Source organism: Euprymna scolopes, chromosome 16, assembly GCF_053919585.1.
Source record: "Euprymna scolopes isolate OS-2025 chromosome 16, ASM5391958v1, whole genome shotgun sequence".
NCBI classification, from domain to species: Eukaryota; Metazoa; Mollusca; class Cephalopoda; order Sepiida; family Sepiolidae; genus Euprymna; species Euprymna scolopes.
Genome location: NC_136497.1, coordinates 100,916,182 through 100,988,270, shown reverse-complemented (window position 1 = coordinate 100,988,270; position 72,089 = coordinate 100,916,182). Strand labels below are relative to the sequence as shown.

Here is a 72,089-nt window from a genome sequence, read left to right as displayed (position 1 = left end):
TGATCATGCTGTTATTGATGTTAAGATTGATTTCCCTGTGAAATATTAATATTCTATTGATTGTTTCTTCCATAAGAAGACGTTTGCATACAAGAAAGCAAATTGGGATGGGCTTCACAGCTTCCTGTGTGATGTGCCATAGGTTCCTATCATTAGTGTGTCTCCTAGTAGTATTGCTAAGGAAGTTACTGATTGGCTAATTGCAAGACACCTTCATTCCTCATCACATGTTTAAACCAAACTTTATTCTCTTCTCTGGTTTTCATCTGTTTGTATTTAAATAAAACATTTTTCGAATAAAAGCAACATTGGATTTTTTAAACATTTTTTGAATTAAAGTAAAATTGTAATTGTAACAAAATATAGTTTTTAAAAAAAGTTTTTGTGGCACCTGTTGAGGGTCAGCAATATATTAGTTTTAATGTAATAATAAACAATTAATGTAATTAATAAACAATTTGAATGGAGAAAAGCATCACCTGGCGACAAAAAATGGCACCGTCCATGTAATGCAGAAGTGCTGGTATTAGTAGTAACGTTCTCTTAGTCTTTCTTTCTGATTGAAGTTTGCAAGTAATTCTGGACAATATCTCATCATCCGCTTTTACTGGTGTTCCTTATTCATTTATTCTTGTTGCAACACTTTTTTTATATCACTGATCTTCCAAAGAATATTATTCAGAGGATCAACATCTCTATTGATGACACCACTTTTTATTCTGGTATAGTTTCTCATTTCCATTGGATAAGTTTGATCATTCAGCTGATCTTGAAGTTGACTTGGGTTTGTCTGTGGATTGAGCTAAGAAATGGTTTGTTTCATTTAATATTGTTAAGACTCAGCTTATGTCTTGCAGTTGTAGGTGTATCCTGAGATTTTTATGAATGGCTTTGTTCTTAAGCAGAAATCGACTTTGAAGTTATCTCTCTCCTAAGGAAGGGTGATGTGGCACAAGGGTCAGAAAATGAGATTTGAAAAGCCAATATCTTAGAGGAAGAGCACTCGAGACTGCAAAAACTGGTTTAGCCCTGCTGACATTTCCCAGTTGAGGCGCTTCAGGCGATTATAAATAAACTAACACCTTCTCAAAGAGAAAGGGCAAAGCCTGAGAGCATGAACCTTCTAGAACTTCACAGGACGAGCAGCATACCTCAGTTCAATTTGCTTACCTTGATGTTGGGTTGGGCACATTGGAGTTCTGGTGGGAGTTTCTTGAGAAGAAACAGAAATCTGATGCATTATATGTAGGTGATTAGGAAGATAAACAGTGTATAATTGGTGAAGGAGAGTTTTTTCTGGCTTGATTTCACTGTTGTTCAATCATCTAGCAGGTAGTACTTTAGAAAATGAGGTGAAGAAATGAACAAGAAAGGAAAGTAGACACGGATGTAATAAACAGGATGTCTCAAAAATTGTACTCATACTTCGAATTATGATAAAACATTTATTTACAAAGAGAGTGAAAAGAATATCTTTGAATATAGAAGACAAATGTAATCCAAGAACCGTGTTTACAAATGTTCAAATTGTTGTGCAAACAACAATGATAATATACATCAAGGGATTCACAAATGTCACCAAACATGTCATTAGGAAAGTACATTTTTGGAGACATCTTGTACTTTTCTTGCATTGTCATCCTGCCATGGTCCTTTTTAATCATTGTTATATTACTGATGGTTTGTCTCTGTTTTTTTAATCAATTGGTATGCAACATCAATTCATTAAAAAAAAAATGTCACCCAATGTTTCCTTTTATATGCTGCTTAACATGTTATGCACACACAAGGGTCACCCCTCATATCCATACTTATCTTCTGCATGTCCACAGGTTTTGCTTTATGGTCGCAATGGTTCAAGTTTAAATTTGCACAGAAATACTTATTCAATTACACATTAATATCATTCAGAAAAATATGAACAAATTTGATAATGATTTCCCTTGAGATAAAATAACTTTTGTTCAACTAATCATGTGTACCATGTATAGTCCACTTCTTTGTTGGAAGCATGTTATACGAGATGGAATAAGAAAAGAAATTTTTTTTTTAAGCATCTTTCCCTCGCAGAAAGCCTTGAATTAAACCTGTTAACTGTATGATATAGGTACGGGCAAAATGAATGCCGATGCTCAAAATGTATAAACATTTTGACCCTTCCCTTTATTTAAAAAATTCACCAAAAATCAGGAAATGAACCAATTTTAATGAAATTGTCAGTATTTATCAAATAATGATCGCGGAATATAATGAACTAATTATTTTTATTTAAATCTGAGTGAAAATGTATTATTTTGTTTAAACAAAAAATACCTTTAGTAAAGTTATGGTTTTCAGTAGTAAATAAAAAACCGCAAGTATTTATTTTTGCTTTTTTTATATGAATAAAGCATCATAATTTGTAACAATAAAAAAAAAATAATTTTTACAGGGACATTACGAAAAAGCCCCTAAAGTCTGTATTAATGAATTCGATATAACTCGAAGAAAAATGAATTTCTCGAACTACCGATATTATCATTGAATTAAGCATTGCTTTATTTAATATTTTCACCCACAAAAAAATTATAATAGCAAAAATATTTCTACTTTTTTTTTTTAATTACAGATTTCGCATACTTTTTATATGCAAGATTTCAATAATTTCCTTGCTCGCAAGAATGCGAAACTTTCGGCATAACATAATTTTTATATAATCTCGAACAATAATTTAAAAAAAAATAATTTAAAAACAGGAACATAAAAAATAATTAAATTAAAAAATGATAAAAATTGATACAAACGTTCAGAATAGAATGTATGGATGCGCGTCTGGAAAAAAAAAAGAAAAAAGAAAGAATCTGACACCCCTACCTCCTTTTACTATCATGACTTCATTTTGAAACAGCGTTTCGATTGGTTGAAATTTTGGGCCTCCTTATAATGGTGTTTACAAAATTTTAGTTTGTCGCGTTTTTAGCGAACGGTAAATTGCTTGCTTTTTGAGGGCTAATTAAGTTATTTTTGCACAAACAAGGTGTTTTTTTTTAATATTTAATTCAATATCTTAGGACTTTACTTTACTAATTATCTTTGAAATAGACCCAGAAAACTAATATTTATATTTTAAAGGATTTTTATAGGCACCGCCAAAAATGGCCGAAAAATCAAGTTGTTGGTGTTTTTTAAAACGAAATTACATTTATTAAAATCCATTATTTCTGAGTAACTTTTTTTTTTCCAGAAAGATAAAACCCTGAATTTTATCATATAGAAAGCAGAATAATGTAAAACTTTTTCTACTATTTTTAATTAAATTTGAAATGTTAAATTTTCCCCAAAAGTTAACAATTGGCGTTTTTTGTTTTGCACAAAAACGTATATAAATAGTTTTAAAAATAAAAAGTTTTTGAAAGAATTAATTTGTTTATTTCTTGTCTAATTTAGGGTGATTTTCTATGAGAATATACAAAAATATTATAATATAAGTACCTGGATTTCAAATAATTCCACTTATTCATATAGGCACCAGTTACTTCGACTTGATTACTCTGTTTACAAACTTTACATTTGTTCTTGATAAAAAGCAAACTACGGAAGACCAAAAAGCCAAAATAAAAACTTATTTTTCAGTGACGAAAATTTCAATGTATTATTAACGCTGAGGCTGGCCAGTACCAGATGGGTGACCATTTGTATGAATTTGGTTTTTAATGTGTATGTGTGTGGGGTCAGGCTCTCCAAAATGGGGAGGGGGGCAATTTAAAGCAGAATAAAAAAAAATTATTTCAGCGCGTTTGGTCCACCGTAGTCGAAAGACGGCAAACGTTTCCAAACTGGATCGAAAAAATGATGATATTTTTAACACAAAGGGCACAATATTTACCGAATTTTTTTTTTTTTTTTTGTATCGATTCTTCAAAGCATGCCCTGTTTAATAATGGTCATGCATTATTCGGCTCGCTAAAAAGAAATTGTTAATTTATTTATCAAAGATTTTAAAATGGCTTTTTTCGTATAAAAATTTTAAAAAAATTTTTTTTGTTTTGCTTAACTTAAATTAATTATTTTACTTAACATATTCACCGAATTTCACCTTTCAAAACTCAAAAGCGGGATAATTAAATACAATCAAAGTTCTGATATTCAGACATCAAAATAAGGTATGCAAACAAGTTTTTTTTTTTTTTTTTAATCTATAATCCCATCCCTTACAACAACACAATATGTTTTGTTCAGTTTCAGATGATTATTTTAAGCATATCTGGAACCCCCTCAAAACAAGGGGGGGTTGTAAGCAAAAAATATATATATATATATATGTAAATATTGTTTATGAAAAATAAGTACACTGTTATAAAGTTCATTCTTCTCTTAATAATCGCTGAAAATTTCGTATTGATTGGATAATTATCTGATTTTTAGTAGATTTTTAAAAAGACGGTCCGTCAAAAAGTACTTGCCTGCTACCCCCCCCCCCAAGTTTTGGCGGTGCCTAGATTTTTACAATGAATTTATTTAATTTCAAAATTTAACTGAATTGGTTAGCTCGCCGTGAAAACATTTTTCACAACTTTTTCTCACGTATACAAATATTTTTTTCCTTTCAAATACAATCAAAAAGTAGTCGGAAACCTAAAAACAAAATTATGATAAATCGGCTTTCAAAACTAGGTCCCCCTATTTTTGTCCGCTCGTTGTTGCCCGTACCTAGTATGATGCAAATATCTCTAAGAGAGGGGAGACAACTAAACTTGTCTGATCGATTCTCGTTGCAGCAAGAATTGCTTCCCTTGATATAAAATGAGCAAGGCAGTTTTCTTTTTTTGTTCATTTCTTCGTTAAATTCATTTACAAATCAACAAAATGGGCCTTGGATCTGTGTGGTTGTGTTACACCGATTCTTTCTTCAGTGTAGAGAATACAGGATTGTTGCTATAAAAGCTTTATTCAGCCATTTTGGAAGTAGAGTATGAATATAGCACTAAGTAGACACACACACACACACACGCATATATATATATATATATATATATATATATATATATATATATATATATATATAGAGAGAGAGAGAGAGAGAGAGAGAGAGAGAGAGAGAGAGAGAGAGAGAGAGAGAGATCTATTAAAGAAGTAACAATGTAGCATAATTAGCTCCATTTCTTACCTGGATGGAGGAATCATGTTATACGAGATGAAATAGGGGAGCAGTGAGCACTTCTATTGGAGAATTCTTCATGCATTTCTTGAAGAATCTTTCCCTCGCAGACTAGTTTACAATTGAATATTTGAAAAATTCAAAAGGAATTTTTACTGTTCACTTTATTTGATGTTACAATGTTTTCTTAGACTCTTCTGTGTACTGGGGAGGAGGGTCCTTTTTTTTTTTTTTACATGGGGGTCACCACTTATCAAGGCCCGAAGCCCACTCAGGGATAAGGGTTATTGCGTATACAGTAATCAATGAGATAGTATTGTAGTAATCATTAGTATTGGGGGTTTTGATAGAGTGTTTTACTTAAGGGGGCGGTTTGTCAGGAGTTTTTTATGTTGGACTTGAAGACGTCCTAGTTGTAGTCAGGTGGGAAACAGGCAAGCAGCAGAGAGTTCCACTGGCGTGCAGTTCTAAGAAAGAAGCTTTGCTCATGGAATCTACGTTTGGATTTCGGCACAGATAAAGAGTGAGGAAAATTATTGACACTAGTTTTAGCCAGACGGGTGTTTCTCGTGAAAGATTGGCGAGGGGGGACGAGGGATTGGAGCTCAGACGAGCACTTGCCTCTTTAACGAGGGCCAGATACTAAAGATATGTTTTAGCTGTTTAGCCATAAAATTCGTTTAGACGTTTTTTTCTTGCTATTCAATTGCTTTATGCTTGTGTCCATTTAATTGTTTATTTCTCCACTAAACTAACCTTGCAATCACACTTGTTTATTTTTCAAATCTCAGAATGTTGTATTCATCAATGAATTCTTCCCCAAATTCAAAAATTTGAACTAACACACTTTTTGTCACAATTTGTGTCAGTTCTACCTACACCACAATTTCTACCTACACCACACCCTGGGAGAAATCTCGTTACTGATGTAGTAATATTTAGCAAAAAAGAGTGTGTTAAAATAATGTTAAAAATGGAAGTTCAACACGAAGTTAGACTAAGGAGAAAGAGGAAAATTCCATTATAAGTTAAGAGATTAGAATTAGGGCTAAACTGAAGTCTTTCTTATGACGGACCAGCTGATTGAACTCGGACATTGTTCTTTAAAGCTCTGCTTTTGTTCATCCACCTCTCTAGAAAGCAAGTAAAAAGTTTACTTGATGTGTAACGTTGCAGTACTGTTAAAAAATACAACATAATAAGAGAACAAGAGATCGTCCAGATCATCTTCACATCTAGACATTTCTATCCGTTTAGCTTACTGTAATGTTTGTATTCATGAGTAATAAACCAAATAAGTCTTTACACATATGTGGGTTTTATACGGATCTCTTTTTTATTCTCTTCATTGTTGCTTCTCTTCAATGAAGAAAGATTAACCGAGACATTTGCTGAGTTTTCTTCAAGTTTTATTTGGAAAAAATTTACTCCAGAGATTAATGTTATCTTAGCTAGTTATTCGCTTCTTACACTTAATTTACTAACATAACGAAATAAGTGACACACACAAATAGACATCAAAGTAACATTCGGCAAGATTACAAGTTTTTACATTAGTGGCTGTGGCTCATCCACATGGCTTCCACCGAGAGACTGATCTGAAAACTTTAGTTTTTTTCTTGCTCGAAAAACATCACATCATTTGTCATCGTTCGACTCCACACTCTGTCTCGAATTTATGTCACCTGGGAACGATTTTGTTTGTGTGGATAAAGGTTATCCTGACATGCACTAAATACGAGCCTTGTCAAAAATTACACTAGCTAACTTAATGACATGGGGTGTGATGCTATCAATGTGACCCTCCCTCACTATTCCCCAAGTGTTGGGATATGGGGGATGAAGAGTAAAAGAAGGATGACAAAAGACAAGAGGAAATAAGTTCATAGGAAAAACAAAGGTATAGGAAATAGGGTTTATCGGCAAAACAATGGAGAGGAAGTTGTTCACCAGGATAGACAAAAGAAAGCTGAAGTGGGGTTGTGATCAAAGTGTAACAATAACGGTAACAAAAAAACTGAATAATGAATATAGATATATATATAAAGTTATTTATGGTTTACTTTAGAGAGTTTATGACAGTAGGAACGATTTACAGATGGTTGTAAGTTGGGGAAAGTCAGAGTTGAGGAATTGCAAGATGGATACAGTGGAAGGTGGAAGCCAGATCATGGTTTGGACTAGGTCGGAGGAGCTTTGAAAGATCGAGATGAGTTAACATCAACATCAGTCCCAGCAAAACGTAGATATGGACCTTATCATGGAGAGGGACAATGCGGTCACACACATTCAGAATGCAGTTAATATTTACAGAAAATTTCAGTCTGTGTTTTCCTTTTGAGTTATTTTATTTTTCAGTGCACTCTCCTTCGGCAGTTGCCAATGTGTGAGAGACAACAACACAGCCAGGAGGCAGATAAAAGAGAGGAATCCACTGCACATGACGTTGGGGTTGGCAATGATTGTCGAGCGGGAGATCACATCGTATCACAAGAGACCATAATATGTAACATTACAACTTACGAGAAAAAATGATGTTTTCTATCAATGAGAATATGCACCATCTGGTGAGGATTGAAAAATTCCCCGCACAGTGCTCGATTTATTTTTTTCTTTGTTTTTTGGGGGATTTTTAGTGTTATTTTTATAGCGTTTCGGTTGAATAAGTGTATCTTGTCAAACTATTCTGTCAAACTCTGAAATCTGCAAGGATGTGTGGTAATTTGGTAAAACTCAGTTGTAAGTTACACTCTTCTGGAGGTTGAAGGTTCAATTCTCAATGTAGGCAACACTCAAAATACAATTGCAAATTACTTAGAGCTTCTATTCAGTTATGACTGACATGATCTGTCAGTCATAACTGAATATAAGCTCTAAGTAATGGATTAAATAAACAATTCCATTTGGAATTCCGTGTAGATTCCAAGTTCAACAAACAGATTCCCAAGTTCAACAAACAGATTCCTAAGTTCGACAAAATACACTTGAAGAAGGTCAGAGGTTACATCGACCGAACCATTATGAAAATAACATTCAAGATGAAAACAGTAATGTGAATAATACGAATTAGCAATCCTCATCTCAAAAAACGAAAAATCAGTTTCAACTGAAACAAATCAAAATTATGAGAAAGATATTGGGGGGAGGAAACAAGAATTCATCTAACTTCCCTACCCACTTCGTGAATCATTTGAAGTCTTAGTTTTCGCAGTAAAATTAACATTTTCGATTTTTAGAGGGAACATTAATAAGAGGGAAAAGGAAAGCAAGGCAAGATAGAGGGAAAAGAATAGAGAAAAACCAGGAAAAGAGAAATAAGAAAAAGAAATAAAATCTAGCCAAATAGCAGCAAAAAATATAAAGGTGTGCGCATCTGCAATAATTAAAAAATTCAGATTAATGCATGCACAATATTTCAAAATAAATAACTACTCAGAATAATTAATGCATGCACAATATTTCAAAATAAATAACTACTCAGAATAATTAATGCATGCACAATATTTCAAAATAAATAACTACTCAGAATAATTAATGCATGCACAATATTTCAAAATAAATTACTCAGAATAATTCGCGCATGCATCTTTTGCAGAAATTATTGAAAAAAAACAGCAGATTTTGACCAAGAGTCGGCAATTCACATATGAGACCTTAAGGGTAAATATGATTTTTTTGGTTTAAAAAGAAATCTGAATTCAGTTAAAAAATGGAGAATTTATATCCCTGAAACTGAAGGAGTTGATGTGCTGTAAAAGAGGCAGTCGTTGTATATGGTGTGATGATGATGATGATGATGATGATGATGATGATGATGATGATGATGATGGCTGACACTTGTGACGCAATTATATCCAATTGCACACTAGGTTGGTCTACAGTTTCTTTGATGGGTGATTAAACCTATCTTTGAGTGGAATAGGTTACGCATCTGTCACGGTTGAAGGTAGGCTCATTTGGTGGTATTTCCTGCCTCCTTTGTTGCATTTGAGCTCTTGGTTATTTCTAAACTCTCTCTCTCTCTCTCTCTCTCTCTCTCTCTCTCTCTCTCTCTCTCCATGCTCCAGTTTGGACATAGGTCACGATCTTGGGCAAGTTCTTCCCAGTTTTGCATGTTAATCCCCAGCATTTTGAGATCACGCTTACAGATGTCCTTGTAGCGCAACTGGAGGTCTGCCTATTTTTCTGTTGCCTGAAGTTAGTTCACCAAAGAGTATGTCTTTTGGCAATCTGCCATTTTTCATTATAGTGACGTGCCCCAGCCAGCGGAGCTAGCACCGTTTCAGGAGTGTGTACATCATTGGCAGATTGAAGTGAGAGAGGATAATGTTGTTGGTGATCCTGTCCTTCCAGCTAATCCCAAGGTTCTGTTGTAAGCACTGCAGGTGGAAGGCATTCAGTTTTCATACTTTGCACAGGTAGGCCAAGATTCACTGCCATAAAGAAGAGTGCTAATAATGCAGGCCTTGTATACAGCAGTCGTGGTCTTAATGCCAAGCTTAGAGTTGTCCCAAACATGTGTTGTGAGTTGGGAAAGGGTAGAGGCAGCTTTCCCAATACGTCTTTCTAGTTCCAGGTCCAGTGAGGTGTTGGCTGTAATAGTCAAACCAAGGTACTGGAAGCTCCAGACTACTTCTAAAGGGTTGTCATTGGTGGTGATAATTAGGGATGCATATCCCTGGCCCTGCACAAGGATATTACTTTTCTTGATGCTGATGGTGAGTCCAAAATTTGTGCAGGCTTGTCAAACCTATTGAGAAGAGCTTGCAGTTCTTCCTCTGGTGAGCAGTGATTGCGGCATCATCTGCAAACAGCATGTCATGGACAGTGTGGTTTGAGGTCTTTGTTTTCGCCTTAAGGCAACTGAAGTTAAAGATCCCGCCATCTGCATGAGTGTTCATGTGGACACCTTCTGTTGATGAGCTGAAAGCTTTCTCCAAGAGGAGGGAGAACAATATCCCGATTAGTGTGGGAGTAACCCTGCTTAACATCACTTTTAATGTAAAAAGATGAAGATAGATTTCCGTTGTACTGGATTGTAGCTTGTGTGTTTGTATGGAAGGATTTTAGCAGTCCCTCGACACTAGCGCACAAATACATGTATTTGGTGACTTTAATGTCCACCACAAAAACTGGCTTGTATTCTCTACTTACACAGATGCAGCAGGCAGCACAACTCATAGCTTCACTATATCTCACTCCCTATCACAAATTGTTACGTTTCCAACCCGTTTCCCTGACCAGGAAGAACAACACGCATCACTTCTAGATCTGTTTTTGACCACAGTTCCCGATGACTGCATAACGAAAGCCCACAGCCCACTCGGGAATGCTGACCATGCAGTAATAATGGTTGAAATCGCCCTAAACTCTAGAGCCAAGACTGAAGAGCCAGTGCTCAAAACAACGAGATATTATAAAAAGGCTGACTGGGAAGCCATCAGGGAACTAATCAGAGATGCCCCATGGAGAAATATTTTTTCTCTCCCTGCTGAACAGTGTGCAAATGAGACCACTGACTGGTTCAAAACTGCAATCGAAGCGCATGTTCCCATGCGGAAATTTTATAGTAAGCCCCACTCTCCCCAATGGTTTACGTCGACTTGCGCAACTGCCATTGCTCAAAAGCAGCATGCATACCGTAGGTTTAACCAACATAAATCCAGTTCAAACAGACTGAAGTATATAGGAGCTAGAAATAACGTTAAGAAAGAAATAGCGACAGCTAAGAGAGAATTTACGGAAACCACTAAAAAGTGCATCGAAGCACAAAAACTAGGAACTCGAGACTTCTGGAAAATCTATAACAGTGTAGTAAATAATGGGCAATCAACAATTCCCCCACTAACCAACAATCACGAGGTTGTCTCCTCAGCAATCGACAAGGCTAACATGTTTGCCAGTCGGTTTGCCTCAAACTCCACACTGGACCCTTCCAACCACCCCCTACCTGACTTTCCTATGCGGACAGACGCCACACTAGACGATCTGAAAACCACCCCTGCTCAGGTGCATGCTATCATAAAAAACCTTGACACTTCAAAAGCATGTGGACCCGATCTTATCCCAGCTGTGCTATTAAAAAAGTGCTCAGCCGAAGTAGCTCCAGTTCTCTCCAAACTCTACAACAAATGCCTTAATGAAGCTTGCTTTCCGGGCTGTTGGAAAACTGCTTCTGTTGTACCAGTATTCAAGAATTATGGCGAAAGGACTGACCCATCAAATTATCGCCCCATTAGCCTCCTCACACTTTTTGCCAAAATATTTGAGACCTTAATTAACCATGCTCTAGTCCATCACCTTACAGATGCTAAACTTCTGACTGACAAACAATATGGATTTAGACAAGTCCGTTCCACAGCAGACATCCTAACTGTGATCTCTGAACGTATATACCATTCACTGGACAAAGTGGGGAAGGGCAGAGCGGTAGCTCTAGCTCTAGATATATCTAAGGCTTTTGACAGGGTATGGTATGAGGGTCTCCTCAGGAAAATTAGATCATATGGTATCACTGGTAGAATACTTAACATAATTAAATCCTTCTTAGATAAGAGAAAAATCCAGGTTGTCCTCGACGGTCGTACATCTAAACAATATGATATAAATGCGGGGATGCCCCAGGGTTCTATCCTTGGACCTCTATTGTTCCTGATATTCATAAATGACCTCCCCGACAAAATTGCCTCTGAGATGGGTATATATGCTGATGACACTACACTCTATGGCAGGCACGACAGGAAGACAGAATGAACACATTTCTAAAGAAATGGCAGAAACACTAGAGGAAGACCTCCAATCTGTGGTGGAATGGGGACAAAAGTGGTTGGTTGCGTTCAATGCTGCCAAGACTAAACTAGTTTCATTCAATAATTACAAGAAACCCTCTCTACCACCTATAGCAATGGCCAACGACTCTTTATCTGAGAGTACATCTTTCAAACTCCTTGGCCTAACGTTCGCAGGAAACATGAGTTGAAACAATTACATTGAAGGCATTGCCAAGGCCGCTGCAAGAAAGGTGGGCTCTGTGCTAGAAAACTACTAACACCCGAAAGTATACTGTACCTCTATAAGGCCACCATTCGCCCATGTATGGAGTATTGCTGTCACATCTGGGCTGGTGCATCTGCTACTAGTCTCTCGCTCCTTGACAAGGTTCAAAAGAGAGTCGCAAACCTGATAGGCCCTGAACTGGCATCTAAGCTTCAGCCTCTGTCCCATCGACGAAATGTTGCATCCCTCTGCCTTTTCTACAAGTATTTTAATGGTGAGTGCTCTGACAAACTGCAATCACTTGTGCCTCCACAACGTGAGCACCTTTGACAAACCCGTAGGCTGCTAAATCCCACCCCCACACTGTAGAGATCCCTAGATGTAAAAGATCTTTTTACTCCAATAGTTTCTTCCCCAAAACCGCTAGACTCTAGAATTCCATTCCAGGTCCCTGCTTCCCCAACAGTACTGACGTGCAGAAGTTCAAGTGTAACGTGAACCGACATCTTGCTGCCCAAATCCCTACATAGTACCCCAGTAGTTGTTGCCCCTGATAGTAGCCCCCTACACCAAAGTGGCAATTTGTCTTGTTTGGGGTGAAAATGTAATAAAAAAAATTTTTTTTTTTTAAAGTTTAGGTGGACATCCTATCTTAGAGAGGAGTTGAAACAGTCCCCCTCGATTCACTAGATCGAACACTTTTGTAAGGTCGATAAAGGCGATGTATAGTGGCTTCTGCTGCTCTCCACATTTTTTTTTGCAGTTGAATGGATTGAGAAGATCATGTTCACTGTTGATCTCTCGAGCCTGAAGCCACACTGGGATTCTGGGTATACCCTTTCTGCCAGGCGGCCAATTAGCACACATGCAAAGACTTTACTCACCACACTTAGGAGTGAGATGCCCCTATAATTATTGTAATCACATCGATAACCCTTATTTTTGTATATCTTGGAGTCCCCCATGTCTTGGGAGATTGATCCCTATCTCCAACACTCAATGAGAAGTTGGTGTAGCGGGTGTATCAGGGATGTTTTGTACAGCTTCAGCAAGTCTGGGGTTATACCATCACTGCCTACAGCCTTGCCTGGCTTCAGTGTGTTGATTGCTTTGTTGAGCTTCATACAGTTGGATGGAGTTTGGTCTCCTGGATGATATGTTTATTACTTAAGTTGTTAGATATATCTCATTTATAAAACCCACTTTGTCTGTGTGACTGTCTGTATCATTTTTTTTATCAAATTTCATCTTTCCCAAAACGAAAAGTCGCAAAGTGGTGCTAAGCAACTCGAATGATTGCAATTTTCATGGACCATCTTTTGGCCAGACAAAATAGTCGTTAAAAGGTCGAATAACTGGTCAAAATTGAAAGCAGACAGAATTTGTTAATTGTAAGTTGACTTAAATTAGTCTTCTACTCATGCACAAACAGTTATATATATATTGATATTTGTACGTTAAATTAAATTTATTTTCAGCTTTTTATTACACAACTGACGGAGGCTCACCTGGTAACATCTCAGACGGAGACGCTTTAATTTTTCTCTTTTAGTTTTGGTTTCAATTCTAGCTGATTGCACTCAAGTCATATTTTTACTTTTTTATCTTTTCACTTTTGAAATAAAACTTGTTTATTCTGTGTTTCGCATTTGGTAGAATAAATGTTTGTTTATTAATTTATTTTAATTTCAGACTATTATTCTCATCTTTATTAGTTGTTTTCATCTTTATTGGTTTTTGTTTTTCACGACGTTTCAGCCGACTATTCCTCTGGCCTTCGTCAGGTGGTAACTGCAACGGATAGGAAAACAACAACTAATAAAGATGAGAATAATAGTCCGAAATTAAAATAAATTAATATATATAGTGCTCATCTCAAAAATGAATTCCAATTAAGGAATAATATATATACCATTCGGTACGGACCCGACTATGGAAGATCAGATAATAAATAAACGTGGATTTATAAGATAAAAAAATCCAACCTTAATCGTCCTTCGGGGCCCGTGGCGCAGTTGATAGAGACATTGAATCTCTATGGTTCCAGATGGACATTGTCTGAAGATAGCGGTTTCAATCCTACCCAAAGCATGCCAGAGGTTTACTTGGCCAAAACATGATGAGACGACAACAATTACGGATGGCAGTGATGGCTGAGAATGCAGTTAGGAGATTCGAAGTTCCTATCTGTTGTAGTTACCACCTGATGAAGGCCAGAGGTGAACATTGTGAAAAACAACAACCAATAAGGATGAAAACAACAACTAATAAAGATGAGAATAATAGTCCGAAATTAAAATAAATTAATATATATATATACAGTGCTCATCTCAAAAATGAATTCCAATTAAAGAATAATATATATACCAATCGGTACGAACCCGACTATGGAAGATCAGATAATAAATGTTTGTTTGTTTAGATAAAGAGTAGTGTAACAATTAGTTTTTAAAGACTCATGTCACTCAAAATAATTTACGTAATTAAAATAAGAATAAAGCCGATAGTTTGCAATTATTGATTTTTTGTCATTTCTTAAAAAATAGAATATGACACGATTTATAAAATTTATTTCAATTTAAGAGATCTTAACAAAAATCATTTTTTATTTTAATGTAATATTAGTTTGAACACTAATCACAAAAATTATTGGCAAGGAGCAAATAAGAAAATAATGAGTTTGAGGATTTAAATAGGTTCTTCACAAATTCTATAAAAATTGCCTGGTCGAGATAATATATGCATATATATATATATATATATATATATATATATATATATATATATATATAGTAAGTTATGAAAATATGTATGGCAATCAAGCTAACTTACTCCCTAGCTCTACCTATGTATTGCACACTTGAAGTAAATACTGAAAATTAGCGCATAAAATTATACCTTCATATATTAATTTACTTTATTTTTAATTTATTAATTAATGAAGTAGTAATGTGTGTGTGTGTGTGTGTGTGCGTATGAGCATTTCTTAAACTTTCAGGTTTTTGGTGGAATATAGATAATATATTCGGGTACATTTGATGAAAAAGCGACTGCACTTGTTATATAGTATGGTCCCTATGTCAGTAGCAATTAAATTAGCTAGTATGAATTTTGACAAGGGTCACATCAGTACATGTCAATGTAACCTTAATCTGAAAACAGAATTGTACACAGAGAGGGGTGACATGAAGTCAAAGCATTGGCAGAGATCAAACGCATTAAACAAAACAGTCGAGCGATATGAGTATATGACGTGCATCACGTTTTCAAGAAAAACAAAGCTTGTCAAATGAGTCTCTCTTTAGAAGCTGTATGGACGGGACATGCCATCAATAATGTAAAATAATCTAACCTGAATTTTGCCTTGTGTCTCTGTCCAACAGAGTTGCCTGTTTCTTAAGTTAACAAACAATCTTAGTTCCTTACCTTAATTGTATGCTAACTTAATATGTAACACAGCTGCTATAGCTATAAGAAAGAAATGACATGACTTTTTTAGAAAAGGGAATTGACACTTACAAATTATTTTTTTAAAAGCATTTTTAATAATAAAAACGTATTTGTGTTTAACATCATGATGGAAACCTCATTATATGAACAACAACAACAAAAATATACAAAAAAAAAAAACAATATCGAAGAATCCACTGATATTCAATTTCACTCATTTTTAACATAAATACAGTTTGTTGTGAACCATTTCAGTGTTTATAATTAGTGCCCACTTTTCGATACTGTGAATTTGCAAAGGACATTGAAAACAAAAATGTACTTATGTATATTTACGTATTATAGATGCCATATGTATGCTGTATGGGATATTAAAATCAGAGGGAGACAACTTAATGCGAACTAAAAACAAACATTAAGGTCTTGGACTTTTGCTACACAAAAAGAAGAAATAATGTAAATAAGAAATTGAATTCGGGGCACATATACGACGCTGCCTCCCTAAAAATAGTGCTAATTGATTTTTTTTTTTTTTCTGTTGAATACTAATGATTAAGCACAACATCTTCGGGGGTGATGGAGAGGAGGGATGTACTGTTTTCTATATTGAAAAAAATCCTTTTTTACAAAAGTTTTTTTTCTGAATTTCAAGCATGGAGCAGAAGAAATTTTAGTATTTATTTGGCAATAAGGAAGTTTTTCTTCAATGATGGAGCTATGCAGTATAAAATCTTTTTACTAAATTGAATTTTAATAATAATTTAAAACTTTAACATCAAATTTGTAAATGTTTTTAATAATCTAAGCATTTGGTGTTTAATTCATGAGGTAATCCGAAAAAATAAACTTTCCAAACATCAAGTAACAAAAATTAGAGAATGTAATGAACAAGAAACTATCAACAACAGGTGATCGTTTTACTTAAAACTTCACAAACTAAATACCTGCCTTAAAAGTGAACAGGTCAATATAAAAAATATATTTTGGATTATTCAAACTACTATTCTCACCTAGGATGTTATTTTCATAACATTTTTGCCAATGTGACCTCTGACCTTCTTAAAGTACATCTGGTTCAACTCTGGAATATTTAGAGAATTCTGAATGGACCCATTATTTAATCTATGAGGGTAGATTGTTTTCAATTCATCAGTTATTATCATGTAGAAGTTTTAAGTAATTCTTCGTTATATCTTTGGTATCACCTGCACTGAAGATTGAACCTTCAACCTCTGGAAAAGTGTCACTTAGAACTGATTATTTCTTAGCATTTTTATTCGTTGTGCCACGGGTTCACGTGGACAATTCTATATAACTCTGTAGATTACAAACAAAGGATTCTGTTTAAAATTCTTTAGAGATTCACGGAGTCCAACATAAAGATTCCTGATTTCAATAAGACCCACAGGGTCAGCAGTTACATCAGCAGAACTATTATGAGAATATCAACTAAAAAGAATATCATAGTCGGAATAATACAAATTATGATTCCTTGTCTCAAAAACTTCAAAACATAAAAAATATATATACATATATTATGAAAATCTGATGCTTAATACATTTCCGGAAATGTTTTTTGTAAAAAATTAAAAAAACAAATATTTTATTAGATTAAAGGAGGCAGGTTGGGCTTCATATATGACCGCGAAATTTTCAAAATTGGCCAAGATACAATTCACCTTTATACATTTACTGAACAAACTTATACAATGTTTATATTCATTTTATACAAAATCCAATGTCATTGTGATATTAAATGTACAAAGTGTGTGTGTGTGTGTGTGTGTGCGTGTGCGTGATTTTGGATATTAACTACAATAACTTACAACAAAAAAGAACAATTCTTTCCTTACAGATAAAAACGATTACATTGCATTTATCTTTCAAAGAAATGTTAGGCAAACTACAATTTCTACAAAATGAATAAAACAAAAGAAAAACAAAAATAAAATAAAAATTTTAATTTATTTGTACATTTTTCAGAACAGTTGGAATAAAATATTCAATAAAAGAATACACAAATAAAATTGTAAAATTAAAACATTTCATATGAAAAAAAACAAAAAAAACAACTCAAAATAAAATTAAAAACTCGAAGCAAATTTGAAATTAAAGAAAAAAATAATTGTTCATACTTAAGACAGCAGTCACACGATTTTTGTCACTAAAAATCAATCATAAAAAATGTATAAGCAATGAACAATATATACATGAATATATATATATATATATATATATATATATATATCTGTGCAAACACACAGTGAGTACAAGATGACCCTTTGAGATCAAGCAGTTTTTCCAGAACTTACTATTGAGGTTATTGACCATGTTTTTCAGTATGATAATGCTCCACCACACTTATTTCTTGTTGTCCAACAAAATGGTCCAACAAGCACTTACCAAACAGATGGATTGGTCATGCTAGGTAAAACGAACTATTTTGTGTGTTAAGCCACAAATTCAAACAACCTGTTTGTGAGACTTTTCCTTTTGCATAAAGGGCAAGTTTACGTAGCTCAATTACTCGCAACCCAGGATGGTCTGCAAGAATGCACCACTAAATCAGTATACTTGATCAATCTAGATGTTCTGCAGAAAGTCTGGACAGAAAGCTATTATCATATCGACGTTTGTCCAGTAAAGACTGGGACACTACCATGAGGTCGCATGTAACCAATATCGGATAAAACATTGATATTATGCAACTGTAGTTACTGATGTGTAAGAATATGATAATCAAGCCATCGGAAATCAAGGTGATTTTCTCTACTAACCTTGCCTATCAATATATATATCAATATATATATATATATATATATCATCTGGAGTTAAAATAAAGCCGTATTTAAAACAAAAATAAACTTCTCGTATAACTGTCCGATTAGTAGTTTTATAACAGTTCTTTTTTTAAGATGTATCCATCAAAATATATCATGTGAAGATTTAACAACTCAAAAATCTTAAAAATAAACTGATTAGAGAGAGAGACAGCGCAAGAGAGAGAGAGAGAGACAGAGAGAGAGCGCAAGAGAGAGAGAGAGGATACAGCATGATGCCCTTTGTTTAAGTGGAATAAAATTTAAGTCTTTGATTATTATTTAAAATTAAATTAATTAAAATTAAAATGGGTGTTAATTGTGCTGTGCCATATATATATATATATATATATATATATATATATATATATATATATATATATATACACACACACACACCATGAAAAATCAACTTTGTTGAAACAGAAAAGACCCAAATCAAGACAACAAACCTTGTCACACAAAGGGTTCACTATTCTTTCAGACGGAGCTTTATAACAAAACAAAAAATAATTTCTTTTTGAATTATATATTATTGGTTTCTTATATAGAATTTAATCCAATTTAAAAAAAAAAAATTTTTTTATCTTTATGATGTATGTACCCATCACAGAACAAAGATGTCATCTTCTAAAAATCATGTAAATTGACCAAGTAGCTTTATTTTGAACAAAGAAAATCAAATTTTATGAGTAAACAAAAATAGACTGTCTTTCATTGCCATCTTGTAAAAAAATTAAAAAAATAATTAAAACTTGCAAGATCAGCCTTGTAATGCTACCAATTTCACATTAATCACTTTAAATCATTTAAAAATGATTTTCTTTATGAAAATAAAACTGATCAATTTACACGACTTTTGGAATATGATATTTCCATTCTGTGATAGGTATGTACATCATAAAATTTTTCTGTATTTTTGTTATTTTTTAATTATGCTTAAATTTTAAATAAGGGCCTATTATTGTTATATATCCTTATGGCTGTGCCCGGATGTATGTAATTTGAAATTATAAATATTGCTCGGAATATAATTTCAAATTGCATACATCCTGCTACTCCTAAACCAGTGGCTAGCTCTGCTGTAGAGAAACATTTAATGAAGAATAAGGTGTGTGCCAAATGTTAGTGATGATGTGGTTTTGTATTCTTCTTTACTGCAGAGAGCACATCACATGAAAATATTAGAAGTTAAAGTTATTAATATGTGTGGGCCACCTTTGTGTAGGCAGAAAAAATATTTCACAACATTGAGTTGATGGGAATTTGCAGTTAAATATGTGTGTATGTGTGCAAATATAGAAATAATATCATAAGCAAAGAACAACCTACATAGAACAAGAAATGTGTGTGTGTGTGTGTGTGTGTGTGTGTGCAAAAAGAAACTTTCTACAATCTCATGAGGAAAAAACTCAACAGAAATAAATTAGTGATAGAAAAAATAGCGCAAATGAAACAGTAACATTCACAAAGACGATTAAATTAAAATTTTATAAATATCTGTTATTTTAAAAAGATTAAAAGAAAAAAATGGGTTCTTGTTCAGAATTCCATTCATATTAAAAACCAAAAATAAAGAAAAATCTGTATTATGTATACATTCGTGATGGAACGAAAATGTCATTTCCATTAAAATTATGAAAATTAATCAAGTAGTTTTTTTTTGTTTTTTTTTATTCAACTAAGAAAATCAAATTTTATGAGAAAACAAGTACACTTTGTCTGGCTCCACGATCAAAGGGAGGTAACTCAATTCGAACTTCCCAGGTTTTCTTTTTCCATGCGTTCAGTCTTGTAATAGCTCCGATTTATTACTAATCACTTAAAATTATAAAAATAATTTTCTATATAAAAAAGAAAATCTACTTGATCAACTTATGATTTTTGGAATATGGTCTTTCCGTTACATGACAGGTACATACATTATATTTTTCTGTAGTTTAATTTTTTAATATAAGGGCAATTCTGGACAATCACCAGAAAATTAAATGGGGGGGGGTAAAAATAAAGTTCCATTACTTTTTCTTCAGGAGATAATAGAAAGACTTTTAGAATAGTCTAGATAGTTTTCCTTTTAAAAGTTTTGTAGCTAAAGTACATTTTCATATAAATTTATTGACTTGCTTATAATAAACTTCGGATGACTTATATAACGGATGATTAGAGCTCATCTTGCTATTTAAAAAGATTGTGTAAAACTGAAGAACATGGAAAACGATTACATTTCAGAAAATATTTCAACACAATTTTCAAACTACAAAACGTTTAATAATTACTTGTTAACCACCACCAAGAGAACTTTCAGATTATTTCTATATTTTTAGCATAATTTTATAAATAAAACAGCATACTATAATCAGACATTTTATCGCGGTTATATAAATACAAAACCTCTAAGCATTATTTTCAACATTAAGACCAGCAATAAGGTTCTAAAAATGCAAACGATAATTGGAGTAGTTATCTCCCCTGAATTTACAATAGTCAAGAATTATGTACAGTCAATTACAGCAGTAGTAGAAAATGTTTCAAACTGTGGTAGCAATACTTATTGATACCAATGGTATTTGATGGAATGGTTGTTTTAGAAGCAGATGAAATTCTGCATGTGAAAAAAAAAATTCAAGTATATAATAAATAATACAAAGAAATCAATTTGGAATTCCAGTTTTTGTATAATTTAGATTTTCAGTTTTGACTAGCCATAGAAATTTTTTTTTAATCTTAAAAGGCTTTACCCATGTTGTTCAACATGGGTGTTTAAAATAACTAAGAATTCATGAAAACTTGTTTTTTTTTACAATCTCCCTACCAGAACAACAAAATAAAAATAAAAATAAAATAAAATAAAGATATGGGTATTTCAATATCTGTAAACTCTTAGAAACTCATTGCATTTCAATAAATTTTTATTTCATTCCTCGCTCAATAATAAAGACTAATGTGAATTTATTTGTATGTAAATATATTTTCATCCTGTCACACAAAAGTAAGAAAAACTTGTGCTTTTCTTAGCTCTGAAAACCGTTTCAAGCAAAAGAAATCAAATAGTAATTCAGACAACTATTTGAAATTAATTCAGAAATAAATCTTCCACTATAAATAAAAATTAGTTTGTTTTGCTTTTCTCAAAAAATAACTTATGCAGGGTGACCAAAAAAAAAAACAGAGGACATTCAATTTTTTTTCTGGGCATTTTACAGTCAATGGAGAAAAGAAGGCCAAAGACCCTAGTGTTTTGATGTGATATTTTGAATAATATAAACTAGTTATGATCAAAGTTTCATTTCATTCGAACAAAACACTAAGAAACGGGGCCTAATTAGAATTGAGGCCCGTTTTTTTTTGGGGGGGGGGGTCACCCTGTATATGTTAAATGAAATTACTGATCTAAGTCTATGATTTTTATATATTTTAATGATACATCCAGATAATGAGAACATTGGTGAAACAGTTTTGACAGCACTCGCTAGTTTTAAATTTTACAGGATAGCACTATAGATTTTCGCACATGTTCTTTGTGACTTTATAAAAAAAATGTACAAGGTAAAAAAATAATTCACATAAAAATTTTGTATTCCATAAATTACCAGATTTTTTAAATAAAATTGAATACATGTTCTTGCTTTCTTTTGATTTCTATCCAAGTCGGACATCTCTTTGTATGTAAAAAACTGGGTTATGAGTTGTTAGCCTTGCTTGTGATTTCTTTTATTTTTCCAAACAATTATAGAAGTAATATGTCATAATGTACAATACATGAACTGAACAATAATAATGACAGAAAATAGTTTTTACTTTTATTACGATTGTTTTTTTTATAAATCAAGTTTTTGTGTATATATCGTCTTACATCATATTAGACGCAATCTTACAAATATGTACTTTGAAAACAGAGTTATTAAACCTGATACAGTAAAATTGGACAAGAGAAAGAGAGTAGCAAATCTACTTGAAGTTCCCTAATGATGTCAGCTTAAACAGCTGAGAGGGAAGAAAGAATTAAATAACATCATAAAATCAATAAATATGTGAATAAAATTCACAAACTTTCATTCCTATCAAATGCAAGTTAATTTCTCATGTATGTTTGATCATCTAATAATAATCATATTGCTCATTTTCTGTACACAGTCTAAGTAATTGGTTGTAATAACTTATTATACATAATTGAACTATGTGTTCTATTCAATACTTGGGGATTCTTTTATTACTGTTCTACAATTACAATAAAAAATTGTATATGTGATACTGTTCAATGGATGAATTGAATAATAAATAATGAAGAACAGAAAAACTTGCATAGAATAATTGCATCATTATTTGTATAGTTTGTGTGTTATGTTTTACTTGTATCAAATATTGTACATGACATTTTGGAATAAACTAGCAATTTATATCACACATTAAGGCAATTTCATGTTCTCCTCCTTTTTTAAAAGATGTGATCACCAAATCAAGAAAAATTCAATGCAAAAAGTAATCATATTTTTTAATTTCATCTGATCATACTGGTGTGTCAAGCATGAAATTTGAACTAAAATACACTTTCTTGGCCTTCAGGTTAGGATCAAACTGTTTTATCTTAAGACGATAAAATGATAGCATGGGGTCTGCATTTATGCTGAACAACAAGAGAATGGAAATATGTCACTCCTACAAGGGTTTTCGACATAGATCACATTAATGAGATATATTCAAGCGAAATAAACCAGAGTATAAGGATGTTTTAACTTAAACAAAGGAGTTACAATAATATGTTGGGATTTACATTTGTGCCAGACATCCATAGAATTGAAACTCATGCAAAGATACAATTGTGGAATTCCCATAATATAGTCATACACACTATCTCAGATTTTTTAAATGCAACGTTATGAATTGCCTTAAATTTGGTGTGCTCTAACCCAAGAATTTGCTAGAGGTGAATTTTAATAACATCTAAAATGAAAAAAAATAAAATTCACAAAGCATAAAATGTGCTTTAGAATCTGTAACTGTCAGGTAAAAATTTAAATATAAAATTAAAATATTTAGAATTACTTCTTCAGAATTGAAATGCAGAGAGATTCTAAGGATTTTGACATGATAAAACTCTTGGATTATAGAAGAGCGATTGCAAAAGATCAAAGTTCTCATGTAAAATGTTTCCGTTTTTCAAAGACTGACTTTAGAGGAATTAAAGGTCATCTAAACCAAATCCTAGGACTGCAAACACAATACATTGGTGCAAATATAATATAGTACTATTCAAATAAGAAGGTTAAATAACTTTTTGAATGCTAATTAATAAATCAGCATTCAAAAGTTGCTCATTTTTATTTCAAGGAAGATTTCCATAGAATTACACGAAATGGAAGAATTATCTCCCTTTATATACAAACTATTTCTCTAAATAAAATCTATTCTCTTCTGAGAGGAGAAATCCTTCCAGATTAAGGCAATTTGTATTTTTTGTTAATACCCAGAGTAACACTTTCTGAGGAGCTGGTTTTCTCTCACATTAAAAACCAGACTTTGCCCTCATAAGTAAATAGGGAATTTTCTTGAAATAATTTTTTGGCATTCATAATTACAGGTTTTCAAGAGATTCATTTTTTTTCTAGATTGGTGGCTTCTCAGAGAAATATTGTTTAAGAGTAAATGAAATATTATAATCATCTTATGCTTATAAACTTTAATTATAGACAAAAATTGTTATCTGCCAATCTCCCACAGCTATAAAAAGGCAGTAACATGCTCATTTTTATTTATGATGAAAACATGCTACACGGTGTCTACATCTAAATCAAATATTAAGGTACATTTATGCTCCTAAATAAAAAATAAATAGTAAACAATCTAGAAAAGAACTAGAGATTCATTAATTTTTTTTGGTAATCTTAATTTTAAAAAATAAATTATTGAAAAAAAAAAACAAAAAAAAAAAAACAGTTGCAACATTAAAAAAAATATACATGGTAAAAATAAAATTGAAAATAACTTTTTCTGAAAGCACCCACTTGAAAAAAAAAAAAAATGAGAAATATTTACCAACAGAAGTTTGAATGACCAGAATTATTTAAAATAGAGAAAAAAATCTCATTTTGAATAGAGATTGTTCTATTAATATTTTTTTCCAAATGTCAGTTAATATATACGTGCATATGTATTATATGTATGCATATGTATATATATATATATAAAAAAAATATGGAATAATTTATAAAAGTAAAAAATTGTTTTTTGTTCATTTTTTCAAATAAAATAATTGATGTTGTGTTGATCAATATAACAATGTTTAATATAATTAAAAAAATTTCATCGGAAAGGTCTACAATTGAACCAAAGATTCCCTTGAAGATCATAATTTCATAGAGAAAAAAAACTTTTTTATTAACCCGATTTCAGATCTGTGATGATTAAATAATTTAAACAGACCATTTGTTTGTGTAAATGTATGATGTCAGGCACTAAAAAGTAGTTACGAAATTTATACTCAAATTTTTTTACAAATTGTACAAAATTTTTTAAAGATTAAATCTAGACTACCTTTGAATGTACAAAAAAAATAAAATAAAAAATAACCATGAATCCGGGTTTTGTTTTCTTTTTAATATCCATAAGGCAAGCTACAGTTGTTAAGAGAAAAAAAAAAAAATATATATATATATATTAGTAACTGAGAAACAAAGCTACTTTAGATTTAGGTAAACATGCCAGTCATTAATCATAAATGAACACTTATGTAGGTTTTATTAAAAAAGAAAAGATAAATCTTATTTAAAGAGAAGTCCAATTGATTTAGTTTTTTTGTTTTTAATATTTACTGTATACAGGACTTGGCAACTGAAAAAAAAAATAAATAAAGCAGAAAATAAATATCAGAAAAATACAAATGACTGATAGGATTCAATCTGGTAGGAGGTCTTATTTGAATCTGTGTCCTCAAAAGGACCCTTGTATTAGCAAAAGAGTATATTGAACCATTCAGCCACAAAGGTCACTTTTAACCTTGCTGAAATGCTGCATGTATCTTTTGGCTAATGAGGTTCAAATCCTGTTGGAGGTCTGCACCTTTTCATTTTTATATTTATTTCCGGTTTGATTTTACAGATTGCAGGTTGTTTTATACAGTAAATCTATTTTTAGAACGTTTCTTTCAATAAAATAATGCTGGATTTATTCATTCATAAAAATGTTATAAAATAAATATTGTTGAAAGAAAGACTTCATAACAATTCTTTATTTTTCTATTTATCGCAATTTTAGAAAAAAAACAGTACAGGAAACTTCCAAAATTGACAATGTGTCAATTCATTTATCTCTGTGGTTTGCATAAATGAAGCTATGTTGCTAACACACACACACAACAAAATATAAGACAAAATCACATAATACAACATTATTAAATCAATGTTTTTATAGATACTTTAGATTTCATACTTATGTCAATCTCTCTCTCACACACACAAATACATATATATATTATTGATTAAGTTCAAGCATAATGCTAACATGAACTAAAAAAAAAATGTCAAATCTACAAAAATCACTTTTGAATTGTTTTATTACATATTCAAAATAGCCAATATGGTGGCTGTGAAAAATTTGAAAAAAGTCATTTGAAAACAATGAACTGTCATTTTCAAAGTAATTTTCTTGCCACCTTTGCCTATAATTTTTTTTTAAATATATTTTGTCAAAATAATTTATTTCTAAATTCTAAATGTATTGTAAATTCTAATTTCAGAGATAATAAAAAGTGCATTTCTATTTTCATTACTAAACAAAACTATCCTAAAAAGGGTCTTATTGAAAAACTATTTTATTTAGTTAAAAAAAAAAAAAAAAGCAAAACCACAATTTACTTGATAAAGTAGTTTTATAGATTAAACACTGAATTACAAAATATATTTAAGAAATTTTTTTTTTTCATTTTTTTGTTATTAACAAAATGATGACACCCAAAAAATGTTTTTTTAAAGTTGTTGAGATGCAGTACCTGCATAAATTAGCCATAAATTCTGGCAAGAATTAAAGAGTATTGTCAAATATTATAGTTCCGTTTTTTGGTGAGAGGAGTAGAGGCCCATAAATCAAAAAAAAAAAAAAAAAACTAGGAAATTATTCACAGTGAAATGGTTTTCGTAAAATGCAGATGAAACAAGGCTGGCAAAACAAAAAAAAACATGGTATATAAATGAATCAAAAAGGGAGATAACTCAGTTTTACCATTTTATTTTTACTTTAAAAATTAAAAATACAAAGGTAATACTTGATAAAATAATATATTCTCTTTGATTATTGTTACCTATGGGTTAACTTACTATCCCTTAAAAAAATAGTAAAAGTTGAAATTATCTCCCTTCATTTATCGATCAAGTTTGTTTTCCTGCACACAGTTTTAGTCTGTGTTTCACGTAAATTTCTGACCAATCAAAAGATAAAATCTTTCTTTTCTTTTTTTTCTTTTTGATGCGCCACTATTCCTAGTAAAAAACTTTTCAAATTTTAAATGTTCTAAAAGAGAAACTATTGAATATAGAAAAGCACAATTCAACTATGATCTGAAGGTCTTTCAATCAGAAGAACAAACGTCGCTTACTTGAAAGCTAACTCACACACACAAACAAATCATTATAGTAAAAAGCTTAGTAGTTTCACAGAAAAATCAAACAACTAAATTCAAAGTGAAAAGGTTTCAGAAGTTTTAAGAATACCTTAAGATTTCTATCCAGTCATGGTTGTCTGAATGAGAATAATCTAACTGAATTCGTAATTTTAAACGAAACTTTATTTAATTAAATAAAAGGTTTCATTTAAAATTACATACAAATCCAAGTTTAATATAAAGACTCCTAAGTTCGACAGGATGAACCTGAAAAAAGGTTGCAGGTTACATCGACTGAAACGTTTGAGAGAACATCAAAGATGAGAATAGTTCAAATAATCTAAAGAAATAACGTCTATATAAGAATCGTTTTTTTTTTGTTTAATATATCTAATATTGTTAGACAACATTTGCCTTCACAATTGACATTCTAATGAAACTATTTAAAAAAAAAAAAATAATTATGTGACAATTTTAAACATTTTTATTGAATTCATGTAACGATCAAATCATACCATGAGTAATTCAATTAAACTTCACAAAAATCCAATTTTTAAGAAAAAAAAACGGAAGAAACCGGCATGCAACAACTGTTTAAGAAAATATACCTGCTTGTCTAGAACCCTCCACTCTTATGAAAAAAAAAAAAAAAAAAAAAATTATACTTGTGACAAAAAGAGAATATGTACACCAAAAATCACATCAATTAGTTATGTTTTTTTTTTATAAAGAAAAGCATTTTTAATTGAATTTGAGTTTTTCCAATGCTCCCTATATCCATGTTAAGAATGGTTTTCTAAGGTCTCAATTTGAAGTTATTTGCCTTGCTCCTTCAGCTTTTTTTCAAGATGGCATTGCAAGATAATCACTTTTTGTTTAGCCATAAACTTTGATTTTCTTATTTAAAAATAAAACTACTTGATCAATTTACGTAATTTTTAGTGTACGATATTTCTTTTTGACATCTTTCATTTTTGTTTTTTCATGTAGGAAATTCTAGACAAGAACCAAAAAATATATCATTCATACTATGTCTATTCTGTCAGTAAAAGAAAAAAAAATAAACACTGAAAGTATTTATGGGATTTAAATTTCAACATTTCATAAAACATATCAACTTTATTGTAAAACTGCTTTTAATGACATACCTTCTCTGACCTATCTTTTCATTTTTGACAAGTTTTACAACGGAAAAATGAAGATGGCAGTCAATAAGTGAAACCAAAAAATAAAATATTACACCTTGTAGATGCAGCTAGTTTTGTTCCTGGATGTAATTTTACAATTACATAAATAAAAAAAGAATTCATTCATATATAAAAGTTATGAATTCGTCTGGCTGAAATTTTTTTGGGAAACATGTTTTTCAGCAAGTGACAATATTCACTATTATGAACAAAAAACATAATTTGAATATTTTTCAAGTTTTTATTTTTATATCTTAACAAAATAAAAAAGATAAAAGAAAAAAACAGCAATATATAATTTTGTTTATTTTCCATTTTCCTCCTGTTTGTATAAAAATACCTTATAAAAATAGAACAAAATGGCTAGAAATTGTTTCACCAAAATCTCTCAACAATAAAAAATTTGGAAGAAAAAAGCTAAATTTATAAAATAATGTATTTTTCTTCATTTTCAATATTTATCAATTCAAATTTAGTTAAAGCAAAATTTGTTAAATATAAACTTTAAAAAAAAAAGAAAATGTTAAATATTTTTGGGTAAATATTTTTGGTTTTAGGGGAATTAAGAAAATATTAAAAATGAGAAATACAACTTAGCACTATTTCCAAACATCTTATCACACAAAACTATCAAATTCAATACTTTTGACAAAAATTATGTTTAATAAATTCGTTTAAATGACTTGTCAACAATAGCTGGAAATGATACACACATAACTTTATTGTTTACATTTGCATTTACACGCTTTGCCCAAACAGTGCAAATATGGCCATGGGTATAGAACGGCCATTTTTTAAAAAAACTAATTGGAAAAACGTGGAAAACCAAATGCAAACAATAAGAAGCCATATTGCATCATTTCCAGCTGGTATGAAGACCATAGTAAATTTTTTATATCAAATTAAAATTTTTTGTAAAAAACAAAAAAAAAGAAACACTAATTTTAATGTTGTGATAAGATACTTTGAAATGATGCAGAGTAATATATTTTAAGATTCCCTTAAAGTTAATATTAACCCTTTTTTTTTTTTTTTTTTTTAAATCAATCAAGGCATACACCATTACCAACATTACCTCAAAAATCTACATTTTTGAGATTAGACAAAAAAAAAAAAATTAAAATACAACAAAAATTAAATAACTTTGAAAAATAAGTCGAGCTTCGGAATAGAGACAGCATTTTTTTATACATAGTGGTGAGGTATAAGAAAGCGTTTTGCTTATGTTTTGTTTTGTTCTCTTTATGCAAATTATTCTCAATCATCTATATAAAGAAAAGCCAATTGGATTATTGAGGTTCGACATAAATAGAATTGCAATATTTGATTTTGACTAGCTAGTCATTTACTTGAATTTTAGTGGGGTTTTTTTATACATACATTTTTACATTACAGAAATTCCAATCTATTTCCTCAGTTACATATTCTATCCGGTCTTATAATTTCATATTTCTTTTTGATTTTGTATTAAATATATCAGTTATCTTAGTGAAATTCCCTGTTATTTCTGCAATACTTTGAAAACAAGCCTAAAATCTTTCTACATTTTATTTTTAATTTTTTTTTTTTTAATTTTTACTTTCTTTGAATTGAGCAACTTTTTTTTTTTTATTATTCATTTTTTTATTACATAAAAGAAAGTTTTTTTCTTGGTTTTGACAAAGTTTTAATGATTTTAATTACAGCTTTAAAATTATGAGAGATCACTCATTACTTTCAAATTACTATTATTAAATAATCCTTAAAAAAAAAAAAAAAAAAAAAAAAAACAATCATGCTTTGGCATGTAAAAATTTTTTTGGTTTAAATAATTTGGTTGTGTATGGTCAGGCCCCATGAAACCTGGCCTCCTTAAGCATAAAAAAGCTGATTTATTTACATTGCATTAAAAAAAATAATAATAATAATAATTTAATATTTCTAACATTGTTGAATTCCATTGTATTTATAAATTGTAACAATTCAGACACAAAAATAAAATACAATGCAAATTTTTACCGTTTTATGAACTTGGATTTTGTTTTGTGGTCGATTTTCGGCTGCCAACATAACTTGTTACTGGTCTTTACAGATACCCTATTGATAGCCATGGGAGATGGTATGTACAAGCTCTAGAATTTTCGCCCAACACACATATGCATGCCCATTACATGTAGACCACATTTAAAAAAAGCAAGCAATCGTATCGGAGAAAAGATATTTTCCTATATTGAGGGGAGAGTGTCCTTTCACCAAATATACCTTCATTGTAAAACAGTCATTTACTTTATAGTAATTTGTAATCATTCTTCGTTCATACTACATTCTGAAATGTCAAATACACCGGCTATAAAGTAAGTGCCCATATGACAAAGTAAATATTTTATTTTCATAAATATTTCGACAATTGTGCTGGGCAACAATAACGAAGTTTTCTTAATCATAAAAAAAATAACAAGCTATGCGGTCGCTATTCCGAAACTTTAACCAAAAATTAAACTGAAATTATTTTTCATTTTTTTTTTTATCATCAAAATTCGCTTTTCTGAACTTATTTAAAGTGTAAAATGAAAATAATTCGGATTTTTTTTTCTTTTTATATTTTTTCCGCAATATAAACTCAAACAGCAAAACAAAAAATATAATTTTTAAAGTTATTTTCTAAAATTGAAAGGTGCGGTCGAAAAATTTTTTTTTGCTTTTTTTTTTCGATTTAAAAGCACAAATGAACCTTCTGCTTTAAAAAACACTTGACAGTTTAATGGCTTTAAAATCATTTTCGAATATCCAAACCTAAACACTGAATCCAGAAACTTTGCTCTCATTGAGATGTAATCAAACAGTGATGAAAGTTATTTCAGAATTTGTATTACTGTACTTTTTCGAATCTATGTGTACAGTCTGTACACATAGATTCGAAAAAGTTGTCAAAAAACAAATATATAACAAATAAATGTTATCAAAGGCAAGATAAGTTACTTTTCTACCAAACTGGATATATTTTTCGTGTTTTTATTCAATTTAACATGTTTATTCAGCTCGAAAACCATACAGTGTTTACCGATGTATTGGAACATTCAAGATGGCGTCTTATTCTCTCTTTAACACGGTAAGTGTGGGAAAAGATGTTATAAATAAAAAACCGGATAAAATACTGTTAAAAACTCGCTCAATATATGTTACCGTGACATAGGTTGACATATATTCGGCGAGTTTTTAATAGTATTTGTATAGTTTTTTTATTTATAACACCTTTTTCCATACTTACGGTGTTAAAGAGGGTGTGAGACGCCATCTTGAATTTTCGAATACATCGCCGACATCGGTAAACACTGTATGGTTTTCGAGCTGATTAAATATGTTAAATTGAATAAAAACACGAAAAATATATCCAGTTTGGTAGAAAAGTAACTTATCTTGCCTTTAATAACATTTATTTGTTATATATTTGTTTTTTGACAACTTTTTCGAATCTATGTGTACAGTAATACAAACCCCCGAAGCCAGTATCCCCCCCCCCCTGTCACGAATATCTATGATCATTCATTGACCATGTCTATTATTGATCAACGATTAAAGGTTACAATTAGGTACAGGAGTTCATTTCCGGTTCCTGCTACGCAAACGGCTACACGGTGACAAGGTAAAAAGTGTTCCTCGGGATAATTTACGTACAAATCAAATGTTTTTAATTGAATTTTTATGGTATCTTTTGATTATTAAATTAAAGCCTTATCGCCATATTAAGAATGGTTTTCTAAATAGTGATGCTATTATTTAAAAAGTCATTTTTATTTTTACTATTCTGTACATTAATGTAACAATTTAACTATTTTTGTTAAATTGGTGGGTAAAAATTCAATTACTTTTTTTATTTACAAATTCTTTTTTTTTTAAATGATAGTTTATAATTATATTTAAAATATTTCACGAGTTTCACCATAATTTCACGTTAGCCGAGACGAAGATAATCAGAAGATACACTTTCTGCACCACTGCATTGCAGTGCAATACCTAATCGTAACTTTAACCGAAATTGCTTTACCGCCCTTTGTAAGAGTTTTTGTTTGGCGAGGGGGTTTACCACAAGGACTTAGAGTAAGCAAAAATTTAATCATGTTAGTCTTACGGTACGCCACATAAAAAAAAATTAAAAAAAAAAAAAAACTTAACAGTTTCAGCACGTAAAAAGTACACAGGTCCGTAGATAATTAAATCTTACTGCGTTTAGCATAAGTTATTTGGATACTAGTGCAGAGAGTGATCCAGACGTAAATAACGTTATTATTTAAAAAGCCATTCTGGTAAATTTATACAAATACCGTGACAGCGAATTAGTAGAAAAAAATGTACCCTAACCCTAACCCAGTTTTCAGATTCGTGTTCAGCACACCGAAACGTAACAGAATACTACGTAAAAGTAGTTACTAATTCGCTGTCACGGTGTTTGTATAATAATACCGCCATTCTTAACATGAGGAAGAGAGGGTGTTTTGTACCTATTCTATACTTCAACTTTACAATTGAATAAAAAAAAAACATTAAATTTGGAAATACGATTTAAAAAATAGCGCGGCGTTATTTGTTATATTTTCAGTTGGAGGTACGATTTCTTAACTATATTGCAATTTTATCCGACGCAAATTATTAGTTTGCAAGCTTTTTACATTTTAAAATTACTTTTTTATGTCTTTTTCAGTCTATAGTCCTTACAACCATGTTATGAACACTAAAACAAAAACATTTCATTGGAAACGGGAGTGATTCTATAACAATTTAATTCTAGTATTAAGTCTATATACGAAAAAAGTATTAGAAGTCATGTCACGTGGGCTAAAATTAAAAATAAATTATTTAAATTATATAAAAAAAGAAAAATATTTTAAATAAAATAATGCACTTATGCAGAATAAGGACCGCTATTTTTAAATAGAATTTTCAAGTTAAATTCAATTTGTACATCTTTTATTTACCTAATTGTTAGGTGAAAGTACAAAATACTTACAAAACCTTCCTATGTTAAGAATGGGTTTTTAACTAATATCGTTATTTTGATACGGTCCGTATTCTGCAAAACTGAAAAAAAAAAAAAAAAAAGTATTTGACCGCGTCGCGATTCTAGAAAATAACCTGCATAAAAGATTTTAAAAAATAAAATATTTTTTTGTTCTTCACTTTAGGTACGGGCTTGAAACCCAAATTTTTCTGGCTGGTAGAAATATTTTTCAATACATTTCACAATATCCTGGAGCTCTTTTAAAACGCCGTCTCTGTCGAGGCCTCTGTTCGGATTGGGGCAATGTTCGGTGTAGTATTTAATTTTAGGTTCGGTGCCACTGGTTCGCAGGGTGGCCACACAACCGCATTCGAAGGTAAAGGTAATCATCTGACTGGATTTACTGGTTGGTAACAGGGGTTGTCCACCGACAACACTGCTATCATATCCTTTATTTAAGTCCCTTACATGGCTGATAGCGTAGGGGCCACAGCTTCTCGGATAATTGTCTGTGCCGTTGTAGTTGCACAATTCCTCAAACATTCTTTCGGTGGCCGAAGGATCGTGGCTTATGTAGTAAGAGTTGATGGAGAGATAGTAGCCGTAGGTCTTGTAGATCTCCTCCAGCTGAGATGACAGGGTGTGACCCTCACCATTTAACCAGGTTGCCATTTCGGCCATCACTGCAGCCGCACTGACACCATCCTTATCCAAAACTTTGTCGCCGCACATAAAACCGATCGCTTCCTCGAAAGCAAATAAAACCCGCTTTCCTTCCTCCATGAGCGCAGAAGTTCGGTTCCCCATCCATTTAAATCCGGTGAGGGTTTCGATAAAATTAAAATTCTCCTTGATAGCGATGGCCTGGAGTATTTTAGAAGATACGGTGCTCGACAACATGTAAAGATCGGTGGTCGGAAATTCTGGGTTAGATTTTGTAAAACTATAAAAAAGCCACCATCCGAATAATGCCCCAAGCTCGTTGCCGGTGAAGATTTTCCAGTGGCCATTAACTTTTTCGGCTACGGCCAATCTGTCGGCATCGGGGTCATTAGCTAGAATAATCGTACTTCCATGGGCATCTGCCGTCTCCATAGACAACTTAAGGGCGCCTTCGCCTTCTTCAGGATTTGGGTATTTTACGGTAGGGAAATCCGGGTTCGCCTCAACTTGTTCTTTAACGGGGATAGGTGGGCTGAAACCGAATTCTTCCATCGCTCTCACGGTATACGGATAACCGACGCCATGCATAGCAGTATAAGTAAATCTCAATGGCGATGATTGGTTTAATTCTTTTTGATAACATAGACTTTGCAGGTCTTTGTTATACGCTTCGAGAATTTCTTCATAAGGGTCTTTAACGAGGGGGTTGTCATGAAGAATATCGGTGTTCCACGAAGTCTCCCATGGAGTAAGATTGTTATTTATGGATTCGGCCAGATGTTTATCCAACGGAGAAGCAATCTGCGCTCCATTATACCAATAAACTTTATATCCGTTATCCTCTTTGGGGTTGTGGGATGCTGTGACCATGATACCACACTGACAACCATAGTGGGTGACAGCGTAAGGAACGTAAGGCGTTGCGTTTATTTTAGAATACAAATAAACAGGAACCTCGGCGTTGAGAAACACGGTCGCTGTTAACTCGGCGAATCTATGACTATTATATCGGCCGTCATAACCGATTACAACGCCGGACTTTTTTAGTTCTTCGTTCCGGGTGGCTTCCAGGTGGCGTAATATACCCTGGGTGGCTTGGATAACCGTGACATCGTTCATGTAAGCAGAACCGGCCCCCATACGCGCACGTAGCCCAGCAGTTCCAAAGCTGATCCGTTTCAACAGACGTTTCTTCAGTTCGCCTATATCATTGTCTTTGACTAAACCGATTATTTCCGCATTTGTGGTCTCGTTCTTGTCCCAAGACAACCATTGTTCGATGCAGGCATCGAGCTCGACATTGCCAGTTCTTTCTGTAGCCATTGTCAACAAATTAAGTGAAGAGAATCGGAAAACGTAGCACGTTTTGTTTTGTTTTTTTCTTTATCTCTGATAACGCCTCCTAGCGACAAAAAGTTGACCTTATAAACTACGGATGAACAAAAGCGCAACAAAACACACATTTATCTTAAACATGCTTTCAATAAGCGTATTCACGTTTTTCATAATCTATCTATTGTGTGTGTGTGTGTGTGTGTGTGTATTGTATAATATATATATATATATATATATATATATATATATATATATATATATATATATATATATATATATATATATATATATATGAGAGAGAGGTGCTATTTGTTTTTGTTTTTGCGATACGTGTTGAATGGATTCAGTTATTTACGAAAGTGCATTTTTACGTAAATGCGAGTTGAGAATAATTTTCCCTTGAACCAATTTGGTAAGATACCCCCATATGAGGAGCAGAGCAGCGGCATATATATATATTTTTTTTTTAAATATAATTATTCATTGACACGTGTTTCGTCGTCTACGACTCATCAGAGTGGCTGAATATATATATATATATATATATATATATATATATATATATATATATATATATTATATGAAAACGAATAAAGAAAAGTTATAAGCTTTTATACTTTTCGTATTCTTTTTTATTCATATATATATATATATATATATATATATATATATATATATATATATATATATATAATTTCCGCAAAATAATTATTTAATTCGGGTTTGTATTACTGTATACATAGATTCGAGAAAGTTGTCAAAAAAACAAATATATAAAAAATAAATGTTATCAAAGGCAAGATAAATTACTTTTCTACCTAACTGGATATGCTTTAGTGTGTTTATTTAATATAACATGTTTATTCAGCTCGAAAAACATACAGTATTTACCGATGCATTGGAAAATTTAATATGCCGCCCGGGCGACTCTCTCTTTGACACGGTAAGTTTGGGAAAAGCACTTGAAAATTTAAAAAAAAAAAACTAGAAAAAAATGCTGTTAAAAACTCGCTCAATATATGTTACCGTGACATTCGGTGGGTTTTTTCACAGTATTTTTTATATATTTTTTTTTATTTTTAAGTCCTTTCCCCAAACTTACCGTGTCAAAGTCGGGCGCTATTTTAATTTTCCAATACATATCGGTAAACACTGTATGTTTTTCGAGCTGAATAAACATGCTACATTAAATAAAAACACTAAAAACATATCCAGTTAGGTAGAAAAGTAACTTATATTGCCTTTGATAACAGTTATTTACTATATATTTGTTTTTTGACAATTTTTTCGAATCTCTGTGTACAGTAATACAAACCCCTTAATTCTTTACAAAATTGATTTAATATAAATATTTTATTTCGGATTTTCCTTGAAATCTAATCTCCACCTTTAAAAAGAAATATATTTCATTAGTATAAGATATTTGATAGCAATGTATTAATTTGTCTTAAAATTAAAAGCTATATTATGCTGCAATATAATAGTTAAGCATTTAAAAAAATCAAGAGGAAAATTGTTATTATTTATGTATTTTAAGTTAATGATGGTAGATGAATGTAAATGATGGTAAATTTTAAAAATCTTGTAAACAATTAAAAAAAAAAGGTTCCCCTTATAGTTTGGAGATTTTTTATCAGTAGTGCTTTTAGTAAAAATACGAATTTTTAGAAACTGCGTTTTCCCTTTTTAATTATTTTCTTTTTATTAAAAAAAAAAGTGACGTTTTGTCAGCACGAATTTAATATACAGGGCGAAACGATAAAAATGTCGCCCTAAATAAAACAACACTACAGCTTATTTTAAAGCTTTTATTGAAAAAATCAATTCAGGTAACTTGATTATGTAGAGCTGACATCTATTCAATGTAGCCGCCTTCAGCCTCAATTACCACCATGATACAGGTCCAGAACTGGGAGCATTACTTTTCTACAAGCGCTGGCAGGAGCTTGGTGAATACTCAGTAGACGGCAGCCATCAGGCTGGTTTTGGTGTTATGGAAGGGCATATTGGTAATGTTATGGAAGGGCATATTGGTAATGTTATGGAAGGGCATATTGGTAATGTTATGGAAGGGCACATTGGTAATGTTATGGAAGGGCATATTGGTAATGTTATGGAAGGTTATATTGGTAATGTTATGGAAGGTTATATTGGTAATGTTATGGAAGGGCATATTGGTAATGTTATGGAAGGTTATATTGGTAATGTTATGGAAGGGCATATTGGTAATGTTATGGAAGGTTATATTGGTAATGTTATGGAAGGTTATATTGGTAATGTTATGGAAGGTTATATTGGTAATGTTATGGAAGGGCACATTGGTAATGTTATGGAAGGTTATATTGGTAATGTTATGGAAGGTTATATTGGTAATGTTATGGAAGGTTATATTGGTAATGTTATGGAAGGTTATATTGGTAATGTTATGGAAGGGCACATTGGTAATGTTATGGAAGGTTATATTGGTAATGTTATGGAAGGTTATATTGGTAATGTTATGGAAGGTTATATTGGTAATGTTATGGAAGGGCATATTGGTAATGTTATGGAAGGTTATATTGGTAATGTTATGGAAGGGCATATTGGTAATGTTATGGAAGGTTATATTGGTAATGTTATGGAAGGGCATATTGGTAATGTTATGAAAGGTTATATTGGTAATGTTATGGAAGGGCATATTGGTAATGTTATGGAAGGTTATATTGGTAATGTTATGGAAGGGCATATTGGTAATGTTATGGAAGGTTATATTGGTAATGTTATGGAAGGTTATATTGGTAATGTTATGGAAGGTTATATTGGTAATGTTATGGAAAGTTATATTAGTAATGCTATGGAAAGTTATATTGGTAATGTTATGGAAGGGCATATTGGTAATGTTATGAAAGGTTATATTGGTAATGTTATGGAAGGGCATATTGGTAATGTTATGGAAGGTTATATTGGTAATGTTATGGAAGGGCATATTGGTAATGTTATGGAAGGTTATATTGGTAATGTTATGGAAGGACATATTGGTAATGTTATGGAAGGTTATATTAGTAATGCTATGGAAAGTTATATTGGTAATGTTATGGAAGGGCATATTGGTAATGTTATGAAAGGTTATATTGGTAATGTTATGGAAGGGCATATTGGTAATGTTATGGAAGGGCATATTGGTAATGTTATGGAAGGGCATATTGGTAATGTTCTCGACATATGACTAAACGAAGTAATCCAGTGAGTTCAGATCGGGGGAGGAGAAAGGGGGGGGGCCTGTGAGAGAAGGGTACAAAGTCAAAGTACTCCTTCTGAAGCCAAGCCTGGGTCTCTTTGGACTTGTGGGCCAGTGCCAAGTCCTGCTGCCACACCCAGGGTCTGCCAGGGGCCACCTGATTCCACCAGGGGATCACCACATCACTTTGGTGTTAACTTTCAAGCCGACTTTGAAGATGTGAGGTGGCATAATGTGGCCCTCACTTGCAACCACACCAAAACCATAACTGTGGCCAGAAAATTTGTTTTCATCATCCTGGGCATGTCCCTAATATTTGTAGCAATCCAGCAATGCATTTTGAGGCTGCAGACAATGGTTCTGTTCTCATAACTTGAATTGGTAAAGAACAGGAGTTGTACAGCAGTGCATCTCCGATCTCACTTATTGAACATTGTGTCACTTTTAGGCATGATAGAAGGCTCCTATCGTTCTTGGGATTTTTACACAATTGGCCAAGTAGTAGGTGGTCTGCAACAAAAAAAGAAAACCGGTTTTCATCAAACGGAAATGGAATCATGTTGTCTTTTCTATCGCAACAATTTTATTGTATCACCCTGTATAAAAGGAAGATGTGTTTCTGTCTTTGTGCATTCGGCTGAACGATGGAAACTACTAAAGATATAATTACAAAACATATTCTGTTTTATTGAGACCCCAAGCTGGTTATGGTAAAACATATTGTTAATATTTATTTGCTTGGGGTTATTAAGTACCAAATCATCAAAATTAATTCATTTTATTGGCAACTTGTTAAGATAACGAAAGACAAAATCTAAAGTTCAAAGTGTCCAAGAAAGTTCTGATGAAAGAAAGGTATTATCTTGTAAGGAGAAATTGAGCACGTGTGTTTATTTCAATTGTTGTCGTGTGTGTGTGTGTGTGTTTAAATGTGTATAACTGGGATATGCATGAATACATGTGTGCATATACTAGTGTACCTTTGTTTTATTGGTCAGAGAGTGTATGTATGAACTTGTGCTCGTTGGGTGAGCAACATGTGTGCACTTCTCTGGATAGGCAGAAGTTTGTGTGTGTCCCTCATTGTGTTTGTCAACAACCATCAACCAGAAGCAGTCTGTGGCCTCGGGCGACAAGGAGTGGCAACGCAAACCTCCCGGCGCCCTTCAGCTGGACAGATGGCCCGGTTCGGATCCTCGGCGTGTGGTTCGGACCGGGTCTCCAGCTTGACAAGAATTGGTTGGAGGTACGGTCAAAGGTGGAGGCTGCAGTCAATTCGTGGCTTCCTAGGAAACTTTCCTTAAAGGGTTGAGCTGAGGCGTGCGCCACTTACGTTTTTCCTCTCATCCTTTACCGACTGGCCGTACTTCCCCTGCCTGCACAACACCTAAAAGCTCTTGTCGAACTCTTGTCCTCGCTCCTTTGGGACAGAGGAAGACACTGGGTGAGCAGACAGGTCTGTATTCAACGTCCGTGTGAGGGAGGCTTGGGAATGCCGGACTTGAAGTGTCATCGAGATGCTGAGAGGCTGGCCTTCCTGAGCCACTATATGCAGGATGACCAACCGTGGCACCCCGTGGTTACTGCCGCCTTCCCCGACCTCGTTCTCGACCCTTCCATCGAGAGCCGTCGCAGGCCGCGGGGAGAATCTGCCTACATGAAAGAGTGCCAACCCGCGCTAAAACGACTACCAAGGTCCAGTGACCTTGTGACTGCTACCCGTAGGGAACTCCACAGGGATCTAGTGAAGGGGGCCGCCGACGACCCGCTATGCGCGCGTTTGGGGTGGCAGCAGAGTTAGATCCGCTCCGCGTGGAGCTGAGCGCCAGGTTTGAGTCATCTGAACAATTCGGAGTTCTCTCTGACCTGGCGATTGGCCCGAAATGCACTTCCACTCAACAACATACAATGCAGTTCCGGGTTTTTGGAGTCGCCTGATTGTCCCCGTTGTGGGACAATGGCCGTAGAAACTACGGATCACGCTTTCTTCGATTGCCGCGAACTCCGCCAGTACTGGTCGTATGTCAGCGGAGTGACGGCTCGCATCGATCCTGAGCATCCTCGCCCAATTACTGTATCCAATGTTGTGGACGTGAGGCCGCCGTGGGACCGGGAAAGACAAATGGTCTACGTTACGATCCTGGCCGTGGCGAGAATGGTGATTTGGACGTCGCATCTGCAAGGTTGCCGGGGGGGTGTTGTCTTTTTCTGATCAAGATCTGATCACTTTCTTTAAACACCAACTACGGGTGAAGATCAGATGTGATAGAAGAAGGCTGCATCGCGCTGCATTTGACAGAAGATGGATACATGTGGCAAGTCTGTGTGTACAAAGAGGAGCCAAATTTGAATACGTGTTCCCCGCGTAGGTGTGGAACGCGCAGTTCTGTAAAGTAAAATTAAACAAGTAGCCTCTCAGCTAGCTGAGTGTGTGTTCCATCCCTTGCCGATTAGGAAGCCTCCAAAATCCCCATCCCTTCTACCTGCAATTTTTGTTTTCACCCTTTCCTCTAAATTCTACCCATCTTGGAGAAAAAGAAATACAAACTAACCTCCATCCCTTACCCGCAAAAATTTCTTTTCTCCATTCACCCCCATCTAGAGGGCATCCCCACCTAGAGACTGACCCGCAGAAGCTAGGTTCCTTTTACAAACCTAGTGGAATGGGCAGTCTATCAACTAGACGGGGTTGGGAGGGTCCTACTAATCACCTTTTGTTTTTTCTACCCCCGCCCTCGACACAAATGAATTATTGTACCATTTTATTGTTATCTTTTTTGTTTTTACACGTCAATAAAAAAATGTTTTAAAAATTGGGAGTTAAGTAGGACGTCCCCCAATATGAAAGGGTGAATGCGGTATTATGGTGAAAGAAGATACTAGCTGGGAGAAACTTTTGACTTTGTTTGGTTCTGGAGTGACAAGGATGACCAACGACCCCCAAAATCCCCCCTTTTGAGTTGGCCATGTGCCTAAGTTTTTTGTTCATCGTTGATTTTGACTGTATTTTTTACCATGAATAAAAGATTTAATATCTCAAAGTGTAGTATCTGTTCCGGCAGATACTGCAAAGCTATGACTAGCACAGACCAGCTATGACTAGCAAAGACCATATGTGGGGGTAACCCCACATATCTGACCTTGGTCAATGTAGGGGCAACCCTTCATACCAACAGTTACTATCCAGCTCCCATTTCCCACCTCTCGGGAGCTGGTCCCCCTTTTCCCTCTCCCCTCCCTCTCTCTCCACATTAAAAAACGGCCTTGTGCCTAATTTGCTCAGTGGGGAAGCAAATAAATACCACAGCAGTAGTTAGGTTTTAACGATGTATCCAAGTGTGTCAGATATGGAAAAATACCAGGAAAAAAGAGAAAGAAAGTGTTTAGGATTTTATAGTATGTGCAAGTAATTTTCAGCTGTTAATATATTCGCTTCTTTGATTGGCTGAAAGAAACTGTTGATTAAAGATTTTATCCAATCAAGAGTCGGTACATAAAAACATTCACTGTGCTGCTATTTCAAACATTTTTTTCACACCTTTACTAGTAAATTCTCGAAAAGTAGCACTTTTTCTTTTGATTATATTGAACCAATTGGGTGGAGAAAGATGCTACACACTTTTTTAACACTCTTCTATTTTGTCTATTTTATCTATGATCTCAAATAAAATACAGCTTTTGACATTTCATTTCAAGATTGGGCAAGTAAAATATTAAAAAAATAAACGGTTTCGATTGTAAAATAGAGATTGTTAAAAAAGCAGGTGGTGATGTTTGAGGGTCGCCATACACCAAATACTAATTTTATCTTATTTCTTTGAATCATTTAGAGATGAACTAAACTGTGTTACAAAAAGAGAAAGGTTACTTGAAGACGTTGTATGTAAAAGTTCATTAACTATTTTGTAAATGCCATGCATAGCAGTATAAGTAAACTTCAATGGTTTAATTCTTTTTTATAACATACACTTTGCAGGTCTTTGTTATACTCTTCGAGGATTTCCTTATAAGAGTCATTGATGAGCACGTTGTCATAAAGAATATCGGCGTTCTACAAATTCTCCCATGGAGTAAGATTATTTATGAATTCAGTCAGATGTTTATTTAAGGAGGAAGCAATCTGCACCTCATTATACCAGTAAACTTTATATTCATTATCTTCATTGGGATTGTGGATGCTGTGACCATATGATACCACACTGACAATCATGGTAGGTGACAGCATAAGGTATAGATTTCTTTTTTTTTTCTGGTTACCCATTAAAGTTCATTAGACATATTTTTTGTTTAAATTTTCCTTATCATATTTGAATGTTTGACTGTCCATTCATTTAGAGTTTCATTTTGTTTGTGTGCATGTGTGTCTGTACATATATATATATAGTTTTCGAGAGTAGCAATAGTAGTAGTTGTCAATGACTCTGCAAAGAGACATGTAGTGGATATTTGATACACCTTTGCTTTCATTAAAAGTCTATTGGTTTTATTCGCTGTTGTTTTTGGCATTTTAGTGGAATAACGGTGACACGGGTGTGTCAGGCTGAAGTCTCTCTTTTTGGTTTTATGTTAAAATCAGCTAACTCTTTAAATATCTCATAGAAGCTGTTTCAAATGAGTGGGAATTTTTCTCATTGATCGAGAATTGACAAATTCACACCAATATGTAATCTAATGTTTTTATTTTGGATTTTCATATCACTGTTGTGCATACATAGCACAGAGAAATTGATTTAAGTGCACCCCATTTCTGCTTGGTACAGACATAGGAAGAAATGAAAAAGAAAAAAGAGGAAAGAATAAGTCAAACAAGCAGAGAAGGAAAGATACTAGCTTTTACAAGCTAGTATCTTTCTTACATTTGCCTGCTTGACTTGCCTATTTATTAATATACTACATGCAAGTTTATCTATTTAGCATTGTTTTTAAGGAGATGTGCTACATATTCTGAATAAAATCGCTTGTTGGCCTTAAATTGTATTTTTAGTTGATTAATTCATATTTCAGTGAAATGGATTTCAGTATGATTTGGGCGCTACTCTCAAATAACTAATTTTTATTTTAGACATGTTTTATTAAAAAAAAATATTTTTTTAAACATTTAATTATACCAATTCATTATAAACTTGAAATGCCAAAACAAAAACTAGACCAGAAAATTATAGTCTCCAGCTTTAGAAAGACATTGCAGGAAGAATGATAATAAAAATTTATAATTATCTGATTAAAGGGTAGGGTTATGAACATGAGGCTATTCTTTGATCTTATAAAGATAGTGACTTTATTTTTCAGTGTTTCACATATACTATGATACATTGGTATGTTTAATGTTATTTATTTTTTTAATAAAACAAGATTTAAGTAACAAAAAAGTTGTTTGTGTTATGTGCATTGGTGCATGGATAGGTATTAATAGATAATGATAACCCAAACGTGTGTTAATTGTAATTGAGGAGTTGTTATGGCGTATGTTTTGTTTATAATGCACACCCATGTTTATACAAATAAAAACAGGTTGACATTCTGGGAATCCGGAAACAAAAGAGTAAGCAATATCATTACATTCTCCTTTCTCTGAAACAAAGGTCATAATACTACATCTTAACAAATAAACAGAAAGTCTAATTCAGGGTAGACTGCCTGAACAGCTACAGTGAAGCAGGAGATTATTCTGCTCCATGAGATACTTGCTGAGACGTTATGATAATGTATTTATCATAAGTTCACCTTTGATGGCAGTCGTATCATCCTAACACTATGGATACACTTTTGAGGGTGATTTGGCATGTTTGCGTCCGCACACACGAGTAGATCCACAGAGGTCGCACATTTCTACAAAGTCGTTTTAAGGAGGTCTTGTGACATTTGTAGGGTAAGCATCACCAGAATACTCCTTATGTATTGTCGGTTTCTTCACAGCACATACTCGTTGACATTCTCCTGGAAATAGGAGCGGTGACCATCTGCCTAGGGTACTACAGTTGCTGGGTCCCAGCTTCCAGACACAGGGTTTTGTACCCTTACCCTTTGGCCATGGTATAGTGGTGGTAGATCCTCCTTGAGTGCATGTTAGTTGAAGTAACTCTTTTGGTTTTGCTGACGTTGTTGGATCGCACTATATATCTGATCCTGATCATGGTGATCGCTTCTGATTTTAGTTATCAGTGGAGATTGGATTCATCTACCCATGAGTAGTTGTGCGAGATTGACACTTGAAATTGGAATGCAGCAGCGCAATTTCAGACATTGTTCATGACTGTTAGGCTTTCATAAGTCTTGATAGTCCTTATCTGATGTTTTATAAAGCCATTTCTTTGTGGTCTTTAAGGTGAAGTGGTTTCATTGAGGATAAGACCATCATCAATCGAGAGCTGGTCTCTTAGGCCCCAGAACACTTTGATGTCATTGGGCAGCTGCTTGATTGTCTTTGACCATCCTGTGATGATGGTTCCTCTCAGCTGGTTAAGAAGAGGATCCACTGTTGTACAATTTCTCAGTTGTTCAATGTGATCAGTAGAGAAACGAACCATATCAACCCGGACATCAAACTCAACAGGGTCCATATTACCAGGTGGTGGTAAGCATAATAGTCTATCAGCCAAGATGTTGTCAGATCCCTTGTTATAGATGAGCTTGAAGTTGGTTGTATCTCTGGAGTTGCATTAGCATTCATTGCAGACATGCTGCAGCCGAGATGATCAATTTGTCAATAATCATAGTGAGGCGTTTGTGGTGATTTGGATATTGTGGCCATAGAGGTATGTGTGAAATCACTGTGTGCAAAATATGATAGCCAGTATCTCACACTCGATACATGCATATCTTTGTTTCGTTTGTGTAAGTCTCTTGCTAGTGTACATAACAGGCGATACATTGCCATCTGCATCCGGTTGTAGCAGACCTGCACCTATTCCCCATATACTTGCATTACAGTGCATATGGATTACAAGTTCAGGGTCAAAATAACGAAGCAGGGACGTTTCAGATACTTCACTTTGAAAACTTTTGGATGGTATGATTTTCACTGGAAATCAGAGTCCTTGTGTAATAGGTCATGCAACACAACAATTTTGGAGCTGAAATCCTTGACAAAATGAGATAGGTATGTCATCACACTCAAACATTGATGTAATTCTCTTTTGTATTCTGTGATTCTGACATCTCCTGTAGGTCACATACTTTTTGGGGGTCTGGTTTCAATCCAGTATATGTATATCTCCTTCTTTGGAAATCTGTATACATATACTGGATTGAAACCAGACCCCCAAAAAATATGTGACCTACAGATGTCAGAATCACAGAATACAAAAGAGAATTACATCAATTTTTGAGTGTGATGACATACCTATCTCACTTTGTCAAGGATTTCAGCTCCAAAATTGTTGTGTTGCATGATCTATTACACAAGAACTCTGATTTTCAGTGAAACCCGTCAAATTATCGCCCCATTAGCCTCCTCCCACTTTTCACCAAAATATTTGAGACCATAATTAACCATGCTCTAGTCCATCACCTTACAGATGCTAAACTTCTGACTGACCAACAATATGGATTTAGACAAGCCCATTCCACAGCAGACATCCTAACTGTAATCTCTGAACGTATATATCATTGACTGGACAAAGCTGGGGTGGGCAGAGCAGTAGCTCTAGATATATCTAAGGCTTTTGACAGGGTATGGCATGAGGGTCTCATCAGGAAAATTAAATCATACGGTATCACTGGTAGAGTACTTAGCATAATCAAATCCTTCTTAGATAAGAGAAAAATCCAGGTTGTCCTCGACGGTCATACATCTAAACAGTGTGATATAAATGCGGGAGTGCCTCAGGGGTCTATCCTTGGACCTCTATTGTTCCTAATATTTATTAATGACCTCCCCGACAAAACTGCCTCTGAGATGGGTATATATGCTGATGACACCACCCTCTATAACAGGCATGACAGGAAAACAAATGAACACATAACTAAAGAAATGGCAAAAAATGACCTCCAATCTGTAGTGGAATGGGAACAAAAATGGATGGTCACATTCAATGCTGCCAAGATTAAACTGGTTTCCTTCAATAAATACAAGAAACCATCTCTGCCACCAATAGCAACGGCCAGTGACTCCCTGTCTGAGAGTACATCTTTCAAACTGCTTGGCCTAACGTTCACAGGAAACATGAGTTGGAACAATTATATTGAAAACATTGCCAGGGCCGCTGCGAAGAAGGTAGACTCTCTCTACCGTGCTAGAAAACTACTAACACCTGAAAGTATCCTGTACCTCTATAAGGCCACCATTCGCCCATGTATGGAGTATTTCTGTCACATTTGGGCTGGTGCATCTGCTGCTAGTCTCTCGCTCCTAGACAAGGTTCAAAAGAGAGTCGCCAATCTGATAGGCCCTGAACTGGCATCTAAGCTTCAGCCTCTGTCCCATCGACGAAATGTTGCATCCCTCTGCCTTTTCTACAAGTATTTTAATGGTGAATGCTCTGACAAACTGCAGACACTTGTGCCCCCACGACGTAGACACCCTCGACAAACCCGACAGGCAGCTAAATCCCACCCCCACTCAGTAGAGATCCCTAGATGTAGAAGATCTTTCTACTCCAGTAGTTTCTTCCCCAGAACCGCTAGACTCTGGAATTCCATTCCAGGTCTCTGCTTCCCCAACAGTACTGACATGCAGAAGTTCAAGTGTAACGTGAACTGACATCTTGCTGCCCAAATCCCAACATAGTGCCCCAGTAGCTGCTGCCCCTGATAGTAGCCCCTTACACCACAGTGGCAATGTGCCTTGTTTGGAGTGAAAATGTAATAAAAAAAAATTTTTTTTAAGTTTGTAGGTTCTTCAATGACTCCTTGTGATTTCATCTTGTCAAGTTCTGCTCTGATTTTTTGTGCATAGCTATAGATATCTTACTCGGTAGATCTGTGTGGCACGGTACATTGAGGTTGACAACAAGCTTGTGAGTCTTCCAAAATTCACCAATACGGTCGAATCTGTCAGTAGAGGTGCATTAGGTCAGCTACACTGTTGATGAGTTGCACAGTTCATTGTCACTACTCTAAGAGTTACTGATGTTGGCAGATCCAATATGGCTACTCTTGGTACATCGACCATGTAGAATTGTGTATCCAGCCATGGAGAGTTTTTGTATTTGCACCTAATATTTGTGGTACTATAATTGTTTCTCTTGGTGTTATTGTAGGCATTGTGTTGAGGTGAATGATTGGGTTTCCAACTTTATCTATACTGGTGGGGTACATCTTATGGAATAAGCGGATAGGCAGTGTTTGCTTATACCCCTGTATCTACTTTCAGGTTGAAGGCATGAGTGCTTGAGTGGTCCATCAACTTGATATCAACAAATGCTTCATTTCGAGGGCCTTTCATATTTTTTGATTTTCCACTGATTTTGATGGAGCTAAAGTTGAGGTTTTCCATTGCTGTGTCTATATCAGCCATGGCTAGGTCGTCATGTTTGACGAAGCTGTTGACTTTCCTGCCAAGCTCGTGTTGTGCATATCTCATTTGGTTAAGACTGTTAGGCCAGGGTTTTCCTTGTTGTCTCTTAGTCTTGTGCTTCCCTGGGATTCACACTGTTTTGCCACATGTGTTGCATGTGTCATTCTGGGCAGAGCAGTGTTCCTTGCTAAAACGGTGGCTGTGTCAACAATTTTTTTCAAGCCTGTCCATGTTTTCTATCACACTCTTGCTGTTGGTATGTACCCCGGTTTATTGTGGCTATCTGTGGTGATCCTTGTAGCTGACGGAGCTGGCTGATATATACTGCCGATGCCTCATGTGAACGGGTTAATTTAACAACCTCTTCAATTTTGTAGCCCTTTGGTTTGTTTGATAGTTTCTTTTGTAGTGTGGGTATAGGCATGCTGGGAATTAATAACTCAACAAGGTGTTTGTTTATTTCATTGGCAGTGAAGTAAGCAGTCGACATCTGTTAACAAAGATGTCCATTATACGGCAGTTTAATTTTTTCTTAATCTTCCATGCTACACCAATTCTTGCTAGCTCATGCGACATTCACAACATAACCGCTACTAACAGGCAGATATCATGGCTACAGTGTCAATGCAAGTACCTAGTCTTGACTGAAGCTTGCCAAACATTGCCGAGTCATTCAAACTATTTTGACAACATATGGAGCTTTACTGTACCGTCAAAACAACAAAACACAGAGACAAGGTGCCTAATTCTCATTACAGCTGGTAAAGCAGGACTACACTGATACAATAATTGGTCAAGGACAGATGGTGACCATAAAGACCCACAAATAAGATTCACTGCCTTCATGGAACTGCTCAAACCAGCAACCAACCACCACATCTGTAGACTTGAACTCAGCAAATATCAACAAAAACCAACTGAAACAAAAGACATCTTCATTAATGGATGTCAACCGCTTGCTAAGAAATGCGACTTACCTGCTGATGAAGAAAATGAATGCCTTGTTGAGCTATTAATTGCCAGCACGCTGATACCTGAACTACAAATAAGGATTCTAGATATAAGGTTTAGTATCATTATATTTTGATTTTAAACCATTTTAAAGGAGATTTAAACTGTTCTGTTTGGTGAAATCACTTTTTAAAAAATTTTTTAGTTATTATCAAGCAATTAAATAACCAAATGATACTGCATTTGTAAAACAAATGAACTACAAGCAAAGAATAATGGACTTCAATTTCGATTCCTAGAGATGAATAAAGAAATACAAGTACTTAATAGATTCTTTTTTTTTTAAAGGAGAGTAGAGAACGTTTTGTGGAAGCGTTGTCGGCAGCTCCCGTTACTCTCGCTTCTTTTTATTTGTCACTCAGTCTTCATTTTTTTAATGAGTGATTTTTCTGACAAAGGGAGAAGAAAAAGCTGTATTCTAGGTTGGCAGTATTTTACGTGAACAGTCGACAGAGATGGCGGAAATTTTCTGTTCTATGTCTATCCTTGTAGCCATGTCACTAGTAAGGGTGCTGGAGGTAAACGTTTTATCTGGGCTGACGTTATCCGCCTGATAGTCAGGGACCCAAACCTTGGATTAACCACTAAGGAGGCTGTCCTATCAGCAGGCGCAAAGTACTGGGGCTGCTGTATTGCCATTTGGTGAATTGATTCTGGACCATGCAGTAGTCTCTGGTGGGGCCTCTCGATGCCATACTAGTGGGTAATTGTTACGGCTTTACCTTATCATGTGCTACAAAAAAAAAAAAAAAAAAATTCTTTGTTACTTTTCTCTCTTTGTTTCCCCTCTCTGTCCTGCTCTAAGCAAGTCTGACGACCTAGTCCACAAATTCCAAAATTTCATCATGACAAATAAAAAATACACGATTAAACCCGGATCTGAAACTTCCAACTACCATGTCTCCTTCTCCAACATTCTAACCTTCCAGAGGTTGAAGCCCAGACCTTTTATTTTTAAGCGAAACTGGAATTGGACAGACTATTTCCCTAAATGAGTTCGTAATTAAAGGATACTCTAACCTAACTTCCAAATCTGACCCTCAAGATCGCCATGGGCATGGAATATGTGCCTATATAAAAGATGGCTTTCCATGTGGTAGGGACATCTCCAGAGAAGATCCTAACTTACCCTATATGTGCTTCCGAGTAGCACTAGCTCACACTACGGCATTTATATTTACTCTTTATCGCCCCCATAACAGCGGAGTTATTATCTTTAAAAGCATATCTGAGAAAATTGACCAAGTTCTATCAGCATATCCTTCAGCTAACATTTACGTATGTGGAGACTTCAATGTTCACAATGTGGAATGGTTGACCCACTCAAACAAGACCGATGATGAGGGGAGATTCTGTCATGATTTCTCCATTGCTTATGACCTCACTCAGATTGTTCACGAACCCACCCGTGTGCCTGACAATGACAGCCAGTATGCAAGTCTCCTAGACCTTTTTCTCACAACGTGTCCTGAACTATGTTCAGTTTCCGTTCTGTCTCCTCTTGGATCTTCTGACCACTCAGTTGTATCAATTAAGATAAAAATGAAATGTAATAAGTCCTCAGACGTACCTCTCCATCGTACAGTATATCGATACACTATGGCTGACTGGGATAGTTTCCATACATTTATATCGGATCTTCCTCTGCATTCCATGTTTAAAAAGGATGTGTCGTCTACAGTATCAGACCTGACGGAATGGTTAATTGTAGGTATAGACAATTTCATACACTTGAAAAAGTTCCAGCAAGAACCTAACAGCCAGCCATGGTTTTCTCCAGAATGTGCTGCTGCTATTGCGCACAGAAATCACTTTTTCCACTGCTTCTAACGTAATAGATGTATGGAAACTAAAGCCGCTTTCAGGACTGCCAGCAATCATTGTAAGAAAGTAATAAAGAACGCAAGAGAGTTGTATGCTCAGTCCGTCAAGTCCAAAGTAGCTGAGCAGTGGCTTGGTTCCCACCAGTTTTGGCAAATTGCAAACAGAATCCTGAACAGAAGCGTGTGCTCTATCCCAACTATCATCAATGAGTTAATCTCGTCAGCATCAGACAAAGCCAAACTCTTTGCCAAGAACTTTGCAGCCAATTCTACCCTTTTCGACCAAGGCCGCCAACCTTCAATATTTCCTCCTGTATCAGAAAACACATTATGTGATATACAAATATCTGTATGTGATGTTGCCAAGCTAATCAAAAACCTTGATTCCAGTAAAGCAACCAGCCCTGACGGTATTCCAATTATAGTACTCAAAAAACTTCAACCAGAACTAGCACCCATACTTACAAAACTGTTTAAATGTTGTCTTAAGGAGAATTGCTTCCCATCACCCTGGAAAATCTCATCAGTATGCCCTGTATTTAAGAATTCAGGTGATCGTTCATCCCCCTCTCAGTACAGGCCAATAAGTCTCCTGTGCGTCATGAGTAAGTTGCTGGAATCTGTGTTAAATAGAGAAGTAATCAACCATCTCAGCAAAAATAACGTTCTTAGTGACACACAATATGGTTTCCGTTCTGCTAGATTTACAGCAGATGTGCTTACAGTTATATCTCATAGGATTAGCGAATCTCTCGACGGAGGCAACCTTTCTAGGGCAATTGCTCTTGACATATCAAAGGCCTTTGATAGGGTATGGCATAAAGGTTTACTTCACAAGATCTCCAGCTATGATATAGCTGGAAATGTCTCCTCAATTATTAAATCATTTCTCTCTGATAGGTTCATAAGAGTAGTAGTTGATGGGCAGAAATCAGAAGCTCACAGTATAAATGCTGGAGTCCCTCAGGGGTCCATCCTGGGCCCAACTCTTTTCCTGATCTACATTAATGATCTTCCAAATCACATCCTTACATCATTCGTAGACATTTTTGCTTACGACACTACCATCTATGGTAGCACATCTAAGACAGTAAATGACCAAGTTCTCTCCGATTTTTTCTCCTCTGATCTTGATCACATTGTACAATGGGGAAAGGAGTGGCTGGTTACTTTTAATGCATCTAAAACCAAGCTTCTATCTTTACATCATCAACGCTCTGATCCCCATCTGGCATCAATTAAAATGAATGGCTCTCGTCTTGGGGAGGCCTCAAGTTTTGACAGGCTTTTGGGCTTGACCTTTACTCCTGATCTTAAATGGAATACGTACATCAAATCTGTTGCCAAGGCCGCTGGAAAAATGGTCAGATCCTTCTATCGATCCAGTAGATATCTCACTGCTGATGCAATTCTCTATCTATATAAGGGCCAGATACGTCCAAGGATGGAATACTGTTGCCACATATGGGCAGGAGCTGCTAGAAAAGACTTGTCCTGCCTTTATAGGGTTCAAAATAGACTTCGTGGCCTGGTGGGAGATGTCCTTTTCTCTTCGCTGCAACCTCTATCTCACAGAAGAGATGTTGCGAGTTTGTCTCTGCTTTATCGTTATTTTCATGGAAAGTGTTCGACTGAGCTTCAATCTATGGTCCCCCCCTCGCCAAACTTTCACAAGAAACACTAGACTAGCATTATCAATAATTTTCCCCACTCTTTATCTGTGCCTAAACCTAAACATAGATTCCATGATCAAAGCTTCTTTCTTAGAACTGCACGCCTGTGGAATTGTCTTCCGTTTTCCTGCTTTCCAGCTGTCTATAATATGGTTCTCTTCAAGTCCAACGTGAACAAGTTTCTGATGAGCCGTTCCACTTAAGTTAACAAATTTACCGAACTTCCATTACTATCGATTACTATATTGTCCTTTTGACTACTCTACACTTTAAACCTTATCCTTGAGTGGCCTATCGGCCTTGATAAGTGGTGACGCCTATGTAAAAAAAAAAAAACCATCAGTCCGACATAATAAAATGACTATTTGACTAATATTTTTGTGATGTTCTTTGTTTAGTTAATAAGATAATGACATGTCCTTATAAATAATGAATTACATAATAACACGAAATAAATTTATTTAGTTCTTATGTAGCATCGCACTTTTATTATCATTGTTTCAACATTTGTGTTTGTTGCCAGTTGGCAGGTACTATTTACTTCTTTAATTTCTCTCTCTCTCTCTCTTTTTATGTTTTTACACTTTTGATTATCATTGTCACTTGGGTTACAATGTACCACTTATATTAAGAAGTTTACAAAACGATAACATGTTCCAAAATTCATGATGATCGGTTTAGGAGTGAATTCTGAACATACAAATATATACACATACCTCACTTTATAAAGATAGAGACATCATCGGCTATTTTATTCTTGATTAGTTAAATAGTCCAAATACTCATTTAATAATAATCTTAAAATTTTGACCACTCATAGATTTTGATATACATACTTCATCTTGACAATCAACAAATCTCCTTGTATCCACTCAGAAAAGATAATTCTTTTCAAAAATCAACTTTGTATAGCTCTGAAGTCTTTTTCATCTTTATCATAAAATATTGATATTATCAAAGGAGGCCAAGTAGAGATTTGTTGAGTAAAACTTTTTAACATTTTTTACATTGTTTAATTTTTCACTATTGTCCTCATTACCTCCACCGAGTTTGTAACTATATTTGTTTGTGTGCAGCTTAACGTCCACATCGGTTGACCAGTGGTCACCAAACTGTCAAAATATCGGACATGGTTTAACTGGAAACTTCTTTAACTTTAGAATATCTAGGTTAAACGTCAAGGTCACAAAAAAGTGAAAATTACATTTGGGCAATAACTTTTGTTCTGTTCACCTTGGAGATTCACTACTTGGCCTATATTCTAGTTAATGAAGTCCTGCATTTTATTTCACTTTGACTTTGAAAAGTTTGGTTATGGTCGAAATTTAGACTGAATTTCAACTCTAATTTTTCTAAATTTGATATAAAGATCTGATGTTCTTTGATAATAGTGACCACCCTGCAACATTTCAGCCAAATCAGATACTATTGCAGGGTTTCGCCACCTGGAGAAGTTTTATCTAATGCTTGGGCAGCACTGATGCGATACTTAGTTGGTGCCGTTACTCTGGTCATTGTGATGATTGGACTTACGACTAAGAAAGTAGATGCAAGCAACAAAATGTGGCAATGGCAAAGAAGAAAGGGAAAATGCAAGAGTACAAGTTGTATTTCTTTGCAACACAAGTAAATAATAGAGAAAAACTAGAGAATCAGGTTGGATGATGTCTTTCGGATTAGGAAGGCTGGAAAAACAGGAATGGAATATCTGGAAGTAAGAAGGTTGAAAAGACAGGAAGTGCTGGATCAGCAGGAAGAACATTTTTGGAACCTGGACACCATGGGTTGACGCCACACAGAGATTAAAGTAGATGTATCTGGGGTGTAATGAGATGCCTCATGTAGGTCCAGTCCATGTGGAGGTAATCAAGGACTAGATCAACAGGAGAGTTATGACGTTTTTGGAAACTGATAAGGACAAAGACCAGAGCTGTTGGAAAGGAGCTGGAAGAGGCACTTCAAGAAGGAGCTGCAGTCACCAGTGGAGTGCTGCATGGAATGATCTACACAAGGAGCTGTAGGAGGAGTTGTACGGGAATTAGAGGCCAAATAAGCCTAGAGTGAAGAGACACATTCCTTTTATGTTGCATTGGTGACTGCTGCTGCTGGTACAAGCTTTGATAATTGATTGAATCAAATGTGCTGAAAGAAAGAATAATTTTGGAAATACTATGCAGAAGTAAAGCTCAGATAAGACTTTGGTGAATCCTTATGTTGTCAAGGGAAGATATGCGGTTTCACAATTAACTTATGTTTTTGTTGATATTGTTGATTTTTATATTTTTACGACTTTTTCCCATCCTCCACTCTCTAATAAAGACCAATGTAGATTTGTGTGTGTGTGTGTGTGTGGTGTATATATATATATATATATGTGTATATATATATGTATATTTATGTGTGTGTGTGTGTGTGTGTGTATATATATACACACACATACGTCCAGCAGCTTTTTACTTGCTAACTTTTTTTTTTTTTTAAAGCAAAGAATCGATATAAATATGAATAAGAAGAAAATGGCGCCCTTTTCAAGCAGAACAGCTTCGTTTCAGTTTTACAGTATTGAATGGTGTAGTATTGCGCTGTCGGATTCAGGGTTGTACTATTGTAATGTAAAGAACACGCAGAAAGGGTTGTAATCAACTGAATGTTTCTAGTACACTGTCAAAAAAAAGCTTTTTTTGTTTTTTTTTACAAGGTAGTCACCACTTATCAAGGCCCGGAGGCCACTTGGGGATAAGGGTTATTGTGTGTACAGTACGTTAGTGTTGGAGATTTGATAAAGGCGGTTCATCAGGAATTTGTTTACATTGGACTTGAAGACATCCAGGTTGTAGTCAGCAGGTGGGAAACAGGCAACAGGAACAGAGTTCCACAGGCGTGCACTTCTAAGAAAGAAGCTTTGTTCATGGAATCTACATTTTGATTTTGGCACAGATAAGGAGTGGAGAAAATTTTTGACAGTGGTTTATCGTGAAAAGATTGGCGAGAGGGGACCAGAGATTGGAATTCAGACGAGCACCTGCCATGGTAGTAACGATAAAACAAAGACAAAAAGGTTATATAAATGTTTTCAAAAAGACACATAATCACGTGAGCAGGATTTTTTCCTTCTTTTGACATGATAACATATAATGTTCTTATTTTTTATTATTTATCTATTTTTGAAAGAGTTCCACATGCAAGTGGAGAAGGAAAAAAACAGAGTTATGCAAAATTTGTGTCGAGAATTGTCTAAAGTTCTGACTTTTTTTTGCTCTCACTTTAATAAGAACGTGAATTTATGAGGTGAATTTATTCGACACAATATGATTCAACTCAAAAAAATAAATAAAAGCTAGCGTGAATTAAGATTAAAGTTAAGGTGTTATTGTGGACCCTCATCCCTTTTAAAAAAAAACCTTGTTAAACTTTGTGACATATTTACATTCTATGGAGGTCAGGTGCGAACGAGTACCCAATAATATTATTATACCATATTTCTTCAAACTGAAACATAATTATCAAAGTATACTTACGCAAATAGATCTGAAAAGTCTTTGTTAAAGTTTGTGCCATATTTCCATGGAGTACAGGCACAAACGCAGACCCCACAATTTTATTATACCATCCCTATTTAGTTGAAACATACTTATCAAAGTATTCTTATGCACATCTATATCAAAAACCCTTGTAAACGTTTTTTTTTTTTTCATTTTTTATTTCCATACTTTGGGGGCCAGGCGCGAATGCAGACCCCACAATTTTTATGAACCACCGTTCTGCCAGATCAAACATACCCATTCCTGATCCTCGATACATCTTTTATCATTATATGTAATCAGTTTTTTTAAAATAGTCAACCATATAGGAGCCTATTTGTGACCAGACACACACACACACACACACACATACACACACACAGACGTTCAGCTTTATATTATAGATATATCAGTCCAGTCAAACAAAACCTACTGAGTAAAACTATCATAGCAAACAATTTCAAGCATTATGGAGAAGGCAGAAAGCAAATAGCAATTATTCTCCCAGCAATTTGAAATGAATTTGAAAAAAACATTTACTTTATTTCCATAATGAGACGTTTTTTTTTCTTTTTATGTTCTGCTTTCTATACTGATTGGTACGTTTTTCTTTCTTTTATTAAACTTTCCAATTTGAGAGGTTTTTATTTCTTTTTGTAACTTTACCGCTGAGAATTGAGACATATTAATAAAATAAGGTCGAGTTTTCCCTGCATCTACAATTTCAATAGGAAAATAAGACCAATTTCTACTGTACACTCTTTAACCCTTATCCTTGAGTGGCCTCTGGGCCTTGATAATGTGGTGATGCCTTTGTAAAAAAAAAAACAAAAAAAACTTACCAGTTACAGCACTTTCTAAAGCGTGTTTTATGCATATATTAAGTTATTACGTTCATTCCAAACAAATTGCTTCTCTCAAACATGTAATCTTACAAAGAAAGTAGCAAAGTTTCATTCTATCCATTTAGTTCTCTTACTCCACTCTAATTATCAGTATAGCCCCTTAATAGATATAGTTATTTTTAAGTCACCACTTTTTAAAAATTCTTTAACTAATTGCAACAAACTACATCCCATTTAAATAATAAATAATAAACTTTCCCTCACATTTAATTGCATTCTAATTTTCGTCCTGAAGGTATTTGAAGAATAAGGGAATATCAGAATATTTGAATTTCAGAATTCAGAAGTAATATCTGATTATTATTAAAACTTACTGCCAACATGCCCCTATGTACAGTATTCCCAAATGGTCACTCATCTGATACTGGCCAGGCTCAACATTGTTTAACTTTGGTTATCTAATGAGAACAAGTGTGTCAACTACTGAGTTGTAAAACTACATAATTCTTTACATTCTCATGTCTTTTTAATGGAAATCGCTTGAGACAATGCACGAGGCCACTTGATGTAAGAAGCTAACATGAAGAAAAAGTGATTATCGCAAAGACAAGATATGCCTATTGACTTTTGGCTGTATGTAGGAGGAAAACAATGAGCAGGAAGAGAGTTCCATCACCTTTCATGTTCTTGGAAAGAAGCTTGTCTTGATTTTTACCTCTTTACAATTGTTTTTATCATTATCTTTTTAGAATTGATATTAAATAAAATCATGTATATTTTGTAATTGCAATAACAAATTCATGTCATTTTTATTTGTCTTTTTAGTTGATCGCATGCAATAAATAATAAATCAATAGTGAATTATTGGAAGAGCATCAAAATAATATTTTTAATTATGAATTAATTTTCATCTTTCTATTTACAATGCATGATTTTCTTTAAAAAAAATTTGCTTAAACTTTAAGTTAAAGTCTGTAATCTTTCACATATTTTTTGCTTCAGTTCAATATAAATGAATAAACTTTGTACATATTTAATTAATTAGATTTTAAAGTTTTTGTGAAATAAGCTAACTCTATAAATTCTTAATTAATATGGGGGTCATCATTTATCAAGGCCAAGATCCACTCGAGGATAAGAATTAATGGTATAGAATGATTATCCGTTGAAAGATAAAAAAAAAAAAACTACAATGATATTAAAATTGACCACTGCAATGAACTAATTTTGATTATTTATAGGGTGGGCTTATGACAAGTATTTGTTGACTTCGGATTTGAAGACCACTATGTTGTAAATGCAAGGAAGCAGCGTTGTGGCGTTCCACGAATGGGAAGCCTTTGTAAAAAGTAATCCAACCATGGAAGTTTTGCCTGTTGTGCATGTGCAGGAAGAAAAAAAACTTGTTAGAAACCGAGTTCTTGTTGAGAATGTCTTACAAATAGGAACCAGATATTGGTGCTCAGTCGAGTACGTTCCATGTAAATAACAAAAGAGTAGATAAAGGGGATAGCAACTTATCTTCTGTAAGAAAGGGTCTGTAGGGAAGAGATCATTTCCAAAACGATTTTGAACTGAAAAGTAAAGAAAATCTGATAATTACTAAGCAATCAATTTAATAGCACAAGATTTAGAAAATCAAGCGAAAATGCAGATGCTCTCATCAAGGCAGTGTTTGAGTAAAAAAGAAAAAAGAAATTGATTTGTAGCCATTCACTGAAAAGAATAGCATTACAAAAATACACCGTCCAACTATTGAACAAAAATAAGATCAATGTTATAAATATAGCATGATCAAAATGATTTTCACCACATTCAGAAGGTAACCAATCATCATCATCATCATCATCATCATCATCATCATCATCATCATCATCATCATCATCATTTTAATAGTTTTACATGTTGGATTGTCTGTAGAAATTGACTTCAAAACTAACCTATCTCTGCTAAGTCTTTAACTATCCCGTTTTCTATCAATTTCATCTTTATCACTTTCTCCTTGTGTTATATTTCGCTGATGGCCAGTCTTCAAATATGTTTTAAGTTTATTTAATTTCTAAAAAATCAATCTTTGTCATTTCTTGATTTATACACTCGTTGGCGATAATAAAAACATACACAGCTGGTTATAAAAATATTTCGTTTACTTGTAAATACAAAGTGTCCAAAAAGTCACTAGAGTGTTTTGACCCCAAACCCTGCAAGAATTGAAGGAAAACATCAGGAACGAAATAAGGGAGTTAAATTGCAATCCAGAGATTCTGCAGTCTGTCATGAATAATGTTTTGGAGAGAGCACAAATATGCAAAGCTGAAAATGAGCAACATTTAAAAGACATTTTTCATAAATAAAAATTGTTTGAATTTTGCATTTGTTTTACAAAAATTTCCCAATGTCTTAGACAGATTGTGTTAAAATTACAGAAAAATATCATCAAAAATAAAGAATCTATTTAAGTTTAAAACCCTTCAGTGACTTTTTGAACATCCTGTATAACCTTTCTGTTTCCGAATGACAATTCTAATGGTGTGCGCGGCAGGGATGGTAGTGGTGTGAATAAGAATGTATTACTAGCACCCTCTAGTGTCGCTGTCTTGATTCCGTCTCTCTGTCTCTCTCTGTATCCCTTTTTATTTGGCCCAAGTGACGTCAAAATTTCAACCTGTATTGTTTAAAAAATGTGGTCATTCGCTGACCAGGGATTTTTCGTTCTAGAATTTAACCCTCTTTTGACATGATCTCCCAGGCCTTGCATACAGACCTGTGACTGACTTTTGTTTGACGTCACTTTCTGGAAAACTGGATTATCCAACATGCCAACTTTTCTATATCTACTAACAGCAAAACTTTCATTCATTCTTTCAATGTGACCATACCATCAAAGTTTCCTCTTCTGCACTCATTTCCCAGATTTACTCTTCCTCTGAGGTTATCAGATTTAAGTCTGACTCACATTACACATTTATCATACCATTCTCATATCTATAATATAAAGGGTAAAAACCTGTTTAAATGTATGTATTTTTGTATGTCTGCCTAACACTTTCGACAGAGGTGACGGATTTCACGAGATCAGTATCATTTTGAAGCTCGCCTTTCGGACGACAAATATCGAAAAATTGACTATAAACATTAATTCCTTCACTCTCAATTGGGCACTTTTCTACAGGGAGGAGTCGCTTTTTCACCGATATTTTCGAAAGTCATCCCCTCTTTTCGATTGTCTAGCCTTAATTTAAACCTACATCACTTCTTATGTGGCGATAGGTGCAAGAACAAAGATGTCACTTTTTTTTTTTTTTCATGTTCGTTTCCTCCTTCACGGTACAGGTTCGACTACCACTTTTTTTTTTTTTTGCTCAACACACGCCTCCAAACACCCTGGAAACGCCGGGCACCCAGGCTAATTTATCATAAAAGCTAATCCTCTCTCTGCTCCACAGTATGGATTTAGGAAAGCCCGTTCTATTACAGATATTTTAACAGTCATTTCTGGACTTGATAAGGCCAGAGGAGCTAGGGTAGTAGCTTTTGATATATCCAAAGCTTTTGACAAGATCTACCATGAAGGGCTTCTGACAAAAATTAAAAAGGAAAATTCAGGTTGTCCTTGATGGACATACATCCAAACAACATGATATTAATATGGGAGTGCCTTAGGGGTCGATCATTGGACCTTTACTATTCCTGATATTCATAAACAATCTCCTCAATAACATTGTTTTAATGACATTAATTGTTTTGTCAAGGATTATGGAGACATCAAAATTAAGTTGATCCAAGGACAGATTTTTCTAATGCTTGTATCATTTTACTTATATATATTAATCCTTGTGCAAAAGTGCAAATACAAAATGTTTTATGTTTATATAATGTGGACTATAATTGTTTGTATCTCAAATTTTATCTTGTTTTTAGATGAATTAAATTTTAATCTTGATTTTTCTCTTTATGTAATGAATATTTGTTAAAATTTCTGTGAAGTATGTTCCTTTTTTCCTTCTAAATACTTTTCTTTTTTAGAAAATTTAAAAATATAGCATTTAATGAAAGTTATTTAAAGTTTCTGCTTCGAAATGTTAAATTTTTTATTTTTAAGACATTACATACAATGAGATGGTTGCAAAGTGGCAGGAGAGGGAGAAATACATATGAATAGAGAGAGAGAGAAAGAGAGAAACGTATATATTGAATAGAGAGTATATAAAACTATCTATGCTACTTTAGCCAAGATCAAAGTGTAGTATCTGTTCTTCAGATGCGGCACTTCCATTTCTCGTTCTCTTTCAGTGGAGGAGAAATCCTTCACGACTGAGACAATTTTTATTTTTGTACCTTTTCTCCACGTTAAAAAACGACCCTGGTGTCTAATTCTGTCCCGTGGGGAGGCATTGTAAATAGGTACTATTAAATACGGGGTAAAACAATAAAATTGTCGCCCTAAAGAAAACAACACTACAGCTTCATTGTAAAACGTTTATTGAAAAAAATCAATTCAGGTAACTTGATTATTTAGTAGAGCTGACATCTATTCAATGTAGCCGCACTCAGTCTCAATCACCGCTTCTATACAGGTCTGGAGCTCGGTGAATACTTGACAGATGGCGGCGATCAGGCTTGCTTTGGTGTTGTGCGAGGTCATGTTGGTGATGTTCTATGACTAAACAAAGTAATCCAGCGGGTTCAGATCAGGGGAGGATCGGGCCCATGAGAAAAGGGTACAAAGTCATAGCACTCTTTCTGAAGCCAAGCCTGGGTCTCTTTGGACTTGTGGGTCGGTGCAGAGTCCTGCTACCACATTCAGTGGCTACCTGATTGCATCAGGGATCATTACACTCTCCAGCATATCGAGATACACGTTGGTGTTGACTTTCAAGCTAAGTTCAAAGATGTAAGGTGATATGATCTGGCCCTCACTTGCAACCACAACAAAGACCATAACCATGGCCAAAAACTTTGTTTCCATCACCCCCAGCATGCTCTCAAGCGTTGAACCATCCAGATTTGTATTTTCAGAGTGCTGGCAATGGTCCTGTTGTCATAAGTTGGATCGATAGAGAGCATCAGTTGTACAGTGGCACATCTTCAATCCTGCTCATTGAACATTGTATCACTTTCTGACATGATAGAAGCTTCTATCGCTCTTGGGATTTGTACACAACTGGCCAACCAGTAGATGGTCTGCAACAAAAAAAGAAAACCGGTTTTCATCAAACGGAAATGGAATCATGTCATCTTTTCTAGCGCCACAATTTTATCGTTCTATCCTGTATATTTAATCAGTGAGTGTTTCCCAAGTAATAAAACAGATGAGGAGGGTTAGACTCTGTTTTATTAGTGCCTACTTGTGTAGATTTATGATCTTTTAAACTTCAGGTGAAAACATTATTACATGCTAACTTGTCATGCTGAAATTAGTATAAATTTTCAAAAATTATGGAAAATGAATCAATATAAAAATAATTACAAGAAAAAAATAGGGTGTTTGTATAGATTGGGGATGATAAGTGGTGGTTCCTGTGTAAAAAAAAAAAAAAGTATTTCTGGTGAAAACATTATTACATACATGTCATAACAGAAATAGTATAAATTCCAAAAATTATGGAAAATGAATTAATTTAAAAATAACTTCTCTTCTATGAACGGGTTAGAAACTTGGTTTTAGTAGTGCTTTTGATGCCTCCTAAATTCAAGTCTTTCAGTAGCACTCTGGAGGCCTCATGACTTTCATCTTTTTCACTACTCACTGATGATATTGTTTTTGTTCATGCATTGTATTGTGCTTGAAATGGTACATAAATTTGGTTTTAAAACAAATGAGTTCCAGGATAATAAAAAATAAAGAAAGGTTTTAACAGAAATATGTTAAGCACTTTTTTTTTAATATTGCTTTGTTATTTATGGCTCTGGTCACTAATATGAAGCAAACACTAGAACAATAAATTATTAATACAGTAGGAAACTTGGTAAATATTATATGCTACATAAAATAGTTTCTAATTCCATAGATGTAACAGGTGCATACAATAATGCAGTATGCCACTTGGAACGTTCTAGTTGTTGAATCTAAATATACTCAATAGTCTAAATACGTGTATTATAATATAGTTTTACTTTTATTAAGTCTTATGTTGAATTGAACAGTACTCAATAACCTAGACAGAATATACATGAAAGTGAGAAAGAAAGAGAGAGAGAGAAAGGAGAAATAGAACTAAAGAAGAGAGATGAAAAGACAAAAGAGTATATTTCATTATATGTTTTTCTTTTTTACTTTATGTTTTAAATCAGATTTTAATCAATTTTTATTTAAAAAATTTTTACTTTTTCAAACAAGTAGAATATTGAAACAAAAAAAAATTTTCAACTTGTTACAGACCTGCAAAAGCACATTCATTTTTTTTTTAATTTTAATTAAAAATTTAAGTAGTATATAATTTTAAAATATGAGATAAATTTAGAAAAGCATCTCTTGCAACTCCTGAAAATAGTTAAACAAAATGTTTTTTTTATAAAATTTAAAAATTAAGGTGCAAGGGTTAATTTGAAATTTATTAATTATCAAAGTGCACTTTTATAAATTTTACAAAGTAAAATATTAAAATTTAATTGAAATTGAATCTAAAAATTACCTTGGATTTGTTTTATGTACATTTTGTTGCATTTTTTTAAACAATTTATTCAAAAATTATATATCTATATCATTAATTGCTAAGTAACAGATAAATTTGATTTTTGTTAAGTGCATCAAAATGTATATAACATAAAATAAATTCAAAATAATTTTTAGATTCAATTTAAATTAAATTTTTATGTCATACTTTGTAAAGTTTATAAAAGTTCACTTTGAATATTGATAACTTTCAAATTAAATCTTGTACCTTTATTTTTATATAAAAATAGACTTTGTTTAACCATTTTCATGCCTTGCAAGAAATGTTTTTCTAACTTATATATATATATATATATATAAGAGCAAACAGTTAATAAAACATGTTAAAAAACACTTTGAAAAAGAGTTAAAAACATATTTAATCTGAAAAGGAAACACTTGATAAGTGGATAGTCCTTAATCCGTGGAGTTTCGAAGAAATACTTTCCTTTTCATCAGAGGGTAGGAATTAGCAAAATGCGGGATCGGATTTTGCATACAAAAGTATTTGATGAAACTGCAAGTAAGTTAAAGATCTTACTTGATAACAAAAAGTGAAGCAGAGGGAATATGGTGAAGAAAAAGGTGATTACACGTGAATGGATAGTCTGATGAATGGTAAATAATCCAATGACGGTAAAATCCAAAAATATAACTCCAAGAAAGTTAATTGAATTTCTGTTTGCACAAGTAAAATCCAAGGAAATCACGTAATTTGAAGATGGTCCAAAATAATCCAAAAGGCCGAAATCCATGGAATAATTCACAAATATGTACAAGGAAAAGGGAAAAAATTCCAATAATATTAATAAAAGAAAAATAAGATATGCTTTTCATACGGCTGATGAGACATAATGTAAATAAGAAATATCAGGGAAGAAGAAGAGGAAAAAAGATCAGGGAAGAAAAAGAGGAAAAAAATTAAATGGTGATAGAATTAAATATAAAGTAGAAAAGCAAATGTCAAAATGACCTAGAAAAAAAGATGTTAAAAGGCGCGAAAAAAAATATAGGGCAAAAAATAGGTCAACTGAAATGTACAGGTTATTACTTAAGAAAATGTCAGCAAGAGTTATTAAAAGACACTAAATAGAAATAAATTAATTAATTAATAAATAAATAATAAATAAATAAAATAAAAAAATAAAAAAATTTTAAGGGAAGAGGATGGCCGGTATCTGCAAATTCAGGATAAAGCAAGTAAGTATGTAAGTAAATGCATATAGTAAAATATAAGTAAATATACATACAGAATATGAATGTGTGGGTAGATTGATATATTAGATAGATAGGAATATTTAAAGACTAAAATGGAAATTGCAAAAATAAAAAAAAATTGCAGATTAAAAAAAAAACCGGCCAAGCAAAGAAGAAATAAAGAATTAAAATAAAGGATTATTAAGTTATAAAGTATTAAGAATGTATGTAGAAAAAACGATAAAGTTAAAGAAAAATTATATATCTATCTGGAAGGTTAAAGTAATAACTATGTAATTTCAAAATTACCATAATTAAATTTGGACTTATGTTTACAGAAAGAGATCAGTTCGTTTTTAGAATTTATTATATTGTTACTTTGGGGGGAAGTAATTACAGTTATAGCTTCGGCTGTGCAGAGGCGACATGACTTAGAGTCTGGAGTATCAGACTTAACTTCTTTTATGATAGTTCATTTGATTGAAAAGGTGGTATTATTAGAGTTAAGTTTTTTAATTAAAGTGGTTAGAGAAGTTCCTTGGTTATTATTAGAATTATGGTTGTTAAAAGAAGAAATGTGATTTGATATTCTTTTCTTAATTAATGTTGAAGTAGCGCCGATATATGTATGTACTTTAGTAAAAGCTTGAGATCTGATATTAATATTAATTTGCTGATGTGTATTAGTTAAATAGTTTGAATTTTGTTCATAGTGTTCAACAAATGGTGGGACAATGATTGTATGAGGACTATTTTGGAGGGGATAATGAGTGCTGTTAGTGTTAGGAGAAATATTATTATTATTATTATTATTATTATTATTATTGCTAGTTGTATGATTGTAGATGGAGAGGTTGCTTCAGTGGTATATTGGATTAGTAACTATATCAGATGGAGGATGGGAAGAAGGATAACTTGAAGACGAAATATTAGTGTCTGTTATGGGAGGATTGCATGGGAGCTCAGTAATTGTGCATGAATATATAACATCTTTATGGATGCAATTATTATTGAGTGGGCAAAGATGTTCGTTATTACAATTACAGTTAGTTTTGGTTTAATTGGGGAAAGGATTTTTTGGGCTGATTTAATTTTTTTGTTATTAGATGTTAAGATTGTTTGTGCTAAATTAGGCATTGTTGAATAAGAAATCCTGATTGAGTTTTTATTGAAAATAGAACTATATCTGTGTGGATATTTAAAAGAATTTTGTACAATGTTGAATAATTCCTTAGGTATATTAGTTTTGACATTTAGGCTAAATGGAGGATTAAACCAAATATTTTTATTTCTCCTGGTGCGACTGGGTGGGTTAGAGGTATTGCGATTAGTATTTTGGTTTGGATTATATATGTAGACTGGTTTATTGTTATTGATAGTGGTAGATCTTGTTATTTGAACTGATTTCTTGCGAATCATATTGTGTGTGATTGCAGATTTAAAGCGACCTGCAGGAGGAGCATAATGGTTGTATTTAATCTTTTCCTTGTGTCCTGAGTTCCTTAAGGCATTATTGAAGAAAGTAGCATTTTGATTAAAGTTTTTTTATCAACAGAAAGAGCAGAAATTCTTCTAGAGACGGATGGTACTATAGATTTTATAATTGAGTTGGGGTGGTTAGAAGATTTATGGACGTATAAAAGCATAAGATTAGGTTTATGATAGGGATTATGAGTTTCGGTGTTAAGATTAAGTGTAACATCTAGAAAATTTGAAGTTTTTTGTTTGGTTCGATAATTATATAAAGGCCAAAGTTATTAAAGAAGTTATGTAATTTTTAAATTGTTTTGTTGTACTCTCTTGGCCTGGCTGTTGTAGTAAAAAGGGTATCATCTCTATAAAGGCCCCCTTGGATATGTTTAAAGTGGTATTTAAGTTCTTTCAGTAAGAAGAGTCCCACTAAATTGGTAACTTCTTATTTTATATATATATATATATATATATATATATATATATATATATATATTCAATTCAAACGCATTTTCAATTCAAAAGCTGTACTAGCGGCGAAGCGAACGTCTGTCTATTCTACATGCTGTATTTTGGATTGTTTTACTCTTTTAATCATGTTGAATTCACCTATTCGTTAAAACCATCATCATTGTCGTAATGTACGTTGAGGATTTGTGCCGTTATGAACGCATCTTCAATTTAACAGCTGTACTAGCGGCGTAGCAAATGACTGCCTCTACTACGTGCTGTTTGTATTGGATTGTTTTCCTTTTTTATTCATGTTAAATTCACTTATTCGTACTAATTATCATCATCGTCATCATGAATGCTCCTTCATGTATATTCCACATGTATGTGTATGTGCATATGTATATACATACGTGTATGTATGCATGTATGTGTATATGTGCATGTTGTCATGTGTGTTTGTGTGTGTTCTTGCATATATATGTTTGTGTACATTTGTATGTATGCATGCTTGTATGTGCACGTGTATGTGTTTATTTCCATGTGTGTGTGGGTTGAGAGGACTCCCAAAAGCCTTGGTGACGGCAATCCCTCTGGAAGAGCAAATCTCTAATTTTAAAAAAAAAACATAAAGCAGAAGACCAGTACCCGCATTAAGCTGGTCTGCAGTTTGACTTGTTGCTGGCTATCTTGCTCTTGCTTGTTGCTGGATGTCAACATTTTGAACCGAGAAAGAGATTTAGCTGTCATACAAAGCTAAAACTCTGTAACATCATCTGTGTATAGATACTCCCTCAGTCATGGAAAAGTTGTGACACGTGTAGGCCTGAAATGCTGGAAGCATGTAATAATTGATCCGCCATCATTATATGTATATATGTATGTATAGGTGTATGTATATTCATGTACAGGTGTATGTGTATGTGTATATCTATGTGTATATGTATGTATATGTGTATATGTATGCATATATGTATGTGTGTGTAGGTATATACGTATATATATTGTTTGTATGTATGTGTATATATGCATGTGTGTGTATGTGTATATATGCATGTGTGTATGTATGTATATGTGTATGTATGTGCATGTTTGTGTATGAGTGCATATTCATGTACGTATATATATATATGCATATGTGTACATATGTGTATATGTATGTATATGTGTGTATATATTTGTATATGTGTGTGTATATTTATATGTATGTACATGTGCATGTATGCGTGTGTGTATGCATATGTATGTATGTGTATTATGCATTGTGTATGTATATATGTGTGTATGTTTACAGATATGTATGTGTGTATGTGTACATATGTATATTTGCATTTATATATATATACATATGTATGTATGCCATTGACCGTCTTGTGTATGTTTATGTATGTATATGCATGTGTATTATGTATTGTGCGTGTATGTATTCATATATGTGTGTTATATGTATGTGTGTATGTGCATGCATGTGTATATATGTATGTATGCGTGCATGTATAAATATGTATGTCTGTTAATGACCGTCTTCAGTGTCATGTCTGTTTGAGCGTGTGAATTTTGCCGGCAGGACTAAAGTCATTTTCGGCTCATGGACTTTCAATGCCTGAGGGAGTGGTACTCGTCTGACAAGACGTTGCAGTCATCATGTATAGATTTGTGCACGTGTGTATTTTTATGGGTATGTATGTGTGTATATGTATGCGTGTGTGTATATATATATATATATATATATATATATGTATGTATGCCAACGACCATCTTCAATGTCATGTCTGTTTGAGTGAGTGAATTCGTTGGCAGAGAAAGGGTCATCTTCAGACTCATGGACTTTCAGTGACTGAGGGAGTAGCACTCGTCTAAAAAAACGTTGCAATCATCATCATATATATATATATATATATATATATATATATATATATATATATATATATATATATATATATATATATATTATGGCCCATCACAAGTCGTTGTTCAGTTTATTCTTTAATTTGAAAAGAAAATATTTTTCCATTTATTTAATCCTTTTTCTAATCATTTGTTGAAAACGTTAAAGATATTAACAATAAAAATTCATTTGTGTTACCTTGTTATTCTTAATGGAGAGCGCTTCAAGGATTTTAGGTGTTTCATGCAGTTATATTTGTGTATTACTTTGCTGTTGGATAAACAAAAATGACTGCGTAAAATGCTTAAAAATTCGCTACAGTTTTAAAAAGAAACAAATTTAGGTTAATAGAAATACACACACAGTCACTTCATGAATGCAGTAAATATTTGACATTGTTAAACAACTCCGTTCATCTGTTCAATTCATTGTCACTTATACAAGCTTGAAAGCCTCTTTTTCCTTTAACACGCCTCCTTTCCACTGTTGCCAACAGGTATGTGTTTTTGATCATGCTGCACAATATGTGGTTTTAATTAATTCAGATTAAGAGAACAACGCAGCTTAATTGGTCATGCAGTGTGATTTAACTATTGAAATAGCTTGAATTGAAAATGGATCTCAGGACAAGTGATATCTATGTTTAATAATTTAATAATTTCGTTATACGTTTGTAAAACTCAAATGTTTGCATTCAACTTAATGCATATTTATTAGTGGTCTGCACTTGTTTATCTAAACCACATTCATTGTTTTTCCCGTCCAAGATGAGATGAATTAAAAGGGATTCAGATTCAATTCAGATAGCTATATTGAGATGCTGTGCATCATTGTCAAGTGCCAAGTGAAGAGGGTTGAGCACAGTTGAGCATTGTATTGCTTGCAACACCACGGATGAGCTGAATGTCACATTCAACTGGTGTTCAAGCATCTTTCAAAGGACACCGTAAAGGCCTCTTACTCTAGGTCCAGGTCATGCCTGGAGACCGTGGTGGAGACTTAGGGCAGTTTCTTCAAGTAAGCTGAATTTGGCAAGCGATGCTCTAAGAGATGCAGTTTGAATTTTGAGAATACATCAATTCTTGACCAAGATATGACGTCTATCTTTTCCTTTCAAGTTTGTCTCAGACATACTATATACTTAACACCTGAATGCAAGTGTGTCTGTGGCCCTATCTAACACAAGGCTACCCCAGCTAGTGTTCTCAGTCCATTATATTATATTAAATATCTACATGCAGATGCAACTCAGTCAGGGTTATCTCTAATTTGAATATATTTTTTTTAAACTACTGGATGCGTAATGATTATCAGAGTTCTCGGATGTAAGTTTATTTCCATGCAAACTGTCATGACTAACCGCTCGTCTCCCAGAATATAATGCATACTCAAAGGTAGATGAATCTTCTCTTTTGTGGATTGCAATGGCTAATGGACTAGTAGTTAGACACAACGATATTGTTCTTGGTATTCTCAAAGCATTATACTACACTCCAATAGTTTCTTCCCCAGAACTGCTAGACTTTGGAACTCCCTTCCGGCATTCTGTTTTCCCAACTGTACTGACATGCAGAAGTTCAAGTGTAATGTGAACAGACATCTTGCTACTCATCTCCCTTCATAATACCCCTGCAACTTATGTCCTCGATAGTAACCTCCTTCTTCAAAGTGGCACTGTGCCTTGTTTGGGGTGAAAATTGAATAAAAATAAATAAAAATTTTTTAAAAAACTCAACATTCACATGTATCTGCAATTAACATACCACAAGGCCATCCCATCAAGTATCCTTCTGGCTGCCATCAGAATGTGTTTTGTTTTTGGTTTTGTTTGGAAGTTTTGAATGGTATAATAAGGCTTCCGTTTTCGTTTTCTAGCAGAAATGTTAAACTTTCAGAGCGGGGGTGGTGGCAATATTTCTCAATTTCTTTTGTATGTTTCTCTTCATCATTAAAATTGAATGCGAAAAGAAAGTCTGTTTTGTCCTACACATTTTCCAGAATTGAAATTGTATTTAGATGACTCTAAAAACAATCTTTCCATCTCTTTTAGACGTCAGACAGAATTTCCTGATTAAAATTGAGTTGCTTGCATGCATTTATTTTTTTTTTTCATTATAGAAAAGTTTTGAAATTACAAACATATAACAATCCAAGTTTCAACAAATTAAACAGAGAAGTAGAGTTATGAATTAAATAAATTTCAAGTCACAGAAGATCACGAAATACCAAGGTTTTATGTTCAACATTGTTGTGAAGGAACATAACTGGCTATACACCGGTTACAAACTGTATATATATATTGGACTGTTTGGCAGACAGCGGCAGACAGCGGCAGACAAGCAGTCGCAGTAAGACGGATAGTCTTACGTGTTGATTATCAGACTTTCTTCCCCATACTTGTTACTATGTACTTCTATTTACCTTAGGCGAGCAGCCTTACGTTTCTGTATTATAAATAAACCCCATTACACATACCACTCGGTGTAACTCACGTTTGTCTTTATTTCCTAAGTATTTAGGAATATAACAATGGCGACGAAAGGATGTTCTTTCTCTTAACAGAGATAAATTACCGTACCAAGGACTGTGTACAATGCAAGGATTTTTTTGTTTTACGAAAAAAACAAACTACACAAGGATTTTTGACCACGTGCGTCAATGAATTTAAAAATTTTTCCTACCTAAAGTAGCGAAAAGTACGGATTTTTCTTCGTAAAGAACTCACAAGAAATTATAGAAACATGTTCAAGGTAAAGTGGAATTTATATTTATTTTGACAAGTAAAAAAAAAAAAAAAAAAAAAAAATGGTCGCAAGTTGAATTCGAAACTACACTAAAGGATTACGAGTTTCGAAAAAAAAAAAATATAAATACAACGACTATTGTACCATTTTATGCCACGTGGGAACGGCAGCCATATATTTTTTTTTTTTTGGAAAATTAATTGTTTGTTATTGCCTTTATATAAATAATTGGAACTATTTGTCGTGGGAAGTAAGAAATATTTTGTGTATGAACTTACGTTGTTGAAAAAAAAAAAAAAAAAAAAAAAAAAAGAATTATTTTACAAAGCCTGTTGAATTACTATGGATGAACTTTGTTGAAACGTGTTGTGTCTGCATATTGCTACTAATTTACGATATACGTAAATTTACGATTTTTCTTTGGAATTATTGTGTAGAATTCGAAAAGACATTTTTGTACTAGAAGCTAACATGGAACAATTAGCAGAGTTAACTAAGGCTCTAGCCCTTAGCATCCAGGAACAGACAAAAATGACTCAACAATTTTTAGCGCAACAACAACAACAAATTCAACAACAACAGCTACAGCAACAGCTGCAACAACAACAAGAAAGAACACAAAAAACTTTAGAGGCACAACAAGAACAAACAAACATACTACAACGACAAATGTCGACACAGCAAAAGAATTTAGAAAAGCTAATTCTAACGTCGACCGGGAAGAAGACTAATTTTTCTGCCGAGGGTATTTCAAATTCACTAACGGAATTTCGTTACTCCCCGGATACTGGTGTTACTTTCCCTGCATACTACAGAAGATACGAAACAATTTTTACGAAAAGATGTTTAGACTGGACCGATGAGGAAAAAGTTACCCTGCTACTACAAAAACTGGGTACTGATGAAAACACCAAGTATGCAAATCTAATTCTACCAAAAAAAACGGAGGAGGTTTCGTTCGAGGAAACAATTAGTACCTTGTC

The 72,089-nt window shown here is 33.7% G+C and overlaps 1 protein-coding gene across 1 annotated transcript; it reads right to left on the bottom strand.

Annotated features, from left to right (window-relative positions):
• Positions 1–17,529: 17,529 nt before the first annotated feature.
• Positions 17,530–35,248, bottom strand: LOC145296036 (glucose 1,6-bisphosphate synthase-like). The gene has a single exon (XM_080142081.1). It carries the CDS (start codon positions 35,141–35,143, stop codon positions 33,338–33,340), a length of 1,806 nt encoding a protein of 601 aa, XP_079998207.1. The 5' UTR covers positions 35,144–35,248; the 3' UTR covers positions 17,530–33,337.
• Positions 35,249–72,089: the final 36,841 nt, after the last annotated feature.

Coding starts and splice junctions, on each gene's coding strand:
- LOC145296036 (XM_080142081.1), bottom strand. CDS start 35,143: ATGGCTACAGAAAGAACTGGCAATGTCGAGCTCGATGCCTGCATCGAA.